This window comes from Labeo rohita, chromosome 14 (assembly GCF_022985175.1).
Source record: "Labeo rohita strain BAU-BD-2019 chromosome 14, IGBB_LRoh.1.0, whole genome shotgun sequence".
Taxonomy (NCBI): Eukaryota; Metazoa; Chordata; class Actinopteri; order Cypriniformes; family Cyprinidae; genus Labeo; species Labeo rohita.
In genome coordinates this window covers 32,686,122-32,739,638 of record NC_066882.1, presented here as the reverse complement: position 1 = coordinate 32,739,638, position 53,517 = coordinate 32,686,122, and the positions used below count along the sequence as shown (strand labels likewise).

General features: G+C 38.1%; 3 protein-coding genes across 5 annotated transcripts; 2 read left to right on the top strand and 1 right to left on the bottom strand.

Annotated features, from left to right (window-relative positions):
• The first annotated feature begins 9,376 nt into the window (after window positions 1–9,376).
• On the top strand, window positions 9,377–25,693 carry polr1d (RNA polymerase I and III subunit D). Of its 2 annotated transcripts, none has more exons than XM_051128096.1 (5): window positions 9,377–9,534; window positions 20,669–20,766; window positions 21,029–21,105; window positions 24,421–24,503; window positions 25,187–25,693. In XM_051128096.1, the coding sequence occupies exons 1-5, from the start codon at window positions 9,454–9,456 to the stop codon at window positions 25,229–25,231; spliced, it is 384 nt and encodes a 127-aa protein (XP_050984053.1). In that variant the 5' UTR covers window positions 9,377–9,453; the 3' UTR covers window positions 25,232–25,693. The 2 variants fall into 2 exon arrangements, with proteins under 2 accessions (XP_050984053.1, XP_050984054.1); XM_051128097.1 differs by lacking the exon at window positions 9,377–9,534 and adding an exon at window positions 18,921–19,047.
• Window positions 25,694–28,493: 2,800 nt separating this feature from the next.
• On the top strand, window positions 28,494–39,145 carry sybl1 (synaptobrevin-like 1). Its single transcript, XM_051128095.1, has 8 exons — window positions 28,494–28,690; window positions 31,245–31,415; window positions 31,503–31,560; window positions 31,633–31,770; window positions 34,069–34,159; window positions 34,242–34,309; window positions 34,393–34,485; window positions 38,522–39,145. Exons 2-8 carry the CDS (start codon window positions 31,270–31,272, stop codon window positions 38,588–38,590), a joined length of 663 nt encoding a protein of 220 aa, XP_050984052.1. The 5' UTR covers window positions 28,494–28,690; window positions 31,245–31,269; the 3' UTR covers window positions 38,591–39,145.
• A 5,562-nt stretch (window positions 39,146–44,707) lies between these two features.
• On the bottom strand, window positions 44,708–50,246 carry si:ch211-274f20.2 (calnexin). Of its 2 annotated transcripts, none has more exons than XM_051128082.1 (13): window positions 50,149–50,246; window positions 49,976–50,067; window positions 49,780–49,850; window positions 49,562–49,620; window positions 49,161–49,302; window positions 48,997–49,078; window positions 48,664–48,856; window positions 48,369–48,513; window positions 46,721–46,874; window positions 46,286–46,405; window positions 46,116–46,215; window positions 45,960–46,038; window positions 44,708–45,228 (listed from the first exon to the last, which is right to left on the bottom strand). In XM_051128082.1, the coding sequence occupies exons 2-12, from the start codon at window positions 50,039–50,041 to the stop codon at window positions 45,962–45,964; spliced, it is 1,209 nt and encodes a 402-aa protein (XP_050984039.1). In that variant the 5' UTR covers window positions 50,042–50,067; window positions 50,149–50,246; the 3' UTR covers window positions 44,708–45,228; window positions 45,960–45,961. The 2 variants fall into 2 exon arrangements, with proteins under 2 accessions (XP_050984039.1, XP_050984040.1); XM_051128083.1 differs by having other exon boundaries at window positions 49,976–50,061; window positions 50,149–50,197.
• Between the last annotated feature and the right edge of the window lie 3,271 nt (window positions 50,247–53,517).

Sequence of the window (53,517 nt, the reverse complement as noted above, 5' to 3'; positions counted from 1 at the left end):
CACTTCATCCCCACTAATCCCCTGGATTTCCTGATTCACTATTTCCACATCATCCAACCTTCTCTCTTTTATTTTCTACATTCATCAGTTCCTCATCCACCTTCTCAACACAATCTCCTCACTACTACTCAGCACATTACCAGCTGCATCCTTGACCATCTTAACCTGTAGCACATCCTTCTCAGCTTTATCCCTCCGTCTAGCCAGGTCCTTCATCCATTTATCTTTTTTCTCTAACTTCTTCCTTCTTTCCTTTACTTCCTTATTCCAGCCTCTGTCTTCCTTTCTCTGTCCAGATGTTATGCCAAGTACCTTCCTATCCTGTCTCCCTCGCCATTACTGCAGTGGTCATCCAGTCATTCGGTAGCTCTTCACCACCACAGAGTCTCACCTCCTCGCTGAATTTCTCCCCGAGTATGCTCCAACCACCACTCTTTCTATCCTCACCACTATTTCATCCAGCTTACTCCAAAAATCTTCTTTCTCCTACATCACATACCCCACCTGCATGTCATATGCACTGACGACATTTATCATCACCAGTTCATTTTCCAGCTCAGCTCATTATCCTGTCAGATACTCTCTTCACCTCCAATTCACTCTTTACATACTCTTCCTTCATTATTTACACCATTTCTTTTTCCATCCACACAATGATAGAACAGTTTGAATCCACCTCCAATGCTTCTGGCCTTACTCCCCTTCCACTTGTACACAAGTGAGATCAGTTGTTTTCTCTGAACCTTCATTATGTGTGGTCCATCCTCACCATTGGTCAAGGCCCAGGTTAGCAGAAGAGGAGAAGGAGACGGGAAAGGTGTGTCCAGAGACAGAGAGAAGAGGTGAGAGTCAGATTGTTGAATGTTGGTAAGGGAGAGGGGGGGTAGGCACATGTACATAAATATTCACAGCCTTACCTTAATACTTTGTTGAAGCACCTTTGGCACCAACTACAGCCTCAAGTCTTTTTGAGTATGATGCTAAAAGCTTGGAACACTTATTTTTGGGCAGTTTCTCCCATTTATCTTTGCAGGACCTCTTAAGCTATCATCAGGTTGGATGATGGAGTTTGATGATGGAGATGTTCAATCGGGTTCAAGTCTGGACTCTGGCTGGGCAACTCAAGGACATTCACAGAGTTGTCCCGTAGCCACTCTTTTGTTAGCTTGGCTGTGTGCTTAGGGTCATTGTCCTGTTGAAAGATGAACCTATGCCCCAGTCTGAGGTCCAGAGTGCTCTGGAGTAGATTTTCTTCAAGAATGTCTCTGTACATTGCTGCATTCATCTTTCCCTCAATTCTGAATAGTCTCCCAGTTCCTGCCACTGAAAAAGATCCCCACAGTATGATGCTGCCACCACCATGCTTCACTCTAAGGATGGTATTGGCCAGGTGATGAGCGGTGCCTGATTTTCTCCAGACATGATACTTGGCATTCAGGCCAAAGAGTTCAATCTTTATTTCATCAGACCAGACAATTTTGTTTCTCATGGTCTGAGAGTTCTTCAGGTGCCATTGGCAAACTCTAGGCGGGTAGTCATGTGAGTTGTTTTTAACCAGGTATCACTATTTCTCGTGCAGAACAGTTCATTGGATGCTAACCAGTCAGGTTTCAGGAGTGGCCACTCAACTGAAACTGCACTACTGTCAGTCACTGAAGCCTTGTGGATTGCAAAAGCTGATTCCAGATCATCAGTACTCATTTTGCTGGATCTTTCTGCTGCTTTTGACATGGTGAATCATCAGATCCTCCTGTCCACCCTCTCATCGCTGGGCATCACAGGAATTCCACTTCGCTGGTTTAAATTCTATCTCACAGGTAGGTCTTTCAGGGTGGCCTGGGGAGGGGAGGTATCCAAAGCACATCATCTGATCACTGGGGTTCCTAAGGGATCAGTTCTTGGACCCCTCCTCTTCTCTATATACACTACATCACCGGGGCCCATCATACAGGCACATGGCTTCTCCTGCCACTGCTATGCTGATGACTCACAGCTCTCTCTTTCATTTCAACCAGATGATCCAACGGTAGCTGCACGGATCTCAGGCTGCCTGGTGGACATCTCGGAGTGGATGAAAGAATATCACCTACAGCTCAACCTGGCAAAGACTGAGCTCCTTGTTTTCCCTGCCACTCTGACTCTACAGCATGATTTCTCCATCCATTTAGGTTCATCAACAATTACCCCATCAAGTTCAGCCAGAAATCTTGGTGTAATCTTTGATCACCAGCTGACTTTCAAAGACCATATAGCTAAAACTGCTTGATCTTGCAGGTTTGCCTTACACAACATTAGAAAGATCAGGCCCTTTCTAACAGAGCAGGCCACACAACTTCTTGTCCAGGCCCTGGTCATCTCCAGGCTGGACTACTGCAATGCTCTTCTAGCCAGTCTTCCTTCATGCACAATCAAACCTCTACAAATGATTCAGAATGCAGCACGACTGGTCTTCAACGAACCCAAAAGGACCCATGTCACACCTGCACTGGCTCCCAATTGCGGCTCGCATCAAATTCAAGACACTGATGCTTGCTTATAGAACAGCCACAGGCTCGGCGCCGCCTACCTCCACTCACTGCTACCAATCTACACTCCCTCCAGAGCTCTGAGATCCGCCAGTGAGCGACGCCTCATTGTACCATCACAAAGACGCACAAAATCACTTTCCAGAACATTCTCTTACACTGTTCCTGGCTGGTGGAATGATCTTCCCACTGCTATCCAGAATGCCAACTCCCTAACAACTTTCAAGCGACTGCTGAAAACTCATCTCTTTCTACACTATTTGACATAAAAAAAAAAAATAAAAAAAAACTTTATTCTACTCTTTTCCCTTTCTAGCTTGTACTTATCTGAACAATGCCTGTTTTATGGTATTATGAGCACTTCCTAAGTCACTTTGCCTCTTTAGGACAAATTGCTTGATGTATTCCCCACCTGTAAGTCGCTTTGGATAAAAGCGTCTGCTAAATGAATAAATGTAAATGTAAATGTAAATGTAAATGTTTTTACTATGGAGTGGCTTTCGTCTGGCCACTCTACCATACAGGCCTGATTGGTGGAGTGCTGCACAGATGGTTGTTCTTCTGGAAGGTTCTTCTCTCTCCACAGAGAAATGCTGGAGCTCTTTCAGAGTGATCATCAGGTTCTTGGTCAACTCCCTGACTAAAGCCCTTCTCCCCCATTCACTCAGTGTGGCCACGCACCCCACTCTTGGATGAGTTCTGGTGGTTCCAAACTTTCTTTTCTGCTCATTATCTGTACCATTCCCCAGATCTGTCCCTCAATACAATCCTGTCTTGGAGGTCTACAGACAATTCTTTGGACTTCATGGCTTGGTTTGTGCTCTGATATGCACTGTTAACTGTGGGCCCTTATATAGACAGGTGCAGGCCTTACAAATCATCTCCAGTCAACTGAATTTACCACAGGTGGACTCCAATCAAGTTGTAGAAACATCTCAAGGATGATCAGAGGAAACAGGGTGCATCTGAGCTCAATTTTGAGTGTCATTGCAAAGGTTGTGAATACTTACATGTGATTTTTTTTCTTTTTTTTATAAATTTGCAAAGATTTCAAACAAACTTCTTTCATGTAGTCATTATGGGATAATGCTTGCAGAATTTTGAGGAACATCATGGATTTACATTCATAAGGCTGTAACATAACAAAATGTAGAAAAAGTAAAGTGTTGTGAATACTTTCCAGATGCACTATATGTCTGGTTTTCTCCAGCCCAACATATCAACAAGCTCTCTCCCTTACCAACATTCAACAATCTGACTCTCACCTCTTCTCTCTGTCTCTGGACACACCTTTCCCATCTCCTTCTCCTCTTCTGCTGGCCAGCAGTCGTTAACCTGGGCCTTGACCAGTGGTGAGGATGGACCACACATAATGAAAGTTCAGAGGAAACAACTGATCTTCTGGATCTTCCTCTCTGTCTGCCCATTGATCTGAGGGTGGTATCTAGACGAGAGGCTTACCAGACCTGGGAGATGAATTGTGGCCTGCAGTCTGATGCAATGTATTCTAGCAAACCAAAATTATAAGAAAACATGATTAAACCAGGCGAAAGGCTATGGAGAAGTGATCAGCTATGACCACTATACAGGTATTACCATCTGATGGAGGAAGGTCGGTGACTCCTAGGTGTGACCATGGGTGTTGAGGCACAGGGAGCAGGAGGAGTTTGCTTGCTTGTAAGTGGCGAGGGATCTTAAAGATGTTACACCCTTGAAAGTATACGGAAAAGAGTGTCTGCTTTTGTGTTCTTTGAGCCCAGCAGGCTTGATGGGGGTAAGGTGCTTCTCAGAGGTGTCCCAGATTGTTGTGGTCTCTGAGGACTGTGAATAGATTCCATGTTCCCACTAACCAATGCCTCCATTCCTCTAAAGCCATCTTGATGGTTGTAATTTCTTTCCTCCAGGGCAGGTTTCCTTGAAAAGAAGGCACATGGACAGACTTTTGGTGGGGTCCCCTGCTGCTGACAAAGCACTGCTCATACCCCTGTGTGGTCCACTTTGAAGACGAAGGGTTTCCCAGAAAGTGTTCGACTTGATGCCTCCATTTTGAACTCCGCCCCAGACTGCTCTCGGCTAATCTCGTTGATCGCCATCTGTGGCTGTAGTTCGCCTGGACCAGCACTATACCAGGACTAATCAGACCTAAACCAGTTGCGGTGACCTCAGAATAAGAAAGAAACAGACTAATATTAGCATAGATGTCATTCTTCTTACGATGCAACAAGTACATTGGGTGTTTTGGGAAGTGTTCCCCTAATTATTGCAGCCTAACAATCCTTTAACGGATTTGAATTATAGAAATGTGTTGATGTATTATGTGTAAACCAGATTAAAGAGATGGGTCTTCAATCTAGATTTAAACTGACAAAGTGTGTCTGCGTCCCAAACAGTGTTGGGTAGATTGTTGCAGAGTTTGGGCACTAAATAAGAAAATGATCTGCTTCCCGCAGTTGATTTTGATATTCTAGGTATTATCAAATTGCCAGAGTTTTGAGAACACAGCGGACGTGAAGGACTATAATGTGATAAGATGTGATATGGTCATACTTTCAGGTTCTAGTAAGAACTCTAGCTGCTGATGCAAATGCTAGAAAATATGGCTTTTGAAGGAAAGATTGCTAACAAATAGCACACATAGGTTCCTAACAGACGACGAAGAATTGATGGAGCAGCCATCAAGTATTAGACAGTGTTTTAGGTTATTACATGCAGAGGTTTTAGGTCCGGTTAGCACCTCTGTTTTTTTTTTTTTTTTTCAGAATTTAGCAGTAAGAAATTACTTGTAATCCAGGTTTTTATATCAACCAATGCTCTACCACTAATTGCAACATAATTTTCGAGTCTATTCAAAAGAATGTCAATAGTGGTCAATAGTGTCAAACGCAGCGCTAAGATCCAATAGCACTAATAAAGAGATACAACCACGATTGGATAACAAGAGCAGATTATTTGTTACTCTAATAAAAGCAGTCTCAGTGCTATAATACGGACTAAATTCTAACTGGAAATCCTCACAGATACCATTTTTCTGTAAGAAGGAACATAATTGTGAGGATGCTACCTTTTCTAATATCTTGACAGAAAAGGGAGATTTGAGATTGGTCTTTAATTAATTAATTCATTGGGGTCAAGTTGTGTTTTTTTAATAAGAGGCTTAATAACAGCAAGTTTGAAGGTTTTGGGGACATATCCTAATGACAGTGATGAATTAATAATATTCAGAAGAGGATCTATGACTTCTGAAAGCACCTCTTTTAGTAGCTTAGATGGAATAGGGTCTAACATACATATTGTTGGTTTAGATGATTTACCAAGTTTATACAATTCTTCCTCTCCTATATTAGAGAATGAGTGGAATTGTTCCCCAGGACATCTATAATGGACTATCTGATGCGATACTGGAGCTGACGGCTACATGGTTACATTTTTATCTCTAATAGTTTCAATCTTGGAAGTAAAGTAGTTTAGTCATTACTACTGTGCTGTTGGGAAAAGTCAACACCTGTTGGTGCTTTATTTTTCATTACGTTAGCCACTGTGTTAAATAAATATCTAGGGTTATGTTTGTTTTCTTCTGAAAGAGACGGAAAGTAATCAGATCTAGCAGTTTTTAATGTTTTTCTATAGGATTGGGTACAATCACGCCAGGCAGTATGAAATACCTCTAGTTTTGTTTTCCTCCAGCTGTGCTCCATTTTCGGACTATTTTCCTTAATCTTCCTTAAGCACAAAGGAGCGAGCGTATCTAGAGGGCTAGAAAAAAGAGAGTCAATAGTTTCTGTTACATCAAGTTTTTCTGAGCTATTGGACAGGCTACATATATGTCTACATTAATCCAGATACATTTGAGTTTTCGTTTTAAAACGCTCTCTTTCCACACTAGCTTTTTTTCAAGCATTTCCAAAAGTTTTTCATTCACACTAAAACGTCACAAAACGTTACATTTGCTTTACTGTGCATATGTAAACCTCATAAAATCTCACTGAGATGATGCAAATACCATACTTGTAATAAGGAGTTGAATTTGCAGTTTTCGTTATCTGGAGTATAGACAAGACTAGATAATGATCTGCGATATCATCGCTTTGCTGCAGAATTTCAACGCCATTAACATCAATTGCATGTGACAGTATTAAATCTAGAGTATGATTTCGACAAGGAGTAGGTCCTGACATGTATTGTCTAACCCCAATAGAGTTCAGAATGTCTATAAATGCTGATCCCAGTGCATCTTTTTCATTATCAACATAGCGAAAACACACCCCTTTAACATTATTGTTAGTGATCTCCAACTGGTGAAGTCAAACATCATTAGTGCCGACGTGGATAACAATCTTATTGAATTGCGTTTAGCATTAGCCAGCACTTTTAAATTTGCCAACATGTCAGGTGCTCTGGCTCCTGGTAAACATTGGACTATGGTGGCTGGTGTCTCTATTTTCACATTCTGTACAATAACTAGAGCACTTTGATCCGGTTTCTCAGTGGGTGCGTCACTGAGTGGGGAGAACCTGTTTGATGTTCTGATCAGAACGGAAGAGCGGTGTTTTGACCCGCGACTATGCCATCTCACAGTCACCAGTTGCCCTGCTGCATGGGCATTGTAACCAGAACCAAACAATGTACAGGACTCCCTGAGCTAGTCGTTTTCAAAGCTCATCCAAGTAGATGCTGCACACTGGTATTGGTTGAGGAGAGATCCCCCCATATGATTGTAAAGCGCTTTGGGTGTATAGCAATACACAATGAAAGCGCTATATAAATGCGATCATTCATTCATTCATTCATTCAAAGCTGTCTCTAAGACCCTCACATTCTTACTATCCTCTATTAAAGTTTGGATGCGGTGGCAAGCAGTGCAAATAACAACAGAAGGAGAAGAAGCCATTTGTGATGCGGTTAAGGACGAATCTTGAGGCGTTGGATCCATAAGCAACAGTTTTATTAAATCGGACAACTGGAAAGGGTCAACAACAGCAGACTGGTGTAGTGAAGGCGTATCCAAAGGGGTAGTAATAGTCCGTGCAAAGGGTCGGGGCCGGCAGCGATCAAAGACAATAATCCGTGGGAATAGCGTGGGTCATACAAAGGCAGGCAGCAAGGGTTCACACACAATAGTAACAGTCCGGTTGGTAACAGAAAGGCAGTCCGATAGAAAAACGCTCAGGATTGAGGGCATAACCAACAAAACTTCGCGACGAGCGCGCCCGAGCGGCACGCTGAAATGGCCGCCGGGGAGGAAGTGAACCGGGTGACCCGGAACTGGAAATGCAGAGCCCCAGGTACGGGATTGTGGGTAACGTAGTCAAAACTCCGGTGAGGGTTCCCGCTGGCGCGGGACAGAGGGAGCCACAGAGACCGCGCTCGTGACACCATTACTCACCATGATTGTAGAATGATTCCAACTTACCACTGTTGTCTGATGAACTCGTGAAAAACAGAGCAGAGGGAGAAAACAATGGAGTGAGAGAAAAAAGAAAACGGTAGCAGACACGAATAGAAACGCAAATGGAAATGGAAATGCAAATGCTCCACCATCAACCCTACCATGCAGCCCTGACCTTCCAAGTTTGGGCTAAAATGTGGGCATGTGGGCTGTGCCTTCCTGGAGGGGGGGCGTTATGTCACAGTTACATTCTGTTTTAGATATGTTTCTGTGTTTGCTGGTTCTGTCTTTTCAATGACCTAGTTTCTTACCTTGTTTCACTATCATTAAATTCACCTGTTGCCTTAATCATCTCATTAGTTTCTACCTATTTAGGCCACACCCACACTAATAGGTTTTTTGTTCACACTGTTGCTAAAGACCTTGTACACTCTACATATTATAGTCCTAAAAAATGACAAAAAATGTATTCATAATTGCTGTCCTGTGGTAAAACATGAGGGCAGCTGCTTTTTAGATCAAACATGAGTGAGCACAACATGGACGCTTCAGTGAGTTTTAAAACTTATTATGTCTGTTCCATTTGCATCATCTCAGTGAGATTTTATGAGGTTTACATATGCACAGTAAAGCAAATGTAACGTTTTGTGACGTTTTAGTGTGAATAAAAAACTTTTGGAAATGCTTGAAAAAAGCTAGTGTGGAAAGAGAGCGTTTTAAAACGAAAACTCAAATGTATCTGGATTAATGTAGACATAGCCATAGTTCCTTTGTCTGGAGTCGGTCTGTGTTTTGGTTGTGTTATTCGTCATTGCCCTAGTCTCTGCAACCAGGCAATAAATACACCCAAACATAAGGGTGTGAAAACAGGCTATAAAGATATATTAGGCTACTAGACTATACACTGTATTTTTTGTGCTAAAAATAAAATAAAATAATAATAATCATTTACATACTTAATCTTACTGATCTGTATTTTAACACCCCATTCACACCGAAACCAAGCGATACAACAGCTTTCTTCAAAATCTTGCAAAAAATCATGAGAGAAGTGTGAGGAATGAAATTCACTGAACTACAGGCTCAAAGATTCTCTAAATGCTGGAGATCTGAATCATGGGTTTGCAGAATCACGCAAGCTTAATAGGACATTTTATCTGTCCCAACCGCACTTGCTTCCATTTTTTTCCCATTTTAAGAACATGTACTAAATTAAAGCACACATATTTTAGACAACAAAACACTACTGCAATTGATTAAATGCCGTGCACATTTTTGTGAACGCATCAAACTGAAAGTAAAAACTAGAGACACGTGTCATTCATGTGTGAGGTGGTCTGTGGTTCAGGTGTTGGTGATGCAACACTTCAGAGGGATGAGGGTGTTTAATGTGTGCCTCTGTCTGTGCCTGTAGCAAACAGACACATTTACTCTACGCTGACTCCCGCCTCTCTGTCTGACTTTCTCCACTCATGAGGTTTGGACTATTAACACCAAGCAGCGCAATCTCGCACTTCTGCACTGCAGGGCTGATCGCTCTACATGACACGTATGATCTGTGGGCTGCAGCACATCCATGCCACTAGCACAGGTCATGTGGAAAGAGCCGTCGACGTGAACACGGTATGTGTTTTGTGTGTCTTCTGCAAGAAATGTGGTTAAACTGTAAACATCTGTGGCTGCAGCTCCCTGTCTCTATCTGATGCGTGCAAAAGCCAACCGTTATAGCGTTTTCTCACCATCTTTTGTAGCATCTATTGTTTTTTTTTCAATTCTTAGTTATTCTTCTTCACCTTCCTGTCTACGATTCAGTTGCAAATCTCACAAGAAAGGCTGGAAATATTGGGGCACATGCCAAATGAAAAACGGTTTCCTGTTTGTGCACTCTCACTTTGAGAAGTTGAGCTCTTCGCACCTTTGCAAAACCTTCCCACAGTTTGAGGCGTTGCATTTTTTTCTCTGTATCTAGCACCATTTTTAGTCAGTTTCATAAACGGAAGCACGTTGTTTTCACCCCACAAGTGAGACTGAAAGGATGTTTGACCTCTGAACTAGGAAATGTCCCCGGTTTCCATTTCAGAAATCTGGTCGATCTGGTTTGTGGAGATGAGGGCGTAAGATGAAGGCGTTGTTTTGCAAATTAATCACACAATGCTGAATTGTCTGTAAAATAAGCCACTGGGAGTGCTGGAAACCAGCCAATCACCCTCAACCCATCATCCACAATGCAGATGAGTTTGTTTCTTCATCAGATTTGTAGAAATGTGTCATTCCATCACTGTCTCACCAATATATCCTCTGCAGTGAATGGGTGCCGTCAGAATGAGAGTCCAAACATCACAATAATCCACAAGCAATTCACACCACTCCAGCCCATCAGTTCACGATCCATCAAAAAATCCATCATCAACACGTGTTTAACTTACACTAACACTCCACTTTTTTTTTTGAAAATTGTCCAACTCCTCTAGAGTTAAACAGTTGAGTTTTACCGTTTTCAAATCCATTCAGCCGATCTCCGGGTCTGGCGGTGGCACTGTTAGCATAGCTTAGCACAGACCATTGAATCTAATTAGACCGATAGCACCTCACTCAAAAATGACCATATGTAATGACGATATTTTTTCTCCTATTTAAAACTTGACTCTTCTGTAGTTACATTGTGTACAAAGAAAGACAAAAATGAAAAGTTGCGATTTTCTAGGTCGATATGGCTAGGAACTATCCTCTCATTCCAGCGTAATAATCAAGGAACTTTGCTGCCGTACCATGGCCAATGATATTACGCAGCACCTGCAAGTGACCGGCACTACGTTTGTGTAGATGCAGAGTTGACGGCTGCGTAATATCATTGCGCCTGCTGCACCATGGGGAAGGCAACAAAATTCTTTGATTATTACGCCGTAATGAGAGTATAGTTCCAAGCCATAACGGTCTAGAAAATCACAGCTTTTCATTTTCGTCCGTCTTTGTACATGGTGTAACTACAGAAGAGTCAAGTTTTAAATAAGAAAAACATCAAAACTCTTTGGTCATTTTTGAGCGAGATGCTAAGGGTCTAATCAGCTTCAATGGTCTATGCTAAGCTATGCTAAAAGTGCTACCGCCAGACCTGGAGATCGGCTGAATGGATTCGAAAATGGTAAAACTCAACTGTTTAACTCTAGGGGAGTTGGACAATGAGCCTATTTTCAAAATAAAGTGGAGTGTTCCTTTAAAACTGTTGCTTCTGGCTAACATACAAATTCATTGCAAGATTTAACAGATCATGTCAACTGAAAAGCTAAAAAGAAATTTGAGCGAAATATTACATTTTGGAACAAAAAGCCAGCTGTTATTTTGGCAGTCCATTCCTTCATGTTAATGTTTGTTCATTCCAGTTAAATTAGTTTGGATTATTTTAGTGCCATCTTGTGGCTAGAGCTTACTATTGTTTACCATTTCTTTTCAACTGGTTTTATTTTACATTAAATGTCTACCCTGACTTTTGATGAGTGTTTTTTGTTTGTTTGTTTGTTTGGGTTTTTTATGTTTTTAATATATTTACGTAGATAATTATTAGACATGTAAACAATGTATGTAAAACTGCTTTTAAAATCATATTTGTTATTAGCCATATTTATTTGACCCGCACTCTCTATTCTATATTTTCTTTTTTTTATTTAAAAAGAAGTAAAAAAATGTGACCCTCTAACATTTGCACTCTATTCACTAAACAACCTCTAACACTAACTTTCTCTATTCTTTTTCAGTTCAATCTACTTGTTTTCTTTTTATTTATTTTATTAAAAAAACCTTGCATGTGTACTTGTCATAGCACTTGCAAATTATTGATATTTATAATATGCATTATATTATTGCTCGCTTGCATATCAATTAAGCATAAAGCATTAGGTGTGTTTGACTTCATCTACGGTTACAGATGGCGATCAACAAGAATAGCCGAGAGCAGTCGGGGCAGAGTTGAAAACAGTCAAGTCAGACACTTTCTGCTTTCGTTGGTGAAGCTCTCACGGTGTTTTCATGCTTTATCACAAATGAAGTGAATTAAAGGGGTCATCGGATGCCCATTTTCCACAAGTTGATATGATTCTTTAGGGTCTTAATGAAAGTCTCTAATATACTTTGGTTAAAAATTCTCAATGGTTTTGTAAAACAACACCCTTTTTACCTTGTCAAAATCAGCTCTGCAAAAATCATCTCATTCTGGTCGAGGCTGCTTTAAATGCAAATGAGCTCTGCTCGCCCCGCCCCTCTCTTCTCTCTGTGGAGTGACGAGCCTGTTTACTTTAGCCGCATTTACACGCATTTAGCCGTGCTTATCTGCTAAACTTCCTAACTACCATGTTATATGGAAAGATTCATTAAAAAAAAAAAAACATATACTCACTTCTGCTGTAAGTGAAGCTGGATCATGAATGATTCGCGTGAACACAGACGGATATATGTAGATCGGGAGGCGCATTCCCTTCACAAACAAACGTAATCCACTGCATCTTCAGCAGCTCAGATGTCGGGAGTAAATGACGACCACTATGTTCATTATTACATCCAGCAACACAACATCTCAATCGCTCAGTCGGAGATATCCTTGTCTAACTTACATCCCTGCTCCGGCATCGAAACAAGGAAAGTTACTGGACTGTTACAGCTGATCTGAGGTAAGACACTCAACTATAGTGGGAGCGGCCTCTGTCATGTGACGCCACAGGCATCTGAGAACGGCTCGATTTGAAAAAGGGGATATTATTTTTACAGATTAATTGCACTGCATGGATTTTTATCATTATAGGGTAGATTTGTACATACACTGCCAACATACATTAATGTTCAAACAACATGTAAAAGTGAACTTTGCATCTGATGACCCCTTTAAAAGCAATATTTATCAAATACACAGACTTTTCAAAAGTGTTTTTATCAGAACAACAGAAACACGTTTCATATACTGCTTAATACAGCGCCATCTGAACAAGAATAATGATCAACATAAACATATACTATTTAAATACTAATAAAGTGGGGTTATATATGCTTTTATGAGTGTTTTATGAATAAATGTGACTCAATTTAACATTGCGACTACAGTAAAAACACTTTTACTGTTCTAAAAACACAGATTTGTCAGCATTATCGGACTTGAGGATGTTAGAATAAACCCAAAACACACGTGATCGTTGTCATGCGGTGAATCTGGCCAATCGTGAAACAGCCATGTGGTCATCAGAGCTCCTGCAGCCGCTCTGAAGAAACTGCGCCGGCTGAGTCAGCCGCTGCTCTCGAATCGCTATGGCGGTACTTTGATGCCACACGTGACAGTCACGAGGCGTCGGTGCCGCCTCAAGTCGGACTGCTTCAAGTCAGAATTTGATCGAGCTGTGCAGCACTGCATTAAGTCGAACAAACCTGTTAGTTCTGGCAGGTCATATGAGTCAAGCTCACATCAGCTGACTCTCAGCTGATCACATCTACCTATAGGAATACAACACCTATCATGGCATTCCTATATAAGCTCTATTCAGTATTATTCAGCAGCTTTGTCGCTTGCTCAGGAGCAAAGCACATAGTCTGTGATCTCGTTCTCTGTAAGCGTTCAATCAGGATTTCGCAACAGGGGTTCGTTTCCCACAGAGTTTCTCACCAGATTCGATTTCTTGAACTCAAACGTGAATTCGCCGTGTTGATTGATATTAGCTGATGGACTTGAAAATGACCTGAGCAAGCACTGCTCCTTGCAACGACACATCATGATGTAAACACTTTGCCCGTGATGCCCGCAATTTTCGCTGAGTTCTGCTAATGTGCCTGCATCACGAGATCTGCTTTGCCCGCTGCAAGCAAGATATCAAGTAGGGTTAAAAGCATCCACATAATAACTGCAATGCCATCCCTGATGAAAAAAAGCATATGCTGGTAGCTATGTTTTGATGCTGGGATGCTGGTTAGGTATGCTTTGATGCTGGTTTAAGCTAGTCCTTTGCTGGTTTATGCTGGTCCTTGACCAGCAACATGACCAGCTAAGACCAGCATAAACCAGCATCAAAACATAACTAACCAGCATATGCTGTTTTTTTCACCAGGGATGGCCATTTCACCCTTTATTTATCTCTGAATATCTTCACAAAGCTAAGCTATTATTTATTTCATTGTCATTTCCTAATGCTATGTTGGCAAATATGGTATCCTTAAATATTGCTCATATTTTAAGGCTAGTTATTCAGTAAATGTTGTTTGCTAAGCAAGCGGTTGCTTAGGCCATTGGTTGTATTGTGACAGCCTCAGCTTCTTATTAAAGAAGAGCACCCTTTGCTGCTTTTCCTCTTCTGTAAGGACATGCTGCCCCAGTCTATGCTATTTCAGAAGGTCTTGCTTTAACGCTATCACAATATTGGGATTTTCCTTGCTTGCTAAGGCTTACCTAGTGTTCAGTATCATGTTTGTGCTAGACCTGCTTGTACGTACCTGCTGGTATGCAAACAAATGCTGAGCTTTGTCATTTGTTTAATTCCACCCCAATTTAAAGCAACATTAAAACGGAGTATGTATTATACTAAACGCTGTATAATACATACTCCATATAATACAGTGTTATTATAGTAACACTGCTTTTAGTATAAAATAGGAAACTGCAGTGTCGTAAATGGTCAAAGGACATCAAATTAGCTCATCTTTTGCGTCAAAACTGACTGCATCCACAACAGCAGCGTATGTATGATAGGACGCCCACAAGTATGCTGCTTTAGCAAATCACACTGCTGTTCATTGTATTTTTAAAGTAGATTTGTAGCACTTAATAGCATGAAGAATAAATATTGACACAGACTGTAAACAGAGATCGATTTAAGAAACTCTTTTATTCAATAACGTGCCCTGTGCGAGTTATTGTTTCTCATGTTTAAAATACAAGCAAGAACACAATTTCCTCTGAATATCCAAAAGTTTGCAAATGTTGACTAATTATGACTATATGTTGAGTATAATGCTGACCAGTTCAACAAAAGGTAATATTAAGTGAACATTTTAAATGTAGTCTACATTTTAAACACAATATTGTCAATATTTTTTGTTATTTTACAACAAACTATAGTTCCAACGAATAACCCATTCATAACTACAGCCACTTCCTTGCAGAGTGAATGAATGAATGAAAGAAGCGATGCCTCGCTCATTAAGACAGTGACTGCTGTCACCTACTGGCGATTTTAGTGTAAATCTGCAAGTATCGTTTAATCTGGCCATCATTTATTGCTTTCTTTCATATATTAATAATACACTTAATAGAAGGTTAAGAATATGACATAAAAGATGACATACAATTTATGATATTATTGCTGCTCTCCCTGCTCATTCAGGACATGCTGCATTTTGCTCAAAACAGAACCATGCCGCCAAACCAAACTGTATGCCAGCTGTCTGGCATTTTGACGACAGTGGTCCTGACAGAATTGCTGGTTTTGATTGCTTCTTTTGTCCTCATTTGTAACACGCTTTGGATAGAGTATCTGCTAAATGGCTAAATGTACAAAACAGATTATTTCCAGATAAAACATTCTGCAACAGACATCTTGGAGATGCATCTGTAAATCACACAGTTTTGTATTGTAAAGAAAGACGTCAAACACTGTTTACGTTTACATGTGCACCTTTATCTCCAATAAGCAGAGTAAAGACTTTTATAGTAGAGATGTTTATATGCCTGTTTATTGTGCTTAAAGGGGTCATCGGATGCAAAACTCGCTTTTACATGTCGATTGGACATAAATGTGTGTTGGCAGGGTATGTACACAACCACCCTCTAATGATAATTCTTTAAGTCTTTATAAGTAACATCCCCTTTTTCAAATCAAGCCATTCTCAGCATGTTGTCGGTGTGACGTCACACAGGTCAAGGGCGCTCCTACGATAGTTGATTGACAGGACCGTCTTACCTTAGACCCACCCTGACTGAGCTGAGAACAGTCAGACTCTGACCGCCATTGTTTCGACTCCGGTGCAGGGGAAGACAAGAATGTCTCCGATTGAGCAGTTGAGGTGTTTTGTTATTGGAATGTAATAATCAGCATTGGGCTAGTTACTCAGAGAATGTAATATATCACTCATTACTAGTTACTCCTTTCAAAAGTAATATTGTTACTTTACTTATTACTTTCTGGCAACAGTAATTAGTTACACTACTAGTTACATTCATTTGATTCCCACCCCACAGAAGTTGCTGTAACTGTGTACTGTTCCACATCAGATTCTTCTAGAATGTTACTAACACATTTCTGCCTCATCATTTAACCAAAATCCAGAAGTTATTACAAACACTCAGTAGTGATTGATAGTGACATTCAAGTAGAAGTGTTGTATTAATCTCATTTATGGTCATGTGTAGCTTAAGCTAATTGTAATTTCTGTTACGCATTTACGATTGTTTTACATTGTGTTTCATCAAATCACACAGGTATGTAAGAAACTGTTTAATTATAGTAGTCAAATGTACCGCATGCTGATCAGAGGGATGTGGGTGGGATGTAATGCCAGAGTAAAGTAAAGCCACAAGTTACACAACAGTGCTCAGATCATCTTTTCCTGACAAAATCAATCAGTAAACATTACGGCTGGTCACCCCACGAAAGAGAGGGGCGGGGTGAGCAGAGCTCATTAGCATTTAAAGGAACATGCACCAAACGGTTCGCTCTGAAAAGGGCTGATTTTGACAAGGTAAAAAGGGTGTTGTTTTACACTACCACTGAGAAATTTTAACCAACGCTTGTTATAGACTTCTCAACTTGTATCAGCTTGTGGAAAATGGGCATCCGATGACTCCTTGAAAATGGACATATGCCATATATTTTATGGGTGCTACGAAGTGTTGTGTTTACATGAGGTAAAGATTATTTGCAGTTTTGCCTAAATCTCATTATAATCACATCATGAGGGTGCATGCAAACATATATTAATATTACCATGAACTAAAAAAACAATGTGCAAACCTAGAATTTTTGGTTTCTAAATACACTGTATCTTGATTTCTAAGGATCCATTCGCTCAGTTAACCATTTTAATTATGGTACCTTTTTTTATAATTATTATGAACATTTAGCACAGTTTCCCTTCTGTCTTTGACACTGTCAGAAACAGATCTGCAAGCCGTCGACCATTAACATTTTGAAGGGTCTTGCACGGCTCTGAACCACTTTAAGGAATGAAAACTAAACAAGAAATAACATTTAAACAGAAGATTATATTAATTCGTTTATTAATTAGTAAATTAATTAGTATTCGGCATGAAGTAACGTCTCTATACTGAAGTATATTTCCCGCAGCACATGCTGTGCGACTGAAGCGCCGTCAGACCGTCTGTGACTGCTACGGTACAGCCACATGATTTCATTCATTGTCAATAAAAGCCTTTGACTTCAGTCAAACAATAAGGGTCCCATAGTCAATCGATATGCAAAGCTAACTAAAATAACTTGTAAAAGAGCGACAGAACTTTGATTTCACGAGAACCAAATAATTTAAAAGCTACAAATAGTCATAACAGATAAACAAACATATATGCACAGACACGAGGGGCAGATGCTCAAATGAAAAGTCACCCCTCTAATAGTTATTCATTAAAAGTTTCATACTGTACTAGAACAGCTTTGCATTTTTTACATATTTATTTATTTCAACTCCTATATACTGATGCAGGTGTTTAATACTCAGAGGGGTTCTAGAAAATAACCAATTCATAATGGTATCTAAAAGACAATGGGCTTTAACATTCACTAATATTCTAGACTATAACAAGAACAGAAAACAACCAAAAATTCATTTCCAGCAGCAATTTTGACTTTTATAAAAGGGAGATTTTTTTTTTTCTGTGACCATAATGAGTGTTTTATCTTGTCAAATTCTTATATTCAGATAAATATACATGCAAGTTTGCATGAAATATCTATCTTATTTATTTATTTATTTATTTTTTGAGTATTTACAATGCAGTTACATACTGTGAATCACACTGCAGTACAAGATTGCTTGTCAAACTAATACATAAACTTATAGCTTCTCGAGACTGCAGAGTGTACATGGCGTAGTATAATTACTTCCCATAATCCTGAAAATACATTTGAAAACAAATGTTACTGTTTTATGTTATAAATAAAAAAGCATAAACTACTCATTTGTTGCAATTCATATCTTGAGTTTTGGGGGTATTTTTACTGATTTCAGTGGCATTTCCTTGCACAACGCATGTCACACCAACACCACACTAGCTAGTGAAGTGTTAAGTGTTGCTCACTTTATTGGTGCAGAGATGAGTATGTCTTTATAAAATGTTTGCACCTACTTCACTATCACTTACGCATCACAGTTAAATTCTGACACCTGTCACATACAAACTAATAAACAGACATTTAGTTTCAAATGTGTCAATAATCTTTTTACAGCATCAGCATCTGCACCATAAACAAAAGCTGTACGTGTGTGGTCTTCGTGCGCACTGGAACACTTGAGATGAATACAGGAAAGACATCGAGTAGACCAGTGGTGAAGTGTTAAAACCGCAGCTGTGGGTTTTGGGACGGGCCCTTGGTTTCAGTGTGGGGTAAAGGAGGTCTGACCATATTGATATTCAACTTGTAAACTGTTTTTTTTAATCATTCAGAAATGATTTCAGCACGGAATTCTGTTTGTTTTCCTAATTCTTAAACAAAATGGAAAATAAGACCCTTTTTGCTTCACATGAATAAACATACACAGACCCTGCTGCACTGAAACTACACACTTTAGGTGTTGTTTTAAAAAGGATTCACACAATGTCGTTTTAAACGTTTAAACGTTTGGGTATTAAATAAATAAATAAATAGGGATTGAACAGTAAACAGTAAAGCTGTCCTGCCAACCACTGAAAAGAAGACGAAGAAGAACAACAACGCAATAGAGAGCCGTTTGTTTTCATTGTTTTCTATCTCTAGTTTTTTCAAAAAGTTATTTGGAACTAGAACTCACAACTCAAAATGTATCATCAGTAAAAGCTGAAATCAGTTTTGCTCCGGCGCTGTGGAGTCACTTGAGCGTCCAGATGACCCCGCGCATGCGCATTAGACGCGCAGCGGCAGCATGGCGGAGCCCGCGCAGAAACACGCGCTGGAGATGGTAAATCCAACTTAATTCTTGCATTCAGTTTTTATGATTTTATGACCTGTCAGTATGAAAGACATCACGTCCTCTACAACATTAGGTCAAATGTGGCAGTTCTGAGTCTTGCTGTTTTATGACCTCGTGTGATTCGTGTCTCACTACAGTGAGTTTATCTGTGCGTGTTTTCCTCGTGTTTTCTGAGGCAGCGGTTACCAGTGCAGATACATATTAATAAAAACAGATGCGCATAATAGTGCCTGTAACGGGTGTAAAAGTGGAGAAACTTTATAATGTAGCTTTCAAAGAAAATATAAACCTGCAGTGTAACAGATGAGCGAACACGGGCCACAACAATATCCTCTGAAACAGAAAACAAACACATGATTTCTAAAAAATAAATAAAATCGTATTTGTAGATGAATATTACCTGTAAACAGAGCGCTGACAGTAACATGAAACAATACATTAATATATAAGTGTTCAATTCTTCACATGGCACCACAATGAAATGTGTGTTTATGAGAGCAGTAACTGTAAAGAGATCATTATAGTGGAGAATCAAGTGCTGTATGTTTTCATTTATTTACATTTTCAATTTAACAATTTGACTTGATAAGTACGATTTTACCTGTAGAGATTTTAGATTTTATCATATGCTAATTAAAAAGAAAAAAAAATCTTGTATAATTTCATCTGCTGTATTTTTTTTGTTTTTTTTGTTTAATTTTGTGTTTGTAAATTTCATATGACTCTAATTCAGTTTTTGCCATGAAGATAGCCTTAGATGCTGACATGGCAATAAAAACAAACAACCAATAACTAATGACAACTAATTTAGCAATTTTAACTTTTGTTTTAAAAAACAAGTGTTTTTGATTTAACCTTATTTTGCACATAATGTTATTCACAATATTTTGCCAGGCAGAAGCACACGATTTTCTGTACAGTAAAACTATTTGCGCTAAAAACAGGTGTGTTTGTAATTACAACAGTACATTCAAAGAATGTAGTAAATACCAGTTTGCTAGATCAGGCGGCTCTGAAAGCTGTTTTGTACAACTAAAAATAAGCATAAGCCTCACACGCTCAATGTGCAAATGATTAAAGTTGAGATGGATAGCAGAGATACTGTACATTCACTGTTTGTTTTCATAGCCTTTTTATTTAAAGAAAATATAGTTTTAATTTTTTTAAATACACTTGATCAATTAATAAAAATAAATGGTCAATGAGTCCGTTATCGGAGTGATCATTAGTTGCAGCTCTCGTTGAGTTATGTAAAGATTTTTCAGATTTAAAAGCTGAGATGAGCAGAAAAGCAGCTTAATCTGTAGAGGATGTCATCTAAAAGTGGATATACTTCACATCTCTGAATTAAACTTCATGTTGCTGCTGCAAACCCAGCTGTGTGAAATTTACGACCCAACACTTTTCTTCTGCCCTGAAAACCATTGAGGCTCTTATGAAAACAGCACTTCATAGAAAACACACAGAGGTGTGATTTTTGGCCCATAATCACCCAGTCCTGCATTTACTGCACACTTGTATTGGACTCTGGGGAGTCCAGATGTATTAATGTGATGTTTTTCACGATGTTTCTGTCTGTCGATATATGAGCGCTCGTCTGCTTTCACAGGTGCGGGCGGACGGCTCAGATGAGGGCTGTGTGACGTTTGTGCTTCATGAAGAAGATCACACGCTGGGAAACTCGCTCAGATACATGATCATGAAGAGGTCAGATGAACTATGTGATTGAACATGATTTTTTTGATTGTCTGTTTCTTTTTTTCTTTTTTTCTTGCTTTTTCCCCATGTAAATACACCATACAAACATGCTCGTTCCTGATGGCAGAAAGGGACTCATGTCTGTTTCTGCTCAGGACACGGTTTCAGATTTTCCTTCATTATTCAGCCACATTCAGTGACATCAGTTGACTTTTATACTGTCCGTGTCTGCAGTGTTTAGTCTGACTCGTGTGTGGATTTGTTTCTGCAGTCAGGACGTGGAGTTCTGTGGATACAGCATCACACACCCGTCAGAAAGCAAAATCAACTTTCGGATACAAACACGAGGTGAGAGACCGCTTCGTGATTCACCTCAGCGTGTTTGATGTCTGACTGCTAGTGTGGGTAAAAGTACCTGTAATTTATGTGATGCTACTGAAATACCCCCTTTCCTGTTGTGCAGACTCAAAACTTAGCATTGGTTTTCATGTACTTTTTAACAAACACGGTTCCCACACTTCTTGAAAGTACTTGAATATCAGACACATAAATTCAAGGCCTGGAAAGTACTTGAAAACAAATATAGGTCCTTGAAAATAGAAATAAATTTTGTTTAGTAGAATGGTGCTATTTAAAAATGTTTCTATATGCGCAGTCAAAGACTAAATCAACAGCGGTAATGATTGTGGTGAGATGGGGTAGCGTGAGAAAAAAAATCTTAGCATGCGAGCTGATGCGCACGGTGCTCAGCCCTGCATGAACCGATGGAGAAGCAGTGCACTTGTGACTGAAAACTACTGTGTGCGACTATGAAAAAATACTTAAGAGCATCAGTGCAAATGACTCTGTCAGCATATCTGTGCTTGTGCTGAGAGGAGCTTGAAAGGTTTCTAAGGTACATGTTTTTGCAGTGGTGACACATGTTGATTCCTTGAACGCAACTACGTTTACATGCACAATTTTTGGTTCAATCTGACTGAATTAATTCCGATTGATGAATCTGAATGTAGTGTTTTCATGAACGCTAAATAAAGTGATCGGGTTGATGTGTGCGTTTGTCACAGGCTTAAAATTAGAATAGATTTTTTTTATTTATTTTTTTAACAACAACATGTGTGCACTGCGCAAATATATTGTTTCCCATTGTTTGCACATAATAACCACTGTCCTACACTGTTTCTTTATTTATTTTTAACAGCAGAATTAATATTTATCCATTTCTGTATAAATATTACATCTAAACTGCTGTGTCGTGCTGCTTATATTAATTACACAGTAAAAATGTCCCTCCCCGTCCCTATAACGATTGTCTGTGGATGAGCTGCAGTGATTATAATGGAAGATGGCGAAGAACGAAGGAGAGAGACGGATTTATTGATTAAAGGAGTTTGCAAATGATACTGATTTTAATACAACAGTTCACTAAACAAGAACTTAATATTAAGTGATTGTCTGAACACTATTGCCTGATTTTGTTTTTCGTTAACAAAATTTAGCCTAAAGTAACTGCAGCGCATCTCCATTCAAACACAGCGTTGTTTCGTTTGTGCATGAATGGGTGTTTTTAAACGAATCTGATTCAGTTTCCCATTCATAAAGACGGTCACTTGCTTCGTTCGTGAATGAATCAATTCAATGAACGATTCAGTGATAAAATCAGTGACTTCCCGCCTCCTACTGGCAGTTTTACTTTCATTTTAAAGTATATTTTTCTGATATTTAAATCATTTAATATTTCTGTATTCAAAATGTTATATTTAAAAAATTAACCTCAACAAGAAGTTATGAATTTCATTGCACTCATGCGACCGCTGAGCCTCATTAAACCACCTGAAAATCCTCAAGTGCTCCTAAAAACAAAAGTGTGGAGTCCTGTTTAACCATTTTTTATTAATTTAAAAATTGAGAAATTCTTTCAAATTTAAATCTTTTACAAGAATTACAGCAAAAAACAGTTTGATGCAATAATATATGAAGAGTTCAGATGCAAAAGCCTGTAAATCCATCGTTCTCTAAAATGAGCATTTCTCTCTGGCTACTTTGTGTAGGTTTCTATGAAAGTACTGGTACTTCTGATTGAGCTGAGGCTGGAATTTTAGCGAGTTTGAAGTAAAAGTATTTGATGGACGTATAACGTGTCAGGAGCATTCACTCACTATCATTATGTCATTTCTGACCGAGATGGCTTTTAGCTGGTTTTGCATCTGAACTCTTCAAATATTTTTATCAATATTTGAGAAATTCTAAATTCCTTTGAACACGACTGCTCAAAATGGTCTAAATTTATGAAACCTACACATTCAAAACCTTGTTACTCTAAAGTTTTTAATGTAAATGTTAAGTGAAATGTTAAGTACTGTAAGAGGTCTTTCATGACGCTACGTAGTCTGGCATGTAAATGTGATAGATGTCTGATATAAAATAAATGGTGCTTTGAAAAGTCCTTGAATCCGGTGTTCATGAAAGAGTGGGAGCCCTGAACCAAATTACCAAGTAAACAAATTAAAAAATGTGTTAGAAATAGCATTTAGAAATTGCTTTAAGACTTTATAAATTGATAATAGATGAGAAGCTAAAAGTCTGGGTAGGTGACGAACTCAAAGGAAGTTTTAATAATCGTAGTAATGAATAATGTAATTCATCACTATTTAAAACAAAATTCACAAATTATTTGTCAGTATTTTTAAGCTTTTTTTTATGTTAAAGGGTTAGTCCATTCCAAAATGAAAATGTTGTCATTAATCACTTACCCCCATGTCGTTCTAAACCTGTAAAAGCTTTCTTCGTCTTCGTCTTCGTCTTTAAGATATTTTGGATGAAAACTGGGAGGTTTGTGACTGTCCCATTGACTGCCAAAGTAAATGCCACTGTCAAGACCCGGAAAAGTATGAAAGACGTTGTCAAAATAGTCCATCTGCCATCAGTGGTTCAATCTGAATTTTATGAAGCTACGAGAATGCTTTTTGTACGCAAAGAAAACAAAAATAATAATTATATTCAACAATTACCATTTTGTAAAGTATCCGTGGATGCAAACTGCGTATGGCGTTCTGTGTCAACAGCGTCATGCGGATACGCTTCATTTGAATAAAAGTGTAAATAAATGTAGAAGACGAATCCGTGTGGTGCGGCTGACACAGAACAGCGTACACAGTTTGTGTCCAGCAGATTTTCTCAGAAATGGTGCTACGGTGACACAGAGGAGAGGAATTGTTGGATTAAGCTGTTAGTCTCGTAGCTTCGTAAAATTCTGATTGAACCACTGATGGCAGATGGACTATTTTGACGACGTCTTTCATACTTTTCTGGGTCTTGACAGTGGTATTTACTTTGGCAGTCAATGGGACAGTCACAAACCTACTGGTTTTCATCCAAAATATCTTCAATTGTGTTCCCGAAGACGAATGAAACTTTTACGGGTTTGCAACAACATGGGGGTAAGTGATTACTGACAATTTTTTATTTGGGGGTGGAGTAACCCTATAAAGTCATTGTAGTGGACAAAAGTTTTCCTAATTAAGAATCACTCTTGTAATATTGAAGCGTGCAGAACTCAGACCCGGATATGACTGAATGCCGCATGTCAGTTTGAGCATGTTCTTTATATTCAGTGAAGAGAACTGGAGCGCTGTGTTCATTATTTCTCTGATCAATGTTGTGCAGATGGAGTTCCAGCATCTGAACCTCTGCGTAATGGACTGAACAACCTGACTGAAGTGTGCAAACATGTGCTGCAGACGTTTGAGGTGAGACTGGACACAGACACACACTCCATCAACCCCATCAGTCTCTGTGTGTGAGGAGAGTGTGGTTTCCTCCCGGGGCGGGTGACGTACAGGCAAAAATTTGACTATGGCACACTTTTTGCATTGTCGTATCTAAAGTGTGACATTGTCGTGCTGTTTCATAATAAAAGTATTTATTTGTTTATTTAGGAATCCCTGACATGTCTGAAGTGCACACAGTCAGTTGAGAAAGAAAACGTGTCAGTATTTTAGATCTGTGCATTCAGTCTTAAAGTGACAGGCGCCTAAATAAACCTGTGTCTGTGTCATAATCAACAGAAGATGAAGCTGAAGCACTTTTGTATCATAAATAAGAATCAGTTCTTGTTTATTTCAAAGTCTGTGCAGTGTTTTATTTTGATTATTTGATTTCTGTGGTATTTGTTACTATGCGTTAAATAAATAACACTTTAGGTACCTATTGTACTTAAAATGTAGCTTAATTAGTATATTTGTTCTATTGTATTTGTCCTGTTGTTTGTAAATTAAAATAAGTAAAATAATTATATCATGGAATTAAATATCATGAAATATTATATTGGTCATATCTATTTTCAAGACACTGATTCAGGAGTTATTTGCAAATGTATTGTATCATTACAAGACTCAAATGTTGTGTTTGTCTCTGATCTTGATTGAAACAGACACGGATGAAAGCGTTCAAGGATAACGAAGAATCAATGACGTGAAGATCAGCACTCGTGCCGTGCCGGACGCTCAGGATCAATGAATGAATGAATGTAGGAACCGGAGCATGTGCTGCTCTTCATTAAATAACGGATGGTTCCTTCCGTTTCCTCTTATTTTGTTTTTAAAAAATGTGTATGTATGATTTTGTATATCATTATTACCCTTTTTCTTGCGTTCATGAACATCGGTGAATGGTTTTTGCTAGTGTGATGAGTTTCAAACTAGCAATAGAGCATAACCAGTATTGTCCATATGAAAATATATTCTAAATGAAATACATTTTTGAACTGTTTAAAAATCACAGATGTCGTTGATTAATATTTATTAGCTTTAACATCTGATGCATCATATACAGTATACGTCATCATTATGACGAAGTGAGAGACACAGGTGCTGTGATCTCAGATGATTCATTCTGATATCAAACATTCCTAAACAATAAAATCAGAATGTGAAATGTCTTTCGCAAGCCTTCATTCCTGTCTGTTGCTCAACTCCAGTGTTGCATGGTGCAAAACGACATCCTAACAGCCTTCTCACGCCAAATGAACGGTTCACCCCGAAATGTGAAGTCTGTCACCATTTACTCCTGAAATAACAACCTAAATTTAATCTAAATTTAATGACAGAACTTTCATTTTTTTTTTTTTTGTGGAACTATCCCTTCATTTTTCTGAATGAAGAGGAAGAATCAGAGTTGATGTGTGTCAGGTTAACAAAAACACGTCCTGGTCACATTTCATTCAAAAACCATCATGAAGTGTTCAGGAGGAGCATTTGACTTGAGTCTGAGCTGGACCGGTAGGTGAAGACTCTGTCCTCTGTGGCGGGTAAACACATTGACACTTTAATGCTTACGTCCACATCTGATGAAGGCGAAAGAAGCCTGAAAGTGTGTCAGCAGCACCTGCTAATACCATCATTTAGTGCTGTATGCATGTGTGGTTTCTTGCAGCTTAGCATCAAACATGACATGAGGCTGTAAAACGCACCAGAAAACCAAACCGCCACCAGTCCTTCACATCATGACAACAATTTAAAGGACGCATTCACTGGTTTTCATCTGGCATTGTGTTGTTACGCTCTCAGTAATGCATACATGAACAATATATGCTATTTCTCCATGTTAGCACCCATTAACACACCATCCAGTGGACTTTTGACAGCTTAGAGGCTTTTGTTGAATGACACATCATATTGCTGCTGACCGACAGGGCTCTGTTTGCACTTCTACATTATTATCTGTGCTATTTATAGACCGCGATCATGGTTTCTTTGCCAGTTTTGTTTGCATATTTCTCTTTAAATATCAGCCTTCAAGCTATTGCTTAGTTACGTGTGGTTAATGATGTTCTGAAAATATGAAATCAACTCATCAAGAGCACAGACAGAAGTGTGCACTGATCTTAATTTAACTCATGATTACAGACAGACACAGTCTGACAAAACTAATAACACAAACTGTTGTACTTCCAACATTTTTATTGAAAACAAACATGATTATTGACGGCAGGCTGGGGAAAAAGCAGCACAGGAGCCCTTTCCTATAAATAAAGTTGCACACAAATGTATCCTAGAGATGGACAAAGCTGGAAAAGGCATTGCTAAAGACAGGTGTTCACAGAAACTTCTGGTCCTCTGTGCAAAGATCAGTCTAGAACACAACAAACAATCCTGAAAGAGATTACACAACCCAACAATAACTGCAAAAGACATCCAGAAAACTGGAAACTACAGAAGTCTTTTGTCATGTCTCCACTATCACTAAAACACCTACTCTAAAACACAGTATTTCGTTACAAAACAATTGAGGCATGTCTCATGTTTTTACAAACGTGTAACGTGTAAAGAGACTTACAGGAGAGTGTCTGGACAGCAGTTCATGATGCATCAACGACCCAAATCACACAAATAAATCAGCCAATCAAAATGCCTGAAAAAGAAAAAAAGAAAGAATAGAAAAAAATGTCTGTGACTGAGTCCTGAGCTTAAGCAAATTCAGATGCTGTGATGGTCCAAAGTGAGTCAAGCATCTGATAAGCAGCAGTAGAAAAGGTTTAAGTGAAGGTTTTGCTGCTAAAGGAGGATCTACAGGTTAATAAATTCACACTGCACTCAGTGATTACTCATTGTCAGAGCTGAGTAACTGATTACATGTAATCTGGATTTTAGTAATCAGATTCCAAAAATTAAGTACTTCTAATTAAAGTTGCATTTTAAAACACTCATAATTAGACTACAGTGACTTTTTTTATTAATTACATGAGAAGTGTTTTAACATTGAATCAACTACTGCTATAAACACATTCATTTTATTTGTATTATCACTCAGCAGGTTATTTAACCATGTGTTATGTATTACTGAAATGCTTTTATCCTATAAACTCATTTTTGTATTTGCAGACATTGTCAAACCTTTTGTAAACCTCTTTCACCTGATGTGTTTACTTTAAAGGGGTGCTCAATCAGTAATTATGTATAAAACAATATTTCCTTTTGCGTTGAACTTTGAGCATCATCATTTTGCAGATGTTGTTTATGCTCAAACAGCATCATTATAAAACAACATTGCAAAAAAAAAAAGAGTGAAATCATAATCAGTGACCCCTTTAAGTGCCCCTGAGATTTGAAAATAAATGTTTTAATAATTAAGTATCACATTTGCATATCCACAGTTCTCTGACATTGGTTAATGGTCACATGGCTTGCAGGTAAACATAAAATATTTCATCTTTTTAGTAAGTGTATTATTTTGATATTTTAAAATGATTTATTTATAAATTTTTATGATTCAGTTACTTGTTGGCCTTTCACAAACCCCCTGCAATTCCCTTATACACTCATTTTGGGAAACTTTGATTAATATAATAAGTATTTTAATAATAATATAATTTATATTATATAATATATAAATTATATAATTTAATAATGATCATATATTTTATCACTCTTTGTTGTTCTACATCATTGTGGTACAAGAATATCTTGTTTAAATCAATGTGATAAACAAGTTGGGTCAAAAGTAATCTAAGAGTAGTCTGATTATATGACCTGAAATCTGTAAAGTAATAGATTACGTTACTGACTACAATTTTTGTCATGTAATTTGGAATCAGTAACGGATTACAATTTGTAAGTAATCAAACACACACACAGGCCTAAAGAAATGTGCATAAAACTAATTCACAAAGAAATACATCTCCCGAGAAAACCCATTCCCCGTGCGCGCGCGTGTGACGCAAAGCGGAAATCTTCTCATGGTCGCGCGTGTGTGACGTAACGCGGAACACAGTGACGTTTGTTGATTTTTCGATTTACATAGACCGGTGTTATTTTTAACTATAGTATTTATTTATGATTTCAACCATGTTCGTCAGGCAATGAAAGTGCTGTTTATGCCACTGCGCTTTAAACACATCGAAGAGCGGAGCAGCAGCGGATCATCTTCAGCATTTCAGGTACACAGAGCAGATCATGATGAAGATCGATTGATTAGTCACTAAAATCATCTGATCCGTCCATCAGTCTTCCGTCATCATACTGTCCTCAGTCAGAGCTCTGTAATGATCGGTCTGATCAGCTCGATGACTGACTGTCAGTGTAGTTCGATTATTAACTTCAGCAGAGGAAAATAAAGCAGATCTCTCACGTTAAACATGTGAATGTGGTCATTTACAGTGTCAGATGAGGAAAGATCAGCCGAAGCTCATGAAGGCGGATATGTTACACTCGATTCATGTCACAGTCAGTGAAAGAACGCTCTAATGCTCTCTAATGTATTACATTGGTGCACGATAATGTTATTTACAAGACACATCCAGAGCATGACGTTTTATTATTATTCATTAGGGGGAAACATAAATAAATAACAGAACTAAGTCATGTTGCTCAACCGATGTGCAGAAAACCAAACAGTACAGGAAATGATCACTGTGGTGTTGGTCAGAAGTGGACAGGCGCTGTGTGTCTGTGCTCATGGTGTGTGACTGAATGACTGGAGCAGATATTTCCAGCCCTGATGCAGGAGCACTGGGGACCATCACCGAGTGTTTACATACTGATTAAACTCAAACTCAGATCCTGTGCTTTTCACACCGACAGCATCAGAAACTCAAAGTTGGAAATTACGGCAATTTCCTCCTGGGTTTGTGATGCTGTCAGTGTGAAATGTGCAGGATGAAATAGCACTGACACTGGTGTAATCTGTGACCACATTCTCATGTAATTTTTTAGTTTTTGTAATATTGTGTCTTAAGAATAAAACACTCAGGAAATGGTAAACCAGAAGTCACAGTTTTTTGTGCAAAGTGTCATGGGCCAGATTAATATTGTGAGACGGGACCGTGGTGTAATTTTCATTTAATTCAGTATCTCACAAAAGTGAGTTCACCCCTCACATTTCAGCAACATTTTTATTATATCTTCTTAAGGGACAATACTATAGGAATGAAATGGATATATTTTAGAGTCAATGTGCAGCTTGTATAGCAGTGTATATTTACTGTCCCCTAAAAATAACTCAACATACAGCCATTATTGTCAAAACAGCCAGCAACAAAAGTGAGTACACCCTAAGTAATAACAGCACTGTCATTTAACCATGCAAAGCCACATGTCCTATTCATCATGTTTTTGTCTGCTTGACAGGACCATACAAAGTTGTGTATCTTGTATGAGAGCAGTTAAAATGTGGTGCTTTGAGTACAGTTCTCTCATACTGACCACTGGATGTTCAACAAGGCACCTCATGGCAAAGAACTCGCTGAAGATTTGAGAATTAGAATTGTTGCTCTCCACAAAGATGGCCTAGGCTATAAGAGGTTCAGTAACAACCTGAAACTGAGTTACAGTACTGTGGCCAGGGTCATACAGAGGATTTACACGATGGGTTTCATTCGGAATAGGCCTCACAAGGGTCGATTGACAAAGTCGAGTGCTCATTCTGTGTGTCAGGTGCAGAACCTGGTTTCAAAAACAGATGCATGAGTGCTGTCAGCGTTACTTTAGAGGTTGCAGTACAATGTCCGCTTGTCAGTGCTCAGACCATACGCTGCACACTGCAACAAGTCAGTTTGTGCTGGCGTCATCCGTGAAGGAAGCCTCTTTTGAAGCTGGCTTACAAGAAAGCCTGCAAACAGTTTCCTGAAGACAATCTGTCCAAGAGCATGAATTACTGGAATCATGTCCTATGGTCTGATGAGACTAAGATAAACTTGTTTGGCTCAGATGGCGTCCAGCATGTGTGGTGATGCCCTGGTGAGGAGTACCAAGACAACTGTGTCTCTCCTACAGTCAAGCATGGTGGTGGTAGCATCATGGTCTGGGGCCGCATGAGTGCTGCTGGTACTGGGGAGCTGCGCTTCATTGAGGGAAACATGGATTCCATTATGTACTGTACATTTCTGAAGCAGAACATGATGTCTTCCCTTCAGAAACATCATAATGACCCCAAACACCACCAAGATGACAACTGCCTTGCTGAGGAAGGTGCAGGTGAAGGTGATCTGACCTGAACCCTACTGAGCACCTATGGGGCATCCTCAAGCAGAAGGTGGAGAAACACCATATGTCTAACATCCAGCAGCTCCATGATGTCATTATAGAGGATTTGAAGAGGATCCCAGCAACAGCCTGTGCAGCTCTGGTGAATTACATGCACAGAATGATTAAGGCAGTGCTACATAACAATGGTTTGACACAAAATATTGACACAAAAATATGACTCACTTTTGTTGCCAGCTGTTTTGACAATAATGGCTGTATATCAAGTTATTTTTAGGGGACAGTAAATACACACTGCTGTACAAGCTGCACATTGACTACTCTAAAATATATCCAAGTTTCTATAGTATTGTCCCTTGAGAAGATATACTAAAATGACTGCTGAAACGTGAGTGTACTTACTTTAGTGAGATACTGTATGTCCCATGATGTCTGTACAGTGTCGGTTGTTCTCTTGTATGATTATTGTCCTGCATGTGAGTGTTTGATGTGTGTTTGTCTGTGAATCAGTGTGGGATCAGCTGTATTTGGGGTCATGGCTATCCTGTTTGCGGTGGTGGCTCGAGGGTCGACTGTTCTGGCTAAACACGCGTGCTTCTCTGGCAACTTTCTGGAGGTGACGGAGCAGATCCTGGCCAAAATCCCGTCGGAAAACAACAAACTCACGTATTCTCACGGCAGGTACAGCTGAGATTGTGCTGTTCACCTGTGAATGTTCAGTGAGGTTGGCCTGCTCTGATGTGGTGTGTTTGTGTTGTTTTTGTTCAGCTATCTCTTCCACTACATCTGCCACGAGAGGATCGTCTATCTGTGCATCACCGATGATGTGAGTATCTGTCCCTGAGTTGTGTTTCTGTGCGGCTGCGGTCATTTTCTGAGCTGTCCGTCACTGTTGCAGGAGTTCGAGCGCTCGCGTGCGTTCGGCTTCCTCAATGAGGTCAAGAAGCGCTTTCAGACCACCTACGGCTCGCGAGCTCAAACCGCGCTGCCCTACGCCATGAACAGTGAGTTCTCCAGCACGCTGGCTGCACAGATGGTACGTGCGTCTGCTGTATTTGTACATGCTTCACACATTTCACCTGTAAGATCGCCTGTTTATTGTCTGTTATGTTTGTCTGTGTGGTAAGACACATGTTTTGCGGCTCCAGAACCAGCCACAAAAACACACACACACACACACACACACACACATATATAGTACATATATAGAGCTGATGGATGCAGCATACATCTGATCAAACCTCTTTGACTCTTTGGCCACAAATCTACATTATTTCCATCTTCTTCAAGACGTGCTGGTGAATTCACTTACAGAGCCAACAGAGCCATACAGAAGCATAAGCTGAGGATGTAATAACACATACATACTTAAACTGTACGGTTTGTTTTGTTTTTAAGGATCATTACACCTAATGTAATTACTTAGTATAAAGAATGAATTTGCATTATTTGTGAAAGCTTTTGTCACCTTTGTAAAAATGATCCAAAGTACTCCACTTCTGTCAGCCAGCTAACTCTGAAATGCTGCTCGTGATTTTCTCTGCTTTCTTTACTTCAAATATGTAAATTTGGATCAGTAAGGTTTTTGATGAATTTAAACAAGTTTCTTATGCTGATCAATGCTGCATTTATTGATCATAAATACAGAAAAAAAACTGTAGTATTGTGAAATATTATTACAATTTCAGTAAAATAACAGTTTTCAAATATAATCTATTTTTGTGATGCAAAGGTGATTTTTTTTTTTTTTTTTTAATCAGCCATTACTTCAGTATTCAGTTCACACAGTCCATCAGAAATCATTCTAATATGCTGATTCATTATCAATATTGCAAAAAGTTGTGCTGCATAATATTTTTTTTTTGTAAAAAAAAAAAAAAAAAAAAAAAGAGAGAAAGAGAAAAAGAATAGCGTTAATTTAAAATGGAAGTCTTTATAACAATATACAGTGCCGTTAAAAAGTTTGGGGTCAGTATTTATTTATTTTTTTTTTTTTTTTTGAAAGAAATTTCACATATTAATATTCAGTATTTTATTCAGCAATGTGATGGTAAAGACACTACCAGTCAACAGTTTTTAAACAGTATTTTTAATGATTTTTAAAGAAGTCTCTTCTGCTCACCAAGCCTGCATTTATTTGGTCCAAAGTACAGCAAAAACAGTGATTTTTTTTTTTACTATTTAAAAGAAATGTTTTCTATGTGAATATCTGTTAAACTGTAATTTATTTCTGTGATGCGCAGCTGAATTTTCAGCATCATTACTCCAGTCTTCAGTGTCACATGATCCTTCAGAAATCATTCTGATGCTGATTTGCTGTTCAAGAAACATTTCTGATGATGATTGATGATGATGATGATTATTATTATTATTTTTTTTTCTTGAGCAGCAAATCAGAATATTATAATGATTTCTGAAGGATCATGCCACTGGAGTAATGATGCTAAAAATTAATGCTGTTCTTTTGAACGTTTTGTCAGAGAATCTTGAAGTGCAGTATTATTCATTCCAAAACCATATTAAGCAGCACAACAGCTATATAATAAATCAGCATATTAGAATGATTTCTGAAGGATCGTGTGACACTGAAGACTGGAGTAATGATGCTGAAAATTCAGCTGTGCATCACAGGAATAAATTATATTTTAAGGCATATTAAAATAGGAAACAGTTATTTTAAATTGTAATAATATTTCACAAAATTACAGTTTTTACTGTATTTTTATTTAAAAAATTTAAATTTTAAAACTTTAACAAAGACGTGAGTTTCTGTGTTTGTTTGATGGGAGTTTTTAATTAAATGAATTGGTGTAGTGACTCGCGCTGGAGATTCATGTGGAGTGTCGTCAAATAACGAGACAGCAGATCCTCAAACACCACGAGCATCACACAGCACTGCACGTGATTGATTACTTTCAGATTCAGTGACATTCCATGTTATACAGGAAAGGTATTTTATGAGTGGATTCTGTCGGCATTTTTAACATCATAGGACCCCGGTCCTTGCTTCAAAAGTCACTAAATTTGGTGAGAATTCCAGAAACATTGCGGATCGCTAAAGTAATGACGTGGGTCATGTGGTTTCAGGATTAAGAGGCCTGTGATGTGTTGAGCTTCAGCTTAGACCCTTATTGAATGCTTTCACATGACTGTGTTAATCTGTGGTTCTCCAATTAAAGAAAAATGTAGCCTGTGAAGTGTTCATTTAGCAGACACTGACTGATGAGACTGTATTTTCATGGCATTATCAGGAGGTGATGAACTGACGCAGCAGTGCGTTAGAGTTGAGCTGCACCACTGTACTGACATGCATGTGCTTTGCTGTTTTGGCTAGAAACATCACTCAGATCCCAAAGGCTCAGACAGACTGACAGAAACACAGATGCACGTAGACGACTTGAAAGGCATTATGGTCCGAAACATTGGTGAGACTCGGTCACTTTATTCAGGTTTATAAATGTCAGCGGTGACTTCTGAGTGAACTTGTGCTGCGTTGTGTTGCTGTAGATCTCGTCGCACAGAGAGGAGAGAGACTCGAGCTGCTCATCGATAAAACAGAGAACCTGATGGATTCTGTGAGTGTTGAGTGTTTTCCTTCCTGTTTGTTTGTGTCATTTTATGGTATGTATGCTGATGATTATTCCTCTTATATGTGCAGTCCGTCACCTTTAAAACAACGAGCCGTAACCTGGCCCACGCCATGTGTATGAAGAACCTGAAGTTAACCATCATTGTGGTAATAATTGTGGTGGTAAGTTGTGGAGCTCACAGCAGATAAACATCACACTGCAGCAACAGGCAAACCCGAGAGAAACACAGCAATAACAGCTACGTCTCAATGCCTGTGTTTATCCTCTGAAATTGTGTCAAAGAGAGATTCCCCCATTTCAACCCAACAGCAGTTGTTGCAAAATAGATCCAGAATGTTTAATGTCAGGTCACTTTTGTTTATATGGAACTTTATGCAATACAGATCATTTCAAAACACCTTCACAGTGAGAAACAGGAAAATAATGATTCAGTGATACAAACAAAATTCAGTTCAAGACTGTCAAATGCTGTAAAACAGAATAAAAAGCAAGATCAGAATAATCAAGTCATGTTCTTCACACTGTTTCATTAAAGGAGAAGTCCACTTCCAAAACAAAGATTCACATATAATGTACTCACCCCCTTGTCATCCAAGATGTTCATGTCTTTCTTTCTTCAGTCGTGAAGAAATTGTGTTTTTTGAGGAAACATTTCAGTATTTTTCTCCATATAATGGACTGATATGGTGATTATTGAACTTCCAAAATACAGTTTAAATGCGGCTTCAAACGATCCTAAATGTGGTTGTAAACAATCCCAGCTGAGGAAGAAGGGTCTTATCTAGTGAAATGATCGGTTATTTTCATAAAAATAATACAATTTATATACTTTTTAATGTCAAACGCTCGTCTTGTCTTACTCTGCCTGAACTGTTTTTGTTCTGGTTCATGTCAGTTAGTGAATGTGGAAAAACTCCCATCTCATGTTCCCCCTCAACATCAAAATCGTCCTCTATCACTGTTTTACCTTTTTTGTTAAGGGTGTTTGATCTTCTTTGCGTGTTCACGTTGCAAAGACTGGGTCGGTACTTCTGCAGTGATGTAGGATGATTCTGAAATGATTTTTGAAGTTGAGGGAGAAAGTACGATTGGAGTTTTTCGACATACACTAACTGTCTTGAGCCACAATACACAGAGTTCAGGGAGAGAAAGACAAGACGAGCGTTTGACATTAAAAAAGTATTTAAATTGTATTTTTTAAAATGAAAATAACCGATGGTTTCGCTAGATAAGACCCTTCTTCCTCAGCTGGGATCGTTTACAACCGCATTTAGGATCGTTTGAAGCCGCATTTAAACTGTATTTTGGAAGTTCAAAATCGGGGCACCATATCAGTCCATTATATGGAGAAAAATAAATGTTTAACTACTAACTATGTTAAACATAATTTCTTTACGGCTGAAGAAAAAAAGACATGAACATCTTGGAGTACATTATATGTGAATCTTTGTTCTGGATGTGGACTTCTCCTTTAAATGAACCCAAAGAGTAACAATATGTAATAATACTTGCATAAACATTTTTAAGTCCATTTTCTAGCATAGGCTGGCCAGACAGTTAGTGTTGCCCCACATGCGTGCCAGCGGTTGAGCTTTAATGTTGCTTTGTCATGCTGGTCAAATTACGCTAGCAGAGTAGCAACTGCATTTGAATAGACAGAGACGTCTCTAAATAAGCTATTCATGTATTACTGTCCATCAAAACAGATTGTTACACCACAAAAACACATTATTTCATGACACTTTTGTTCCAACTTATCTTTAACCTATCTGGCTATAATTTCACCCACCATTATCTGGCTGAGTTAGACAAAATAGCCAGACAAACCAAGCCAGTAACTGACAGTGGTGTGGAGAGTGAAGACAGTGGATTTAGGTTTTGACCCGACTGACACAAGTTTAAATCCACTTGTTCCTCTCTCATTCTTTCTTCTGTTTGTCTGATTGTGTGTACTGCAGTGAGCATGAACAAACCAAACAAACCAGAGCATTTTCTGAGCAGGTCAGACACAAGTTTATAATCAACAGTAGGCAATCTCAAGGCTACAAAAGCACATCTCTAGGGACCTTGATGTTCTTGTTTCCACCATATGTAATGTTGTCAAGAAGTTTAAGTGACCCCAAAGACACCTCGAAAAGCACCCAAGAATGTTTGAGACAGAACTCTAGACTGTTCTAAGGTGCTCAGGAATATGGGAGAACTGATGCAGTGTGCACAAGAGGAGAGGAGCCGAAGGACCACCAGCTTCCACAGAGAATCGCCCTGGGACAATTACCCCGCTTTTACCATGGTCACTTGTCAGCTTGGAAGGTTCATCGCTGGTGATTAGACTAATATTGGTGGTGTTCATCTAACTTAAACAGCCATATGTAACTAAGGAGCACAGTACTGGGCTCAGAACGTTTCCCTATGGAGTGGCAGTGTTGAGGGTTGTTGAGGAGGAGGTCTTTCGTTGAGGAAATCAAGGATCTAACTACACAGTATGGCATTCAGTCCCAGATCTGGATCAGCTTGGTTGGAATGACAGTCTCCTCACATCACAGTTGTTATTGTCCAGCTGGTAGGAGTGCAACGATACACGTATTGAACCATTTGGTACGAGGCCTTCGGTTTGGTGCGCGTTGCAAAACGAACGATTCGTTGGACTAATCCTATTACATTTGGAAAATAAAAGAGCTTAAAGTGTGTGATATATAATGTACTCCAGTAGGGTTTTGACAGTGAGGTCATTCGTTAGAGTTTTCCTCACTTCTTTTTTGCTAGCTTGTAAATGCCTGTGCGCATTTTACTTTCACTTTCAAATTAATCAAATTAATTGATTGAATTGACAACAACAAAACAGTACGACAAACTCACTTGTATTAATTTATCGACAAATACAAATACACCATGCTATAGGACTAATATAAAATAACAAATAACTTACACAAAGTTTAAATGTAAAACACTGAAAATCAGCAAACACGTGGAGCCAAATAATTAGGAAACAAATGTTTAAAAAGCTTCCAAAATCAACTTAGATGACAGGAAAAATCCAAAGTCCTTCCAAAGTCTAAAATATTTTTAAGATCATACTTTGATGTTATTTTTAATAAATTAAAAAAAAATTGTAAAACTCAAGGAAATTATCTGGCATTTCTTTGTTTTTGCTATATTGAAAATGTACCGAATTGTGGCACCGATGTGTCGTATTAAACCGAACTATGAATTTTGTGAACCGTTACACCCCTACCAGCTGGGTATGAAGAGTGTCTTATATGGCAGTAGATCTGTTGTAGCGGTGATTTTCAATCTGCACTGGATCTGTAGTGTCTGGAATGGAGTTCTTATAGTTCTAGCCTCTCAAATTATTTCATTGTAATAGTGGTTAGTTGCACTGGGCAGCCAGCGAGTTCTGGATTTCCACCTGGATCTGCAGTCTTGTGAATGTTGACTTGGTTAGAAGTGTTTTTCACATCTACTACAGAGACAGTAAAACTGGTGTCATGCAGCGCTGCAGGTGTTTGTGCTGGTGGATCATTATTTGTATTAAAGTTGGGATTTCAGATTCAGGATTTTCCATATTGAAGCGCACTGGTTGACATATATATCTTGTTGCAGATTTCCGGAGTAATCAGTGGTTTCTGGTTAGAAAATGAGCAAACGGTTTGAAACGGTTTCAAGTGTATGCAGTCACTTTTGGACTACCGAATGAAGTGTGTGACCACTGTGGCACATCATTGATCGTCTCCAAACATGTCCCAGTCCACAGTCTCAAAGCAATCCTGAAGCTCCTGCGATGCCTCTGGTGTCCAGCACAGATCACAGTCTCCTCTCACTTTAGGAAGGGAATGATACGCTCCTTTATGTCAGGTGTAACAGTGGTTGAGAGTTTTTAGACCTCTTTTGGGGCAGGAGGCATGTTGGTAAGATTCTGGGTAAACATTCATGGAATTGACTTGGTTAAAGTCTCTTTTAGGCCAATTCACACAATTTGTATTGTATGAAGTATATATAAAACAAAGGTGACTTGACTATTTTTATGTTGTTATTTTTAAAAAGTAGCATTGCTGGTAGATTTATCCAAATGTCTTGGAGATTATAATATTGCGGTGTGCTTGTTATGATGTGTGTCATGTAAAAATCCTGCATGAACTTTTAGCCAGTCACGGCTGGTAAATAACATGCTGTCCCGGGTTTTGTCTTGTGTCATCTCAGGTGGTGCTGTATTTTATCGTGACGGCCGCGTGCGGAGGATTCAGCTGGCCGAACTGTCGGAAGAAGTAGAAAAGCCCTGATGCTCCCTTAGTATGTGAGAGCGCTAGTTCTGCCCAGCTCACCTCGTCCTCGTTTGACTAAAGACTCACAAACACAGGACGGCACTGAACCCCTGCTGTTTCCTGTGCTGTTCCAAACAAGATCTCATCATCGCCTTTCCAAGTTGATCTTAACCGTATATTTTTGATTCTTTGGGTTCTTTTCACAGTGTTGTAATGCAGTTCAACTAAATGAAGAATTTAAAGGAGTAGTTCACCAAGACGTTAAAATTGTGTCATCAGTTTTCTGTAAAACATGAGATGTTAATTCATGCTGCTCATTTCCTTCCATAAAAATAAAAGGGGATTATATTCTGTTTAGTTTTAAAATGTGCCATACAAGTATCATAAAAGTTGTCCTAACGGCTTGTGCACTGTATGCAGTGTCGTATAATAGCTTTATGTGAGGAAAGGAATTGAAGTCATTGTCAGAAAATCTTTCCATCCGTAGAAAAGCTCAATTCTTATTTGCTGTTGCATTTTGCAGACACTTCACATCCCAGTCTGTCACATTACATGCCCAACACATGACGTGAATAGTGAATTACAGTTGGGTTTGTTCCTCACACGAAGCTGCTGTACGGCTTGGCATATCACTTGTGTGTTATGGACGGCCTTTATGATACACCAGTTTTACGATCTGTGTCCTATTTTATTGCATGGAAAAAGCAGTGTAAATCGTCCACTGATCATCTCTGCTCTGTGTGTTTCACAGCAGGAGGTAAAGCAGCACTGAAACAACATGAGTAAATGAGTACATTACTTTGGGTGAACTATTCAAGTCCACGGTTACTAATCCTCTTCACGTCTTAAACCAGAAGAGCTTAAAGAGAAATGATGAAAGAAATGGAGTTTTAAGAGTAATGACCTAAGCACTTGCTCTGTTTTAATTGGGTTTGCTTACAACAGTCATGTTATGTATGTAATCATTCACATTTATAGTTATACAGAAAGGAACTCCATAGTTCCTTGCTCTTACTAAATTTATTTTCTATAGAATTATCTAATGGCAGTCACTAAGAACACTTGATTGATTGATTGATTGATTGATTATTAAGTAGCATATGATGTCATTTGTCTGCATTACAGTAGTCGTGTGATTATTCATGCAGCACAGAGCTAATTCAATTCAAAGCCTGCGTGAATCTTGCAAAACATGTCAATGTTTCAGATGAAAATAAACAAATTATATTGTGCATAAAGAAAATGAAGCTGATTTTAGGATCATTATTAGCACTATAATTTTGCATTATGACATATTCAGCTAAGACATGTTCCTAAAATTATCACAAAAGAAAAAGAATGCTGAATCTTCCGATTCTCACATGAAACTTAACAGCTACACACAGTAGTAAAGTAACTTGTATAGAAAACAGATTATACAGCTACATCCAAGTATAGAGTGATGTGCAGGAGTGGTGAGAGTATGTACAGGCAGTGTGAATACATTTGAATTTACATATTGTATTTAAGATTCAAGTGCTGTGAAAAAGTTTGTACACACCATAAAAAACGGTTTTGTTTTTCCCCCAACATATTGAGATGCTCAAATGACACCTGGAATGTACATTTTGTAATGATGTGTACAGCTTAAATAAACAAAAATGCTCATATCTTGTGTGGAAGAAGTTGGTAAGGGATAGGGGACAAATCAGGAGACTGAGAAGTCATTCCAGGACTGATTCCTTAACCAAACTGTGGTTGATTTGATAGTATACATGGGTACTGCTTAATGTATGTTGATCACAAGTGGGGTACCACAAGGCTCAGCACTAGAACCATGGCTAGAAAACATGGCGTTAGTTTGCACTGTTGCGCTGATGGTACTCCGCTCTATATTTCCCCGATGCCTACTAATTCGCTAATTTTTTTTGCTATTGCTATCACAATATACCTGATTCATCTGACACAATTCTGAAAGCATTTAAGCCATTTCACTTATTTTTACACATTCCAATTTGCAAAAATCTATGCAAATCTACAAAAATGTATACCCTAATAGACATTGACTTGCAAAATCAATCCTGATTCTCAGTGTTCTGAACTGAACTCACTAGTATTCACTAGGCAGTGCAGCAGTCTGTGTATTTGTCATTAGAGGTCGACCGATAACTAGGTTATTGATATTGGTAAATGACCACACTGGCCGATACCGATTAATCGACCGATAGTTTTTAAAATGGATACTGAATGGAAAATAAATAGTGCTCTACTATTAAAAAAAAAAACATACTTTGTAAATAAATAAAAATATTTATATTAATTATATATTGATCATTGCAATTAGTTAATTGTTCATTGGTGTTAACAAAAGGAACTAAAATTTTTAAAATATATCAGTAAATGCTGACATTAACACACTCTAACAAGGAACAATAATTCTATTCTACAGCTTTTATCAATCTTAATGTTACAAATGGACTCATATTGTAAAGTGTTTCCATTACATCAACAATCAAGCTAAAGATGGTCATCTTTAAATATCTACACAAAGGCCACAGGATATTGTGTACTTTCACAATTTAACTGCTCCTATTCTAGAACAGTTGTTGCTATCTAATCAAAATATAAAAATATGTTAGTCACACAACGGGCAAAAGTGCAGCACCGCGTCTAGAAGAACTCGCAGCTCTCCGGCATCACACACACCGGACGCGTCGCGTTGAATTCAAGCGGCGTCTACAAGACTTTATTTGATCACCAAACGGGCAAAAGTATACTGCTGTCCTTTCTCCACTAATGCAGCATGTAGTCAACAAATTCATCGCTTAGTAATGACATAAAAACATGGACTACAGTATACTGTACACACCGTTTCGTTGTCGATGTTTTAAATCCGCCTTTTAAGTGTCCCTCTCTGTGCAGGACACAGAGTCAAGCATCTGAACAAATGGCACGTGCTGTCAGTGATTTCCGCCACTAGAGGCTGCTCTTGTGCTGTATAACAAAGACTACAGGGACTTTGCTGTATAATGACTAAAAAAATTATCGGCATGGATTTTTGCTGATAACCGATAGTTCCACCAACCAACTATTGGTGCCGATTAATCTGCAAAACCGATACAACGATCCACCTCTATTTGTCATGTTTGTGTGTCACCTGAAGCCAAAGTTTCATTCTGACAAATGAGAATAAGAATAACTAAAATTGTTGATTGAGACCTGGAAGTTTTAGGTTTGGACAAGTTGGTGTGTAGTTTTGCGATTTTGTTTTTAATTGAGAAAATGGTGAATTGTTTCATAAATTGTGTGTTAGCAATTGAAAAAAATGTTGCGTAACTCAGTTGAGGTATCTCACTGCAGGAAACGCCCCTAGGCGTGACAGGCTATGGAAACACCAGTTACACCACATCTGTCCAAAGGACGGACCAATCACAGCTTGTGACAAGGAGCCCACCCTCTCCCTATATATACAGCTGTGATCCCCAAAATGGCATTCTAATCACGCTCTTCCCCCGTGTTATGTGAGTAAGAAAGCTTGCTGAGATACCTCGCTCTGTTCTCAGAAAACTAAGGTTACGCAAGTAACCTAACGTTTTCTTTCAAACAATCACTTGGTATCTCACTATGGGAATGATATAGCCAACTTAGACTTGAAAAGGCAGAAAGATAACTTTTCAATTAGCCAACTTTATAAACCACATGGGCCAATGAAGGTGCAGTGACATCAAGATGGTAAAATCTGATAAATGTATGGGGGGAGGTCCAACTTGCCACAACACAAATATCTCCCACCGAAATCCCCTTGAACAATGGCCATGAGGTAGCAATACATTGTGTAGAATGAGCCCTTAGGCCCTTGGGAGAATGAAGACCCATAGATGTATATGTTAGTTCAATGGCCTCCACCATCCAATGGGAGAGGCACAGCGAGGAGATCGGCTTGCCCTTACAATGAGTGGACCATGAAATTAATAAATGATAATCTTTCCTGAACGATCATGTCTTGTTTACATAATAGCATAACGTTCGTACAGGTGTGCAATTTCCTCTCCTCTGAAGAAGAAAATGGAGGAGGGTAAAAAGTATGCAACACCAAAGCAGTGCAGTTATAAGCTGAATTATAATGATTTTGATCATTATAATGATTTGAGATGATTTTGAGAACGAAAGCCAGCAGTATAACTTTGCTGTCATTCGGACTAAAATTTAGACATGCATGATGAACCAAAAAGGCATGTAACTCCCCAATCTGCTCCAAAATTCAGGACTCTCGGGACTACGTTGCATGCCACGGACCGAAATGCGCAGTGCTCCAGACGGTCCGCTTCCGTGAAAAGCAGATATTCTGAGACCCTTGTGTCTCAATGGAAATAACGCTACTTCTATGCATCTGCTGAACATGCACAGAGCTAGGCTGAGCCCGAACGGAAGAGTAACAAATTCGTACACTTCCTTCTGAAAGGAAAACCTGAGATGTTTCCTGTGTGCAGGATAGATGCTTATATGAAAGTAAGCATCCTTGAGATCAACCACGACAAACCAATCGCCCGGCAGATTGAACAAGTGAGAGCCCTGACTGTGAGCAACTGGAATTTACAGTCCCTCTGAGTTTCCCCCACTGGAACTCGTGTTATAGCTCTTTCCTTTAAGAGGGAGGACATTTTTGCTCCCAACACCCGAGCTGAATCCCCGTTTGCTACAGATGCCATAAGCCCATTGAAGGGAAGGGTTTTTACAGCGAACTGAAGTCTGTAACCCTTGGTTACAGTTGCGAGGACCCACGGATGCGCAGAACAAACTTCTCCACATCCCCTAATGTAGAGCCAGAGGGTTCTGTTGAACTGATTCCACAGATAAGTGCTAGCGCCATCTAGTGGACAGAGAGAAAAACGAGTTATCTCTCAAGAGAATTATCTCTTGGTGCTTTGTTATTTATTCATTTATTTATTTTAAAGATTTATTTTTTGCCTTTTTTATTGAGATAGGACAGATCAGAATTGACAGGAAGTGAAGTGGGAGAGAGGGAGGGTAGGATGAGGAAAGGTCCTCGAGTCGGGATTCGAACACGGGACGCCCGGAGCGCAACAGCTCTGTATGTCGGGGCACTGCCCGCAAGACTTGGCTCTTTGTTATTATTATGTTTTTGTCTCTCTGTGCCCTCGGCATTGAGCCTGGATGTGACAGAATTGTTTTTATTTGCTTTGAACCCTGGGGCTGAAGTGCTTTGTGACAAAAAGAACTTGTGAACTCAGCAGATCACATTCTTTTGGTGGCTGCATTCTCTTGTGGAATTGCTCCACGAAACTTTGTGTGTTGAGGGGAAGCTGAACTGGCCTGAACACAACTTTGAACCATTTCTCCTCTGGAGGTCGCACCTTTGTCTCATCGCTGCAACAGCTGGGCTGAACAGCCTACTCGAATCTAAGGGAGCGTTGAGAAAATCATATTTCTTCTGCTCCCCAATGCTCGAGGGATTTAGCCTCAACAACCTCCCGCCATGGTACAGCCACAGCTTTGCACGACACCACATGAGGTGCGTAGATTGAGATCCGTTATGTTGCAGATCTCCTCCCAGACCGCTGGGTTCAGGTTACCGGCATCCAGCTGCATGCCCAGCTCCTCCAGTAATTCGGCTTGATAGGCCATCAACAATGAAATGATGTTAAGTGCCCTCACCACTAGTGCAGAAGACTTACAAATATTAATAGTGAGATACCGAGCAATTGTTTGAAAGAGAATTGCATAGTGCATAGAGCATGAAATGCATAGTTGATATTAAAAACCGGATAAGCATAAATGTCTTATTGCTTATTTCAGAGAAAACAGAGGTTTTAATTATTGGACTAAAAGCCTCCATATGTAATAATCTATAATACTAACTCTTGATGGCTGCTCAGTCAAGTCTTTGTCATCAGTCAGGAACCTGGTTGTACTACTTGATAAATATTCATCATTCGAAAGCCACATTTCTTGCATTTGTAAAACCTGTTTTTCTATCTTCTATCTTATCTCTATCCTCACAAGCTTTATTATTATTATTTATTTATTTATTTATTTATTGTTTTAATTTATCACAAAATTATCATGGCCATCAGAATATTTTATTGTATGAATATCTGAACATGCAAAAAGTCAAAAGAGAGAGCAGAGCCTCTGCTTTTAGATATAACCCATTTTATTCTAGTTCCATGCATTCTTTTCTCATGCATTCTTAAAACATGTTTCATCAGTGCCTCTTTTTTTCATAATTTTGTCATTCTTGAAAATCCTTATTTAAAAAGTTTTTAAAAATGTTATTTTGCTCTTAGAACTTAGTATAAAGCACAAGTGCATGAAGTGATGATTAAATCTATGCTGAAAAGCATTGCTACATGTATGTTATATATCAACAGGAAACATTCAGTGCAATGATACATATTTTTTTTTTTTTACATTAAAAATGAAATTTATATTCATATGGGAAAAAGACACTGCTTCAAATGAATATGTAATGAAAATATTAGTTACAGCATTCCATGAACAAGCTACAGTGGTAATATGTTTGCTCTTTCACAAGTGATGAATGTAAACCTGCACAGATATGAGCATCAACATGAGCAGTTCACACTGTTCAGGATGACAGAATATTGATCCACTCACTGCTGAAGGTGCAACTGACTCTGAGACCTGAGAAGATGAAAGAATAATGAAAATCAAGTTCATGGATATCATGGATCAATCCCAAAAAAAAAAAAAAAAATACACATCTCATCCCAAAAAGCACATTTTCCTCTACATCCCTGTATTGACCAGTTGACCAAAAAGATTCAAACACTAAACATCAAACATATCAATAATTAATATGTGACCATAGGTATGTAGGATGTCTGATTATGTTTTGTATGGAAATACAAAATACATTTGAAAACTGCTTAAATCACTTAATGTGACACATTTTGCACTCAACACACAGAGTGTTAAAATATAAAATGCATTATTTTATTTTTTATATAAAATTCTACAATTATTTTACAAAAAATTCTGTGGAATTCATAAACAGAAACAGAATACAAATCAATTGCTATTGGTCAATACAAACAAAGCAAGCAATCTTTTTTTTTTTTTTTTTTACTTTATAAAGACCCCTACAAATGGTATTTAACACTTTTTATGCAATTTAAGATATTTTGAAAAAAAAAGAATTTAAGACAGTAACAAATACTTCCATATCATATGAATATTTAGCAGTTGTATTAAACTTTTTGTTCAAATTAAAGTAATGAGAATGATAGTTAAAGATAATGTTTATATATGTTAATATAAAACATCCTAATGATCCTAATCTGTGCCTCTTCACGTAAGTACGATTTTTGGCTGACATGTAATGTGCGTGTGAGATTGACGTGTGTGATACTCACAGTTAACTAGTCACGTCTGTGTTTCTCTGAACTCTCCTGGTGGCTCTGCTTTCAGCTTCCGCTGCTGTTCGATTCACACCTTAAACACAAACACACAGACGTGATGGTCACGACTAGAGCTCAGTGTGGTTCAGTAGTGTCGTCAGCAACTCTCACCTTCAGCAGGAGTGACGTGTTCCTCACGGTTCTGACGCCGGTCCGGCTGAGGCTCGTCTGTCTTCTTATAGTAATAATCCTGATCTGGTGGACCGAACCGCTGAACACACACACACATGATTAAAACAGTCACTGGTTATATATACTATCACTGTATTTATATATATTACCTTGTCAGGCCACATGAGGCTGATAAAGAGGATGATGGGAAGGCCCACAGTGACGACATAAACGCCCCAGAGCCACGGACGCTTGACCGTCGCTATCAGCAGCTTTTCAATCATTCCAGGCTACAAGAGGACCATGTGAAATACAGGAGGTGTGTTCATGTGATGTTATTTATGGACAGACATATTTTTACAGTCAAATTTCCCTGAATGTTTAAGTGAAAGTATCTTATGTCCTGGACCTGGTCGCCATTTCTTTACAGTCTGCTTTCACTAGATGATTTTATGCGGTTGTGTCAGTGAATGCAGTATTCTGAATGCGTATGGCATGTGAAAGAACACACAGAAAGCTGTTTCGCATAGTTTAGATGGACTACATCACATCTGCTGCTCAAATATCACAGATGGTAAAGCGGATGATGGAACTGTTGATCTTACGGTCTTTCTCTGGCCCCACGTGTCTTCTGTCCAGCGCCTGGCTACTTCCAGACTGTCAGAGACTAAGATGTTGTCGAACATCACGTCTCCAGTGAGGGACAACAGCTCAAAACCCACGGCAGAAACGGGGCTCATGGTGAACGGACCATCTGACCTGAAACGAGGAAACAAACACACATTAACGTGACTTCACACTGCTCAACCAAGAGAACAGTGATTAGACACAGATTATAGTAGAGTGTAGAGTTTACACATCATACAAAGAACATTAAAATCCACTAAATCAGCTAGATCCTTTAGCTGGCTCCTATTTTATGGAATTGTCTTCCTCGGTTATTATTATTATTGGTACTAGATTTGAATGTGAATCGAATAGTTCTAAATTTTCAAAATGAAATTAATTATTTACAGCTTTTTATTTCATTATGAACTTATAAAGAGTTCGTAAACAGTCCAAATAAAGACTTCATGATCATTCTTTTCAGGTTCATTTCAGATATACTACTTGTTATTTTGCTAATGCAGCTTGTAAATTGATATTTCATTTTTTTCCCATTCCAGACCACCAGTAGGTAAGTTTCTTAATGAGTGATTTATTGAATCATTCTACAAACAATTCATTCAAAACGGTTGATTTATTCAGAGACTGTCTGTCTTTATGAATGGATTACTGGATCATTAATTCATTAATTAATTCACTCAGGAATGAAACACTGCAGTGTTGCTCTGAGACACAAATGTTCTGCTCCAGCTTTGTTTGAAACTGTTTTCATTGGCAAAACAGAAAAAAACAACACTGTGTCTAAACTCATTTAATATTAAATTAATATTAATGTATTAATATTAATATTAAATTATTTTTTTAAACTGTTGTACCAAATTAACATCACATTGCTATTGCACTCACATGCTAATATTCAGGAAAATGGACCTTGTTTGTGTGATATTACTTACCTATATCAATACTTAAAAAACAATAATAATAATAATAAAATTAAACATTCAAGGATATTTTTGCCCTCATAACTTCAGTTATACGTGTATTCTAACTGCATTCTAATAGGCTTTCGGACTTTGAAAACATGTTTTGACCATTTTAATTTATTATAAGTTATTCACATATTCTTATTTACATGATGATGTTTTTTTTTTTTTGTTTGTTTTTTTTTTTTTTTTTTTTGTTTTTTTGTTTGTAAGCTGTGCACATTTTGGGCCTTTTTAAAAAAAACAAAAAGGGGTCTATTTACAAAAGTCTATGGAATGCAAAATTCTGAAGCTCAATATCTCAAAAGTGCTCAGGATGCAGATAGAACCTTGTAATTCCAAGGCGGCGATATCCTTAACATTTATAATATCATCATACCAAGGTCTGTCTTATATGTGCATCCTTCAAATGGCTCTCTGAATCATGCCTTTGTGATTTTAGAAAAAGTTTCAGAAAGAGAGAATAAAGTTTTTTCCTGTGACTAAAGATTGAAGATAATGAAACACTCATTCAACCAATTAATTCATACACCAATCCAAAACTGACCAACGTTAGGCCTAAATATTAAAAAGCTTCAAAACACTGTATTGCACAGCTATCAACTCATCTCTCAAATCAGTTATGGATAAATGACTATTTCTGTGTAAAATAAAATCAGCACACCTTCCATGTTTTGGTGACTTTTGGTCAGCATGTTCTTGTGTTTCATGAGGAGACGACACTGGTGAGTCCATGTCCTCCAACAGACTGCCCTTATTAATCAGTGTCAGGTCAACGAGGATCTCAAACGTGTAGTCAGGATACACGTCTGAAAAGAACATTTAACTCAAATAAACCTGCATATAGAACAACATCACACACTTTCCATAAAGAACATAAGACTGGCTATGAAAATATTATCTGTTAATCTAAACTTACGTCAGGTGCAAATGACCGTGAAATAAGACTGACTACTCACTCAGAGTGTAGAGATGCGGACGCTGGTCAGTAAAATAGTCAGTGAGATCTACCTCCGGTTGTCGAGCGTGTTTCTCCTCATACGCCCCTGTGACTGGATTACGATGGCGAAAGATGAAATGAATTTTGTGTGAGCTGCCGCACTTATCTGGACCAAACATAATGGTGTACGGGGTGGCGTCACTGAACTGGCTCTAAAATCACAATCAAAACACTGTTTAAGCACTTACAGCCATAAATATATCATTAACTGTCTCTGTTGCTTTACTGTTTGCTTTTCTGTTTTAAAACACTAAGCTAAACCTGTTCGTGTGCCATGAATGTCAGATATTACCAAACGGAGATCATCTGAATGAGAAAGCAACTTGAGGTAGGCTCCACCACAATCAACACCCTTTCGGAAGAAAACTTCATACCTGCAGATTATTTTAAGAGACGTTTTAGACGAGCAGTTTTATTTGTTTAAAGGAAAGTGTTTAACTGATCAAAAAGTCTTACTGTAAGCACAGAGGTTTGTCTGTGAAGTGATAGATCTTGCGCAGGTACGCGGATATGGCGTGGTGTTTTCCAGGAGACTTGAGGACCAGGCCTCGGTTTCCCTGCAATTTCGGTTCTCTAGAGTCCTCTATAACCCACTCCCCTGTGTGAAATCAAGGGCTTTTATATTACAAGTTATTTGATGAGTAGCCGTAGAACAAGCAGGATAATATACAGTACAGTCAGCATGTCGTTATTTCGTAACAAACCCTTTCAGACCATCTTCATGTGTGATCACCCTTTATTTTGTTATAGAGACTATAGTACACCCTGCACAAAATAACTCATTTCAACACTGTTACACTATTTGATGTTATAAGATCCAGTATTCAAATTTATTTTCATTTTCAACGAATGCATACCATTATATCTGAGAAGTTGCAGCTGGTCATCTTTCACTGCTTTGGACAAAACCCAGTTTCTTCAGTGCAAACAAAGAAAAACATTTGATGTTAATGAGCTGAGCAAACATTATGTATCACGGATATAACAGTGAGTAACATATCGAATGCAAACTAAAGTACTTGTATATTGTATACTATAAATAATGTTGTATGTTTTCAGCGATAGAAGGTCAAACCTGTCCAGCGCTCCGTCAAACGGCTCAGCAAAATAAGCCTGTTCTGGAATCGCGACGCGTCTGTACGCGCTCTGACGCGCAGTTTAAACGTGTTTGAAAGGAAAAACAAAAAAACAGCTATAACAATACTCTTTATATAGCCTGTCAACACATTTTACTAGCAATCTTTGCAAAGCAATATAAGCATAACATTCACCTGTGCTTCGCTGCTGTGGCACAAACACAGACAGAAGCCCACGAGCACACGCACACAGCGCATCATATCTGTATCTGTGTCTGTATCTGTGTCTGCAGGAGAGGTTACACTACATCAGACAACTGTAACTTTAACGACTCACAGTCATATTTAAAGAGCTTTGTGTGTTTTACCTTGATTTGCTAACGCCAGCGTTCAGCTTCCTGTATTTTAAGGTTATTAACGTGGACTTTGATCTGTGTCCTTTTGAATCCCTGTGCCTGTGGCTGTAAGATGGCAAAGGAGTGAAGCATTAAAATAAGGAATCATTAACGAACTGATGCATTGCTCATCGCGGGACGGAATGACCAAATTCAGCAGTTCAGTTGTCCTGATTATAATTTTTCTGAATGCTCAACTGGTACCACACAGCAAAACTTTGTTGGGGAAAGGTACTTTTAAAAGTAATGCACTACCTAAAAAAACAACAAATTACGTTTCTAGTACGGAAAGTAATGCGTTACCAGTGGTTCTTCAGACGGGACAAAACATGTCCGGCAATTGTAACTGCTATTAGGTTTGAAAATAAAATATTGAAAAATAGTTTTAATTGTAAATGTTATGGGGATTAATAATAGAAAGTATTTAACACAATTATCCCCTTCATTTTTTTTTTTTTTTTTTTTATTATTTTATTATTATCATTATTATGTGAAATCACTTATTGTCTTCTCACTACATCTAAAACAGTGTGTCCACAGAGAAGGGTTCAATCATTCACATGCTATAAAATGGATAAAAATGATTTTTAATTATGAAAAAGGCCTTATCAAAAGCAACGCTTAATAATTTCTCATATCAAAGCAAAGTTGTTTTTCAGTGCACATGCATGTTTCATAAGGTTTCACAGCTGTGTCCCTACTTTTTGTCAACACTATCAGACATTTATTAAAATGTAATAAAATCGGGGAATATCAGGGGTAGCTGTCACTCTAAACGAACCCCTTGCCCCCCTTCATGTTTCACAACCATAATATGTCAACACCAACCTTCAATTTCTGAGCATCAACAGAAAAAAAAAAAAAAAATGGCTACTACATGAGCTCCTTTTTTTTTTTGTGAAAGAAATGCCAAATTTGTCAACACCATCAGATGTCACCACTGTGAGATTTTGTGTTCCCATGATATATCAAAATACTTAAATGTGACTCTTGAAAAAAAAAAAGCTTAAAAAAACATACTTACTGTTTGTTTTGTTGGTTTTACTACATTATTTGATTGATTTAATGTATTTGATAGTTAAAATAACTACAATCAGGTTTTCGTCACCACCGTCACGTGTCGACTGAATATTTTGATAATATTTCTTTAAGATATTTTACATTTGTTGTGGAATTGTTGGTCACATGTGAAAGTGTATTCCCGGGATTCTCCCGTATTTTACCATTCTATCCCGCCATCATCCCGTGTAAATATTTTCCTGGATTTCTCTGTATTTTTAATCTTTTTGTGTATGTAAAAAAAAAAAAATCCCACTGGGCGTATTTGCTACATTCGCCTCCAGTAAAACTCTCATAATTTGTATGGCCCAAACCTTGAATAATACATGAATAATCATGTCAACATATTCCAAGGTTGTCCAGTTGCCAGATCTTGTATGAAATACATCCTTCTCACAAAATCGACACATACAAATTTCAACCCATTTGTCCCCTTAACTTGGCAACCTACAACCTATATACACTACCGTTCAAAAGTTTTGGGTCAGTACATTTTTATTGTTTTTTTTTTTTTTTTTTTTTTTTTTTAATAAATTAATACTTTTATTCACCAAGGATGTATTAAGTTAATAATTAAAACTTTATTAAAAGTTAATAATAAATAATTTACATTGTTATAAAATATTTATATTTTGAATAAACACTGTACTTTTTAAACTTGTTATTCATGAAAGAATCCTGAAAAAAAAAAAAATCACAGGTTCCAAAAAATATTTGGCAGCACAACTGTTGATATTATCCAACATTGATCATTCTAATAATAAATCGGCATGTTAGAATGATTTCTGAAGGATCATGTGACACTTAAGACTGGAGTAACAGCTGATAAAAATTCAGCTTTTCATCACAGGAATAAATTCTATTTTAAAGTATGTTAAAATAAAAAACATTATTTTATATTGTAAAAACATTTTGCAATATTACTGTTTTTTTTTTTTCTATATTTTTAATCAAATAAATGCAGCCTTAATGAGCATAAGAGACTTCTTTAAAGACTATTACAAGTCTTACTGACCCCAAACTTTTGAACGGTAGTATATATATATATATATATATATATATATATATATACACTAAGATAGTTACTAAGATGTTTTACTAAACGAATATAATTGTTTGCTAATAATTGTTTAAATAAAATTTAATTTATTAATATTAAATTACTTTTCACTCCACCCCCATGGATTTTGTTGATACTAGTTTAATTTGACATACACATAGCTACCTGTATTAAAGAAAGAATGGTCGTATTTGGTGTTTTAATGAGAATACAAGTGATCACCACCAGCATGAATTTAACTTTGCTTGAGTCACAACAACTTACATTTATACCACATATATCAATTTCAGCGCAAAATGCATGAAATCTTTAGACAGTTCTTATCTGTAAATTATTAAATCTGCACTGATTAATAACAACGCAAAAATGATATGATGATTTCCTAAACAAATATGTGTTATTCCACTCATAAACATACAGTGAAGAAAACATCTGAGTTATCACATCTGCAGGCCCTACTTGGCAACTTTGGAGCGTTAGTTGGTTCGTGACGTCACAGTAAAGGGCTCAAATAGAACTAAAAAACACTTTGGTTTGTTGCTAGTTGCATTCTAGTGTTTTTCACTTGGCTCATCTTGCAGCAGACGCTAGTCAGTTTGTTGTTCATTGCATTCGAGTGTTTCTCACTTTTTGCAACCAACGCTTGCAAAAGATTTCAAAAATGGTGCTTTTTTCTTTACTCTGAGTAATTGCTTTACTCCAGAGAGAAAGGAAAAAAGTCAGCAACGCCCACTCAGGTCAAGAAGAACATGCCGAGTGATGCACCTCCGCCTGTGAGGAGTCCTGATGGTAAATGATATTTCTGTGTTATCAAAATATGTAGTTTTTTTTTTACAGTTACATATTCAGCCACTTGTCAGCACCATCAAAATACAATCAACACAAAGTTCATGTTTTCATGCATTTGCTCAAAAACTACAAATTCATTGCCTCACAAGATGTATTCACGTGTGAATGTTAATTACAAATCAATACAAAGAATTTATTGTCTAAAAAGATCTAGTCACTTAATATTTAGTAACCTGGAAATTGCCAAGCCGTGTTTGTATGACCTAATTAATATTCACACATGCATCTCAGTGAAATTTATTTTTTACATTTTTTAAACAGTTCCACTATTCAAAACACAGTGCTCTTGGTGCAAAAAAAAAAATAAATAAATAAATACAACAGAGCAAAGACATCCAAGCATGTGCACATTGACCGGCAACTAAAAAAGCCAC

Excerpts from the sequence above, each read along its gene's own strand:
- si:ch211-274f20.2 (XM_051128082.1), bottom strand. The coding sequence starts at position 50,041 with ATGATGCGCTGTGTGCGTGTGCTCGTGGGCTTCTGTCTGTGTTTGTGC. Across the intron at positions 49,303-49,561 it reads GCAACTTCTCAGATATAATG|GGGAGTGGGTTATAGAGGAC; the intron begins GTATGCATTCGT and ends GATTTCACACAG. Across the intron at positions 46,216-46,285 it reads GCCTCATGTGGCCTGACAAG|CGGTTCGGTCCACCAGATCA; the intron begins GTAATATATATA and ends GTGTGTGTTCAG.
- polr1d (XM_051128096.1), top strand. The coding sequence starts at position 9,454 with ATGACACGTATGATCTGTGGGCTGCAGCACATCCATGCCACTAGCACA. Across the intron at positions 9,535-20,668 it reads GAGCCGTCGACGTGAACACG|GTGCGGGCGGACGGCTCAGA; the intron begins GTATGTGTTTTG and ends CTGCTTTCACAG. Across the intron at positions 24,504-25,186 it reads ATGTGCTGCAGACGTTTGAG|ACACGGATGAAAGCGTTCAA; the intron begins GTGAGACTGGAC and ends TGATTGAAACAG.
- sybl1 (XM_051128095.1), top strand. The coding sequence starts at position 31,270 with ATGGCTATCCTGTTTGCGGTGGTGGCTCGAGGGTCGACTGTTCTGGCT. Across the intron at positions 31,416-31,502 it reads CTCACGTATTCTCACGGCAG|CTATCTCTTCCACTACATCT; the intron begins GTACAGCTGAGA and ends GTTTTTGTTCAG. Across the intron at positions 34,486-38,521 it reads TTGTGGTAATAATTGTGGTG|GTGGTGCTGTATTTTATCGT; the intron begins GTAAGTTGTGGA and ends GTGTCATCTCAG.